General features: G+C 43.3%; 2 long non-coding RNA genes and 1 pseudogene across 6 annotated transcripts; 2 read left to right on the top strand and 1 right to left on the bottom strand.

Moving 5' to 3' along the window:
* The first annotated feature begins 15,673 nt into the window (after positions 1-15,673).
* Positions 15,674-39,383, top strand: LOC147379175 (uncharacterized). Of its 2 annotated transcripts, XR_015151296.1 has the most exons (4): positions 15,674-16,456; positions 16,701-16,769; positions 31,118-31,480; positions 32,539-39,383. It is a non-coding gene; the product is annotated as an uncharacterized LOC147379175 (long non-coding RNA). The 2 variants fall into 2 exon arrangements; XR_015151277.1 differs by having other exon boundaries at positions 31,118-39,383.
* On the bottom strand, positions 24,695-71,827 carry LOC147379173 (uncharacterized). 3 transcript variants are annotated; one of them, XR_015151234.1, is made up of 5 exons: positions 71,183-71,827; positions 40,346-40,459; positions 34,786-34,992; positions 25,927-26,014; positions 24,695-24,987 (listed from the first exon to the last, which is right to left on the bottom strand). It is a non-coding gene; the product is annotated as an uncharacterized LOC147379173 (long non-coding RNA). The 3 variants fall into 3 exon arrangements; XR_015151229.1 differs by lacking the exon at positions 25,927-26,014 and having other exon boundaries at positions 71,183-71,807; XR_015151260.1 differs by lacking the exons at positions 24,695-24,987; positions 25,927-26,014 and adding an exon at positions 30,831-31,328 and having other exon boundaries at positions 71,183-71,815.
* LOC147379174 (trafficking protein particle complex subunit 1 pseudogene) lies at positions 64,379-67,076 on the top strand (annotated as a pseudogene). The gene has a single exon (XR_015151084.1). The product of XR_015151084.1 is annotated as a trafficking protein particle complex subunit 1 pseudogene (transcript).
* Positions 71,828-72,089: the final 262 nt, after the last annotated feature.

Here is a 72,089-nt window from a genome sequence, read left to right as displayed (position 1 = left end):
CAGAGGGTGAGATGGTAAGATAGCATCACCAACTCAATGGACATGATTTTAGCAAACTCTGGGAGACAGTGGAGGACAGAGGACCTGGTGTGCTACAGTCCACAGGGTCACAAAGAGCTGGACATGACTTAGTAAGTGAACAACAGCAGCAGTCTGTGCCAGACATAATACAACATTATCATACTGAATTCCCACTCCTATATTTTATTTCCTTTTACTCTATGAGGAAAGTGAGGCTGAGCAAGATTAAATAATTTATGCAGGGTCACCCAGCTTGTAAATAGCCCTGGGAGAGAAACTGACTTCACATTCATGCCCTTTCCATTGTGTGAACTTAAGAGCAGAATTGTATTGGGAGACAGCTTCTAAAATCTTTACTGGTTCAGGATTATAGTAATCTGGTTATTATTAATAATAACCTGTTGTATCTTTGCATCAATTACAATGTTTTTGGATTTAAAAAAAAAAAAAAGAACTTTAACGATGAGGTCTTTATTATCTCATGAAAGAGAAGACTCAGAGATTAGTGGCTCCTGGCTATGAGTAGCCACTCAAAGATTTGGGTATGAGTCCTGCTCCTTGTCATCTTTCCCCTTTGTAGACTGTAGCTGGTCCAAGCATCACGTTATTTTTAAATGTCCGTGGGAAAAGGAACCATTTCTTCCAGGTTCTTTCTCAGGAATCTGGACCACTTACCCAGAAACCCTCAGTAGACTCCCCACTCATCTCACGGGCCAGGACTGATCCACATGCTTGTTCCTATTTGCTGACAAAAAGATGAGAGCACTATGTCAGCTAACTGTGGTCTGCCCAGGAGTGGGGCCAGGGTCTCAGCAGTATCTGAGTTACCTGCATCACTGAAGAAAATTAGGATTCTCTGAAGAAGGAAGAGAGGGAGAGATGGCTGTTAGAGGGGCAGCTAACACAATAATCTGAAAGGGAAATGTAGGGCTTTCCTGGTGTTATAGTGGATAAGTATCCACGTGTGAATGCAGGGGATACGGGTTCAATCCCTAGCTCGGGAAGACCCCACACTCCGTAGAGCAACTAAAGCCCCTGTGCCACAACTACTGAAGCCTGTGGGCCTAGAGCTAGTGCTCGATAACAAGAGAAGCCATTGCAATGAGAAGCCTGTGTACCACAAAGAGGAGTAACCCCCACCTGTCGCAACTAGAGAAAACCCGCATGATGCAGTGAAGATCCAGTGCAACCAAATAAAAAACTAATTTTTAAAAAAGAAAACACTGAAGGGAGGACTTCATCTTCCTCATTGTTTAAAAAAGGGAGAAATATACATTAATATAAATTAATGTATCTGAGCTAAAGTGAAATTAATTTGAAAATTTCCTTCCTCCACTTGGAATATTATTATCTGTTTTTAAATTTGTAAGTATTAACAAAGCAGTTAAATATAAATTGTCAAATGACTGTGTTTTAGTTAGACTGTGAAGTGACTGGGGAAAGAAAAGGGGTTCAGTTGTGTTGTCTTGAGACTGAACTGCTGTCTGGATCAGAGGTTCCTCTGCTCTCTGGTCCTGTCTCTCTCCTCAACTGCCTAGTCTCTCCCAGCATCCCCACCATCACCACTCTGGCTTCCCTTGCAAGTCCCCCATCCCTCTGCTTTATCAACTGCTCCCTTGGGCCACTGGTTCGCCTCCTGGATTTGGTGGCCACTCCCACTGCAAATTAACAGCCTCTCTTGAAAATTCCCACTCCCAATCTCCAAGAGAGTGACTGTTTGGGCTGCTCATCCTGTCAAGACAGCTACCTCAGAGGTTGCTGACCTGGCCAGCATCTGGAGTGACCACCGTGGGGTCACAAGCTACCCCTGGGTCCATCTGGCTGACCAAGGAAGGAAGCAGGGTCACTTGTTACAAAAACTGATTGCTAAGATCAGCACCTATGGGAAGGCCTCAGCTGTGGGGATGCAGGTGTGATGAGGTGGGGGTGGGATGGTGAGGCTGGGCACATTCCATTAGAAGGTCTGACCCTTGGAGTTCATTTTGCTTTTCTGTGGCCAAACCTACACTCCTAGTATGTCAGGAGCCGCATTAGGCATTACTGACAAAATGGAGGCACAGTCCCAACACTTTCTCCTCATCTCGCAGGCACAGTCCCGGGATGGATGAAGGAGTTAGGCCTTATGATTCTAACTTGTTCTTTCTTTTCTTTGGTTGAGTTGGCTGGAAAGAATGTTAAGGTGCTTGAGAGAAACATGAGAAAGCAAAAAGCCTTCTGCAGTTGTGCCCAGAAAAATATCTATAAAATAACCATTGACATTTGTTCAAGGATCTTTACAAAGAATGTCCCAGGATCAGCACGTAGGCTGCAGCTTGAGGCCATGGGAAGGATTGTTTTCTGAGACCTGTTTGTGAGGGAAATATTTATGGCAAAAGTAGTTTTCTGAGTTTAGGGTTTAGGAATAATTAAGAATAGCTCGAAGCTTTTTTAGGAGATAGCGATCTTAAGATGCTAGGGGCAAACAGGATTTAGAAAGATAAGAAATAAACTGAGGAATGTGGCATGAGTTACAATGTAATCACAAGTATAGGACACACAAGAGAAAGTAGATAATAGTAAAGCTGATTCTGAGAGAATTGCTGGAGCAGGAACTCTGTTTGTAGGTCAACAATGATTTCTGGAGACAATAAATCTGGGTGGGGGAAACTAAAAATGTCAAACCTCTGACCTAATGCTTTTGTCAAAGTATAAAAGAAAACCTGAAGCTTGAAATAAACATATAGTTCCCTACTATGAGTCAGAGGCTACATCATTGTCCGCCAACACCGCTCACCCCTTCAGGCTGATTCCCTGGCTGCTGGAGCTGGACTCCGGCACTGGTAAGTCAGCTCCTTAATCTCATTCAAATCTGAGCACACAGTAGGTGCTCAATAAATGCAAGTTGGCTGGTGTCCTCATCCTAAAGGGCTGTTATGTGCTGTGCTTAGTTGCTCAGTCATGTCCAATTCTTTGGCACCCCATGGATTGTAGCCCACCAGGTTCCTCTGCCCATGGGGATTCTCCAGGCAAGAATACTGGAGTGGGTTGCCATGCCCTCCTCCAGGGGATCTTCCCAACTCAGGGATCGAACCCAGGTCTCCCACATTGCAGGCAGATTCTTTACCATCTAAGCCACCAGGGAAGCCCAGAGCACTGGAGTGTAACCTATCCCTTCTCGGGGAATCTTCTTGACCCAGGAATTGAATCGGGGTCTCCTGCATTACAGGCAGATTCTTTACCAGCTGAGCTACCAGGGAAGGGGCTGTTATAGGCCACTCTGTATCCAACTTTCATGTGCATGCAAATGACCTGGGATTGTTAAAAAAAAATGCAGATTTTAACTCAGAACAGCTGGGGTGGGGCCTGAGCACTGCATTTCTTACAGTCTCTTCTTCAGGCTCACAGGAGGCAGCTCCAGCATATCTAGGGCACAAGGTTGTAGATGACCTCAGGATTTCCTTTCAGCCCAGATATCTATAGTTTTAGGGTTCTGTCAGCATGCACCCCCACCTCCTGCCAGGCTGCCTATGACCTGCCCCCACTGACCAGATACTTTCTCCTGCAGAACATTCGCTTGGGCACATCCTATGCTAGGAATGCCCTCCCATGGTTCCATGAGCTCCACTCTACCTCAGCACTACTGACATTCTGGACCACGTAATTCTTGGCTGTGAGGGGCTGCCCTATCTGCTGGAGGGTGTTGAGCAGCAGCCCTGGTCTGCACCGATTAGATGCCAAGAGTCCCCTTCTTCAGTTGTGACAACCAAAAATGTCTCCGGACACTGCCAAAGTCACCCCTGGCTGAGAACCACTGACCTAAGACCTTGAATCAGAATCTACATTTTAACAGGGTCCCAAGTGATTCACATGTATGTTCACTCTGTCCTCTGAGCTCTCAAGAGTCCTCACTCTCTGTGCCTCTCACTTGAGGGGTCCTCACCCCTCATCTCTACTAGTATTTAGTGGGAGCTGGGACCCCAGCATGACCCTCAATTGCTCTCAATGCAGGGATGAAGGTGGGCCTGGGTGTAGAACACACCTGAAATTTCAGTCCTTCCTGGCATTTGTTCTCCTTTCTCCTTCTAAGAGAACTTTGATTTTTCTGGGGGAACCACCTCTCCCTCACTCTCACTCCAGTAGTTCAGATGGAGCCATATACACTCCCACCTCCACTCTCATGGGAGGGGATGTATATTTCACACACACCCCCATCTCCCACAGGGATTGCTTCAATGGCAGACAAGTGATTTAAGGCAAGGAGACCCAATTCCAGAAATTTGTAGGCACTGAGGGCAAAGAGAAGCTTTCTTTCCACCAAGACTGATAGCTCTAGAGAAGACATAAACCTGGAACTTATGCAGATACCCAGTTGGAAAAAGTCTGCCTGAGAGTGAAGCCAACACAATGGAAAGCAGATAAACAGAAGAGACTGAATTCCAACCACATTATTTGAGTTCCTGGTTCAAACCATACCTGAAGACTTGCAATGAGTTTTCAGTGACATAAACCAATAAATTTCCTTTAAAAACCAAGGAGGCAGCTTGAGTTGAGTTTCCATCAATTGTAAACAGCAGGTTCATGCCTAATATGTGACTAACAGCAGTTCAGTTCAGTTCAGTCACTCAGTCTTGTCCGACTCTTTGTGACCCCATGAACCACAGCACGCCAGGCCTCCCTGTCCATCACCAAGTCCCAGAGCCCACCCAAACCCATGTCCATTGAGTCAGTGATGCCATCCAACCATCTCATCCTCTGTCATCCCCTTCTCCTCCTGCCCTCAATCTTTCCCAGCATCAGGGTCTTTTCAAATGAGTCTAACTTTCTTAGGAGTTAGGTCATCATGAATGTATGGCAGGGTCCTATGGAACCATAGACTGAGGCAGAAGAGTCCTCCTCAGGAGGGTCCTAAGAACCCAGGACAACAGGCAGCAGTACATCCATGCCCAGGTCACCAGGTGCAATGCAGAGCAAGTGAGGGGGCAACCTCCCATCTCTGCTGAGGTCGCTGCCTGGCTGAAAGGAGACCAGAACTATGTGGACCCCAGGATCCTCAAGGTCTGCAGCTTTGAGAAGCTGTTTGATGCCCCCTGGACAGGAGAAGAGCCTCCCAGTCATCGCAGACTTGGGCAGCAATGGCAGTGAAGAGTTGCCATCCTGAAGTGGTTTCTCAGGCAAATTCCACCAGGGGGTGGGGCAGACCTGAGTATAAGGTGAGAGCAATGTGTGAGCTTTCCTGAAATGTTGCCTGGCAACCCCAGCAGCAAGAAAAACCAGCAGTTTTTCAGTAAGTCAAGGTCTTGCATCCTGCAGATGGAGAATGTAGCCGAGTACTCTTAGCTCCCACACATAGGAAAGGCTCCATGGCGCTAAGTTTCAGTAAGTTTCCCTGAAGATGCCCTGAGGAGGCAGCAGATGACCTCCTCAGAGGGGATGACCACAGGCTACATCTGTGACCTGGGAACTGAGGTTCCCAGCTTCACCAACATGGCACCGACAAAGCAGAGATGCCAGGCCCAAACGGACCGTTCAGCCTGGGAGAGCAAGCAATTTGGCGGTAACTTCTGAGAACTGATGTACCAAGACCCCGGACATCAGGCAAGGTAAGGGATTAGATGGAACTGAAAAGGACCACAGGTTGTGCTGTTTCTTTCACACCTGAATTTGTGGAAGAGCATTCAGTTCTTTCTGTGTGGTCTCTGCCTGTTCAGGGCAAGCTGTCAGGGAAAGAAAGGTCCCTGAGCACCTGAGCAGACTTGGGATGGGGATCCCAGCAGGAGAGACCCCTAGAAGTCCAGCTTTCCCTTATGCCAGGGCCCCTGTCCTTAGAAGCCTGGGTGTGAGATCTGAAGCATCCTTTTTAGCCAGGATGGGGTAGCCATGATTCAGTCCCTCGGGCTCTCTCCTGAGCAAAAGGGCAAGTGCCCCAACCTGCAAACAATGAGGAAGCAGAAACCATACTCCAGTAATAAGTGAACAGAGTGGTGGGAAGCCTGCTCTGCACATGGAAGCATCAGAGGAAATTCTAGATTCAGAGGCTCTGAGATGGAAACCTTCTCACGCATCACCAAGCCCAACCCACTTAGGAAGCTAAAAGCCAAAGAAGGCAAGGGACTTGCCTAAGATCACACAGTGAGTTGGTGGCACAGCCAGGAGCCAAGACCAGGCCTCCCAGCCCCAGACCTGGGGCTCTGTGCCCCATGTTTCAGGACACCCCCTCCCCACACCAGGGAATCTCCATGTTTCAGAAGAAGAAAGAGACAACGCAATCTAACTGAGTTCTGGCTAAGGCTGGTTTCAGGCAATAAATAGCCAGAATTCAGTTATGTGGTAACAACAGCACCTTTCATTCATTGAGTACTAGTATTAGTCAGGATACTTCAGCAAAATAGAACCAACAGGGAGAAAGAAGGAGAGGGAGGGAGAGGGACTGATTTTAAGGAATTCAGTTCAGTTCAGTTCAGTCAGTTGTGTCCAACTCTTCGCGACCCCATGAATCGCAGCACACCAGGCCTCCCTGTCCATCACCAACTCCCGGAGTTCACTCAAACTCATGTCCATTGAGTCGGTGATGCCATCCAGCCATCTCATCTCTGTCATCCCCTTCTCCTCCTGCCCCCAATCCCTCCCAGCATCAGAGTCTTTTCCAATGAGTCAATTCTTCGCATGAGGTGGCCAAAATATTGGAGTTTCAGCTTTAGCATCAGTCCTTCCAATGAACACCCAGGACTGATCTCCTTTAAAATGGACTGGTTGGATCTCCTTGCAGTCCAAAGGACTCTCAAGAGTCTTCTCCAACACCACAGTTCAAAAGCATCAATTCTTTGGCACTCAGCTTTCTTCACAGTCCAACTCTCACATCCATACATGACCACTGGAAAAACCATAGCCCTGACTAGATGGACCTTTGTTGACAAAGTAATGTCTCTGCTTTTGAATACGCTATCTAGGTGGGTCATAACTTTCCTTCCAAGGAGTAAGTGTCTTCTATAGATTTCATGGCTTTCATGGATTTCATGGATGCAATCACCATCTGCAGTGATTTTGGAGCCCCCAAAAATAAAGTCTGACACTGTTTCCACTGTTTCCCCATCTATTCCTCATGAAGTAATGGGACCAGATGCCATGATCTTAGTTTTCTGAATGTTGAGCTCTAAGCCAACTTTTTCAGTCTCCACTTTCACTTTCATCAAGAGGCTTTTTAGTTCTTCACTTTCTGCCATAAGGGTGGTGTCATCTGTGTATCTGAGGTTATTGATATTTCTCCCAGCAACTTTATTCCAGCTTGTGCTTCTTCCAGCCCAGCGTTTCTCATGATGTACTCTGCACATAAGTTAAATAAGCAGGGTGACAATATACAGCCTTGGGGGCTGGCAAATCTGAAATCCTGATATGCCCAAATCATGACAGCTGGCTGGAAATTTCAGCAGGAATCCACATTGCAGTCTTCAGTCCAAAGACAGAATTGCTTCCTCTCAGGAGGACTTAATTCATTGCTCCCCAAGGCCTTCAACTGTTTCAAGGCCAGTCAGACAAAGAGGTAATCTGCTTTACACAACTCTACTGATTTAAATGTTGACCACATCTAAAAAATAATTTCATATCAACATCTAGACTGGTGTTGAACCAAAAAATCACCTAGACCATGACACAGAAAACCACCACCTAGACCATGACACAGAAAACCAACCATCACAAGCACTTACTCTGTGCCAGGCACTCAGATATTTCAAACAACCCTATGAGACAGCCAACATCATCCCCATCTCACAGAAGAAAAGCTAAGGGAGAAGCCCACAGGAAACTGTGGACCATGCCTGGAACCCCAGTCTCCCTTCCTTGTTCACAACTTCCCTCTACCTCATCGTTTCCTCTCACTCAGTTGCTAGAGCACAAAAAGGTGCTTCTAGGCTTCAGGCTCTCAGTCACTGATGCATTTTAGAATCACTGGGGAAAACCACTTTAAAAACCAAAGATAACACACTACTGTATGGAAAGCAGATAATGACAAGGACCTACTGTACAGCACAGGGAACTACATTCAACATCTGATAATAACCTATGGTGGAAAAGAATCTGAAAAATAATTGATATATATATCATACATGTATATCACTAAATAATAATTGAATCACTTTGCTGTACAGCTGCTGCTGCTGCTGCTGCTGCTGCGTCACTTCAGTCGTGTCCGACTCTGTGCGAACCCATAGATGGCAGCCCACCAGGCTCCCCCATCCCTGGGATTCTCCAGGCAAGAACACTGGAGTGGGTTGCCATTTCCTTCTCCAATGCATGAAAGTGAAAAGTGAAAGGGAAGTCGCTCAGTCGGGTCGACTCTTAGCGACCCCATGGACTGCAGCCTTCCAGGCTCCTCCATCCATGGGATTTTCCAGGCAAGAGTACTGGAGTGGGGTGCCATTGCCTTCTCCTGAAACACTGTAAATCAACTATACTTCAATTTTAAAAAAGAAAGATACAACACTGTAAATTAACTATACACCAATAAAAAATTAATTAAGAAAGAGTTTTAGGGATTTCCCTGGTGGTGCAGTGGTTAAGAATCCAACTTACAGTGAAGGGGATGCAGGTTCAGTCCCTGATCAGGGAGCTACAATCCCACATGGCAGACCCTGAAAATACTGAGCCTGTGCTCCACAACTTGAGAGTCTGTGTGTTGCAATGAAAGAGCTCACATGATGCAGTAGAGATCCTGTGTCCTCCAACTAAGATCTAGTGCAGCAAAATAAAATTTTTAAAGACAAAATTTTTGATTTTTAAATTATTTTTAAAAATTAGAAAAATTTCTTTAAAAAATTAGAAAAAAGAAACTGTGAGGCTACACTTATATTCCAGATTTCCTCTTCTGTTTCCCTGTTATGTTATTTCTTAATACCTCTGAGAGCTAATCATAAAAAAAAAAGTAAAAATAAATAATTTTTTAAAATTCAAAACAAATTAAACAAAACCAGGGGGAAAAAAAGTCAATGCTTAGATCCCATTCTGGTTCCACCGGTCAGAAGTGAGCCCAAGAACCAGTATTTTAACTCCTTCCTGTTGGTTCTAATGTGCAGCAAGGCTGAGAATCCCTGCTCTAAAAGGCGTCACAGTGAAAGGCATGAGTTCCTCTTGTTTTTGGAGTGTAGGTGGCCCAACAGAAAATATACAGCCTAAAAGGAAATCAAGTAGCTATAAAATAGCCTGTGGGGAAAACTAGCAACTATATTTCCTCTCTCAGCATGAAATTAGCCATTTCCCCTCTGATTTTGAAGTAGCTTACAGTGAGGACTTCCTTAATTATTTAATTGGAAATACAAAAGAGTGAAATGGAGTCTAACTCAATCGGGCAATAAGCATTTGGTGAGCACCTGCTGAGAGCTGGGCACAGCGCCTGGCAGCCAGCAGCCAGATCTAATGCAGCTCCTGTCTTTAGCCAGCAAGCCCTTGGGGGGCCGTCAGAACAGCAAAGCAGTGCGGGGAGGGCAGTGACAGACACCTGTCCCGAAGGTCCCAGAGTCCAGAGATGGTGGAACACCGCATTTTATTCAGTGGTGTCTGTGTTCTCAGAGACGTACACCCTGGATGGATATCCCTTCTAGATCAGCAAGCCCGCAGGGCTCAGGGCAGCCAGCCCCTATGAATGTAGTCAGCCTGGGCTCCCAGATGCCCGAGAGGACTCTTGCTGTCCTTTTCTGTTTCACTGGTTCTTGGTGAAATGAGAAACACTTCATGTTTTGAGTTTTTTCAAAACTCTTGGGGTTAAAATATCCTTTCTTTTCTAAACTGATCATAGAATTTAGTTTTGACAATATCAAAAGCACAACATGGAAGTTGTGAGTTAAGTTTTATTTGGGGCAAAATGAGGACTGCAGCCCAGGAGACAGCACCTCAGATACCTCTGAGAAACTGCTCCAAAGAGGCAAGGGAGACAGTTTAGTATAGATATACGATTTTTGTGAAGGGGGAATACATGCAATAAAGCACTCATTTTTCCAAAAGTTTTTTCACTAGTCTCATGAGGCTTTTGCTAGTCACGAGGAACAGTCATCACCATGAACAATTTTAGTGGTTTTCTAGATATGAGGAGATACAAGAATTGGGCTCATAAAATCAGCTCCTGAAAATATCTAACTATCTGAAGACCTGTTTTGCCAGTTTTTCCCTGAGCACAGAGTGCCTCATTTCTGCTGTCCACCCTTCAGAGTGTGTTGAAAATCAGCAGCTGCAGCAGCATATGATTTAATCCTTATAGAGGCAGATGGCAACTGACACTTGTAGTTGACACTAATGTCTTGATGTACCAAACCACAGGCTTCCCAGGTGGCACTAATGGTAAAGAATTCACCTGCTAATGCAGGAGACACAAGAGACACGAATTCCACCCCTAGGTCAGGAAGATCCCCTGGAAGTGGCAACCCGCTCCAGTTTTCATGCCTGGGAAATTCCAAAGACAGTCAAATCTATATTGTTTCCCCAATAACTTTGGGGGATATTTCACTGGTTTCCAAAACCTGGGAACAATCACTCTAGGACAATGACCTAGGGCCACATATGAGCAGGAATCTCTGGAAATGTCACCTTCTGCACCCAGACTTTTCCACCCACAGGCTCCTGAATGAACTGCGTGACACACATAAGTTGTCAGCTCTTTGAAAGAGGATATCTATGTTTTGGAGCATTGTTGTTGTTCAGTCGCTTTGCAGCCCCTGGACTGCAGCACACCAGGCTTCCCTGACCCTTCACTATCTCCTAGAGTTTGCTCAAACTCATGTCCATTGAGTCGGTGATACCATCCAACCATCTCATCCTCTGCTGCCCCCTTCTCCTTCTGCCCTCAATCTTTCCCAGCATCAGGGTCTTTTCCAATGAATCAGCTCTTTACGTCAGGTGACCAAAGTATTAGAGCTTTTGCTTTAGCATTAGTCCCATCAATTAATATTCAGGACTAATTTCCTTTAGGACTGACTGGTTGGATCTCCTTGCAATCCAAGGGACACTCAAGAGTCTCCTCCAACACTACAGCACAGTTCGAAGCATCAGCGTCTTTATGGTCCAACTCTCACATCCACACCTGACTGCTGGAAAAAACCATAGCTTTGACTAGACGGAACTTTATCGGCAAAGTGATGCTTTTTAATACATTGTCTAGGTTGGTCATAGCTTTTCTTCCAAGGAGCAAGCGTCTTTTAATTTCATGGCTGCAGTCACTGTCAGCAGTGATTTTGAAGCCCAAAAAATAAAGTCCATTGCTGTTTCCATTTTTTTCTCCACCTATTTGCCATGAAGTGATGGGATCAGATGTCATGATCTTAGGTTTTTGAATGTTGTGAGTTTTAAGTCAGCTTTTTTACTCTCCTCTTTCACCTTCATCAAGAAGCTCTTTAGTTCCTCTTCCCTTTCTGCCACTATTTGTTCAGAATTGCTGAACTGGGTATTTTCAGGTGTTTATTGGAAACAAATAAATACAATTTTGTACTATGTAAAGTAGAAAATGAGCATAATTTTGCTACTAATGGAACCTGGACTTCTGGGACTGGACACCCTTGACCAAACCAGGAGAGAGGGCTACAGAGTTGGCCTTTGCCAGCCCACATATGCAATGCTGTCCCATCGCGGAGGTGGCCCTTTGTAAGCAATTCAGATCAACTGAGAAAGGGGCTCACCCATGGCATTAGTGGCTACTAGTATATCAAAGTAACACTACTTCAATAAAAAAAATTGTCCTTGAGTAGATAAGAACCTGACAAGGACAAAAAAATTATAATCAAGTTATGAAAAACGAGAACAGTAAGAAACCCTAAGAGATGCCCCTGCCTTTTCTCTGACTGCCACCAGGCTCTTCCAGTTCTACCCCCTTTTTTCTGTGGCCACTTCTCTAGTTCCACAGCTGCCTCCAGTGTAGTTTCCAGCCCTGGGGGCAGATGGACCAGCCCTACCAACATCTGGAAGGAAATGTAAACCCTGGATTAACAATCCTGGAGTTAACAAGCCACAGATGGAGTCTTCATACCATCCATGAAGGCAGAAAATTTGAGTACCAGCACCAAAAGGAACCATCCACTCAGCAATTCAACGCTCAGTTGTAGATGTGTCTTGTGGCAAAAGTAAAGTCTGATGCTGTAAAGAACAATATTGTATAGGAACCTGGAATGTTAGGTCCATGAATGAAGGTTAACTGGACATGGTCAAGCAGGAGATGGCAAGAGTGAACATCGACATCTTAGGAATCAGTGAACTAAAATGGACAGGATTGGGTGAATTTAATTCAGATGACCATTATATCTACTACTGTGGGCAAGAATTCCTTACAAGTAGAAATGGAGTTGCAAAAGTCAACAAAAGAGTCCAAAATACAGAACTTAGGTACAATCTCAAAAACAACAGAATGATCTTGCTTCATTTTTAAGGCAAACCATTCAACATCACAGTAATCCAAGTCTACACCCTAACCACTAATGCCAAAGAAGCTGGTGTTGAATAGTTCTAGGAAGACCTGGGAACTTCCCTGGTGGCTCAGAGGTTAAAGCGTCTGCCTCCAATGCAGGAGACCTAGGTTCAATCCCTGGGTCGGGAAGATCCCCTGGAGAAGGAAATGGCAACCCACTCCAGTATTCTTGCCTGGAGAATCCCATGGATGGAGAAGCCTGGTAGGCTACAGTCCATGGGGTTGCAAAGAGTTGGACACGACTGAGCGACTTCACTTTCACTTTCAGTTTCAGGAAGACCTACAAGACCTTCTAGAACTAAAACTAAAAAAAGATGTCATTTTCATCAAAGAGGATTGGAATGCAAAAGTAGGAAGTCAAGAGACACCTAGAGTAACAGGCAAGTTTGGCCTTGGAGTACAAAGTGAAGCAGGGCAAAGGCTAACAGAGTTTTGTCAAGAGAACACACTGGCCATAGCATACACCCTTCTTCCAACAAGACAAGAGACAACTCTACACATGGACACCACCAGATGGTCAATACTGAAATCAGATTGATTATATTCTTTGCAGTGTGTTCTCTTGACAAAACTCTGTTAGCCTTTGCAGCCGAAGATGAAGAAACTCTATACAGTCAGCAAAAACAAGACCTGGAGCTGACTGTGGCTCAGATCATGAGCTCCTTATTTTAAAATTTGGCCTTAAATTGAAGAAAGTAGGGAAAACCACTAGGCCATTCAGGAATGAGCTAAATCAAATCCCTTATGATTATACAGTGGAAGTGACAAATAGATCTGTTAGACAGAGTGCCTGAAGAACTATGGACAGAGGTTCATAACATAATACGAGAGGCAGTGACCAAAATCATTCCAAAGAAGAAGAAGTGCAAGGAGGCAAAGTGGTTGTCTGAGGAAACTTTACAAATAGCTGAGAAAGAAGAGAAGCAAAAAGCAAGGAAGAAAGAGAAAGATAAAATTGGAGATATCACAGGAACATTTCATGCAAAGATGGGCATGACAAAGACAGAATCAGTAAGGATCTAACAGAAACAGAAAAGATTGAGAAGAAGTGGCAAGAATACAGAGAGAAACTATACAAAAAAAAGGCCATAATGACCCAAATAACCACATTGGTATGGTCACTCACTTAGAGCCAGACATCTGGGAGTATGAAGTCAAGTGGGTCTTAGGAAGCATTACTACGAATAAAGCTAGTGGAGGTGATGGAATTCCAGCTGAGCTTTTTCAAATCCTAAAAGATGATGCCGTTAAAGTTATATACTCAATATGTCAACAAATTTGGAAAACTCAGAAGTGGCCACAGGACTGGTCAGGTTTCATTACAATCCCAAAGAAGGACGATGCCACAGAACGTTCAAACTACTGTACAACTGAACTCTTTTCACATGGTAGCAAGGTAATGTTCAAAGTCCTCCAAGCTAGGCTTCAGAAGGACATGAACTGAAAACTTCCAGATGTACAAACTGGGTTTAGAAAAGGCAGAGGAACCAGAGATCAAATTGCCAACCTCCGCTGGATCATAGAGAAAAGAAGGGAATTCCAGAAAAACATCTGCTTCATTGACTACGTGAAAGCTTTTGACTGTGGATCACAACAAACCTTTGAAAATTCTTAACAAGATGAGAATACAGACCACCTTACCTGTCCCCTGAGAAACCTGTATGCAAGTCAAGAAGAAATAGTTAGGGACCTCCCTGGCAGTCTAGTGGTTAAGACTTTACCTTCCAATACAGGGGGTGCATGTTCGATCCCTGGTTGGGGAGCTAAGATCCCACATGTCTCATGGCCAAAAAAACAAAACATAGACCAGAAACAATATTGTTAACAAATTCAATAAAGACTTTGAAAATGGTTCGCGCACACACACACACAAAATATTTTTAAAAAAAGAAGAAATCGTTAGAACTGGATATAGAACAATGGACTGGTTCAAAATTGGGAAAGGAGTATGTCAAGGCTGTATATTGTCCCCCTGCTTATTTAATTTACATGCAGAGTACATCATGCGTAATGCCAGGCTGGATGAATCACAAGCTGGAATCATGATTGCCAGGAAAATATCAACAACCTCAGATGAAACCACTTTAATGGAAGAAAATGAAGAGGAACTAAAGAGCCTCTTGAGGGCGAAAGAGGAGAGTAAAAAAAGCTGGCTTAAAACCCAACATTCAAAAAACAAAGATCATGGCATCTGATCCCATCACTTTATGGCAAATAGGTGGGAAACAGTGGAAACAGTGACAGATTTTCTTTCCTTGGGCTCCAAAATCACTGCAGACAGTGACTATAGCCGTGACTACAGTGACTGTAGCTTGCTCCTTGGAAGGAAAGGTATGACAAACTCAGACATACTAAAAGCAGAGACATCATTTTGTAACAAAGACCTGTCTAGTAAAAAAAGCTATAGTTTTTCCAGTATTCATGTATGGATGTGAGAGTTGGACCATAAAGGAGACTAAGTGCTGAAGAACTGATGCTTTCAAATTGCTAGAAAAGACTCTTGAGAGACCCTTGGACTGCAAGGAGATCAATATAGTCAAGCCTGAAGGAAATCAACTCTAAATACTCATTGGAAGGAATGATGCTGAAGCTGAAGCTCCAATACTTTGGCCACCAGACATGAAGAGGTGACTCATTGGAAAAGACCCTGAAAAGACCCTTTCCCAGAAAGACTGAGGGCAGGAGGAGAAGAGGGTGACAGAGGATGAGATGGCTTGATGTCATCACCGACTCAATGGACATGAGTTTGAGCAAACTCCAGGAAATAGTGTAGGGCAAGGAAGCCTGGCGTGCTGCAGTCCATGGGGTCGCAAAGAGTCAGACACGACCTAGCAATAACAACAGCACCTAATACCTCCTTAACATGCCTATTCCAAATGATCCAATCACGAAGTGAAATAGACCCAGGGATCCTGTGTTAAGGGCAGGAGGGCAGAGCCTGGGAAGTGACCCCAACACCGGGATCCCTGTGCTCAAGGAGCTCCTAAAGGCGGTGGTGGCGCCAGTGGTAAAGAACCCGGCTGCCAATGCAGGAGAGGTAAGAGACATCCCTGGCTGGGGAAGATGCCCTGGAGGAGGGCATGGCAACCCACTCCAGTATGCTTGCCTGGGGAATCAAGTCAAAGACTGAAGCGACTTAGCATGCACGTACAAGGCGCACCTGGGCTGCGGGACGCGGGCTTCGGCCGCCAGGTGGCGTCCTGACCTCGGCTCGGGCAGGCTCTTCCCTCCCAGTAGGTCGTAGGGCAGGGCTTCCACCAAACCAAGCCCAAGGGACGCCCCCAGTGCCCGCCGACCGTGGAGCCTGAACGTAAACACGGAAGCCCCGCCTGCCTGATCTCAAAGCCCAGGACAATGCAGAGGGACTTCGTGTCCCGGGAGGACATAAGCACGGCACTCGTCTCCGCCTTCTGACCTCGCTCCTCGCCTCGGGAGGTGTGGGAGGAAGGGAACGAAGATAAGACTCGAAGGGGTCCGGAGGAAAAGCAAGGATGTCCCGAAATGAGGGGACCTCGAAACTGAATAAACAGGTCTTGCGGATGACGCGGAGGAAGAACGCGTCAAGATTCTGACCTCCCTCCCAATTCCCTGTCGGCCCCGCCCCTCACTTCGCCCTTCCCCAGCCCTCCTTCCTCTTTCCGCCCCGGCCGAAAACAGAAGTATCTGAAAGTCGGGAAAAAGCGGCAGGAGAGCTCGCCGGGTCTCCAGAGCGCAAGCAAGAGGAAGGTCCCTCCGCCGCGCCGCGCGGCTCCTGCTCCGCCCGCAGGGAGGCCGCCAGGAGGCGCTGTGGGGCGGGCGGGCCGCGTCTCTGAGAGGACTTACTGCCTCCTCTAATTTCCTTAAGAGATGCAAGAGACCTTCAGCCCCGCGCAGAGAGCATCTCCAGGCTCCTAGGCCCAGGCAGGTTTCCTGTCGGGCCTTGAGGGCAGGTCCTCTGTCCCACTGGCTGCTGCAGCTCCAGCTCCTGGAACAGAGAAGAATAAGCGCCATCTTCACCAAATATTGTCTGAACTTCTGGTAAGGCCAGGAAATGTCCTTGGCACTGATGATAAATGAGTGATCAAAACAGACAAAGCCACTACCTTTGTGAAGCTTATATTCTGTTGTGGAAGAGAGAAGAGGAGACCAAGGAGATAAGCAATAAAATAGAAGTGGTAAAAGTAGTAAATAGGTGTCAGAAAGGGATAGGTGCTATGGAGAAAAAGCAGAGTAAGAGGAATATGGAGTTGTAGGGTGATGTGGGAATTCTTGTTTTATACAGGATGGTCACAGAAGGCCTTTCTTATCAGAAGGAAACACTTCATCAGGGGCGGAGAGCAGCCACTCCGAGGTAAGAAGAGAAAAATAAGGAAAATAAGGAACACTTCCCACTTGTATTAAATGAATTAATATTCAAGGCAGGATTCCCTGGTGGGTCAGTGGGTAAGATTTCCCCTTTCAGTGCAGGGGGTACGGGTTCAATCCCTGATCCGGGAGCTAAGATCTCCCATGCCTCCTGCCAAAAAGCCATGAGGCAAAACAGAAGCAATATTGTAACAAATTCAATAAAGACTTTAAAAATGATCCACATCAAGGCAAGACCCCACACTGGGCACTGGCACTCCTGATGTGATGTAGGTCACACCTGTCTGCCCCACTTCATCCATCCAATCATTTTATTTTTTAAAATTGATTTATTTGGAAGCATTGGGGATCTTAGTTCCCCAACCAGGTACCAAACCTCCGCATTGCAAGGCGGATTCTTAACCACTGGACCACCAGGGAAGTCCCAACTATTCCTTTGGTCAGCTGCCCTCAGTCACCTACCTTCTTTATGGTGGACCTTATGCTGGGTGTATTGCATTTCTATATACCCAAACCCAGGATATGAAAATGAAGAAAACATACTCCTTGGAGGGGAAAGAGACCTTCACACTCACCCTGGTAGGATCAGAGAATGACACAGCCTTCTTGGGAAGTGATTTAACAGCATCTCACTTTTAAACGTGGGCACACTTTGAACCAAATCCTCAGTCTGGGACTCCAAGCCAGGCCTCTCAGCATGGTGGTCAGGACCACTGACTGGGTTTTAACTCCAGCAGCATCTCATATCAGCTTCCCAGGTGGCTCACTGGTAAAGAATCTGTCTGCCAATGCAGAAGACACAGAAGACACGGGTTCAACCCCTGGGTCAGGAAGATCCCCTGGAGAAGGAAATGGCAACCCACTCCGGTATTCTTGCCCAGGAAAATCCCATAGACAGAGGAGCCAGGTGGGATACAGTCCATGGGGTCGCAAAGAGTTGGCCACAACTAAGCTCTACACACGAACGTCTCTTATCAGCCCTGGGACCCTGAAAATATTATTCACCTGTGCTTGAGTTTTCACATCTGTGCTGCTGCTAAGTCACTTCAGTCGTGTCTGACTCTGTGTGACCCCAGAGATGGCAGCCCACCAGGCTCCCCATCCCTGGGATTCTCCAGGCAAGAACACTGGAGTGGGTTGCCATTTCCTTCTCCAGTACATGAAAGTGAAAAGTCAAAGTGAAGTCGCTCAGTCGTGTCCGACTTTTAGCGACCCCATGGACTGCAGCCCACCAGGCTCCTCCGTCCATGGGATTTTCCAGGCAAGAACACTGGAGTGGGGTGCCATTGCCTTCTCCTTTCACATCTGTAACACTAAGCTAATAATAATATTAGTTAGCCTTTAGTAGTTTTGAGAAAATACATTACAAAGGGCTTAGAGCACCTGTCTCATTGCAAGTGTTCAATAAATGTTAGCCATTATTATTTGCTCAAGCAACTGTTGGCACAGAAGTGCAGGTTTGTTTTTTTTTTTTCAAAAGTCTTTATTGAATTTGTTGCAATGTTGCTTGTGTTCCATGCCTTGGTTTTCTGCCCAAGAGGTATCTTAGCTCCTTGATCAGGGATCGAACACTCATCACCTGCATTGGGAGATGAGTCTTAACTGCTGGACCACCAGGGAAGTCCCAAAAGTGCAAGGTGACTTGTTCACCACAATCCTCTCTGCAGTGAGCTCCAGATTAGAGCAACCTCAGTGAATATCCCGGAGAAGGCAATGGCACCCCACTGCAGTATTCTTACCTGGAAAATCCCATGGACGGAGTAGCCTGGTAGGCTGCAGTCCATGGGGTCACTAAGAGTTGGACTTGACTAAGCAACTTCCCTTTCACTTTTCACTTTGATGCATTGGAGAAGGAAATGGCAACCCACTCCAGTGTTCTTGCCTGGAGAGTCCCAGGGACGGTGGAGCCTGGTAGGCTTCCGTCTCTGGGGTCGCACAGAGTCGGACACGACTGAAGTGACTTAGCAGCGCAGCAGCAGCAGTGAATATCGAACCGTAGGGAGATGACTAAGCAGATTATAGTACATCCATTCTATAGAAGAAAATGTAATTTTAGAAAGATTGTGTCAAAGGGAGACATCATATCAGATCAAATGTCAAAAAGTGTTGAGTCTCCTGGAACGCTGGGATGTGTATCATGGGAGGCCTGGGGAAGACTTGGCTCTGAGGACCTTAGTTCCTCTGATAAGAGCTAATTTGATCTGTTACATGAATAGTCCATCAATATTAATCCAAAATTTTAAGTGCAAATATCTTTTGATCCAGAAATTCTACTTCCAGGAGCTTATCCTGGAAGGTATACTTTAGGTGTATCCTAATGGCAACCCACTCCAGTACTCTTGCCTGGAGAGTCCCAGGGACAGGGGAGCCTTGGTGGGCTGCCGTCTCTGGGGTCGCACAGAGTCGGACACGACTGAAGCGACTTAGCAGCAGCAGTAGCAACAGCAAAGGTATACTTGCACATTTGCACAGACTCATCAACAAGAAGGTTTGTGGCAGCATTTCAAAGACGGAAACAACCTCATTGTCCATCAACAGAGGATTAGTTAAATAAATGATGATGCATCCATCCTGTGAGAGATTGAGCAGCCATTAAAGTTAATGAAGCAGATCTATATGTGCTGAAGTGGAAAAATCTCCAAGATGCACTAATTTAAACACACAGCATGACAACAATGAGATACCACTTCATACCCATTTAAATGGCTGAAATTTTAAAAACTGACTACACCAAACATTTATAAAACTGTGGTGCAAGTAGAACTTACACACTCTGCCAGTGTTGTATAAAATGACACAACCATTTTAGAAAACAGGTTGTGTTGTGTTTGTTTGTTCTTAAATAAAGTTAAACATACATGTAAGCAGCTCTAGCAAATTCACTCCTAGGTATTATCGAAGAGAAATAAAAATTTATACATATATTGTACACAAGTGTTGATAGCAAGTTTATTTGTAATAGCCCCAAACTAGAAACAACTCAAAAGATCATCAGGAGATAAGTAGGTAAATGGACTGTGTTAAAACTACTCAACTATAAAAATCGTATTCTGCCTCCAGAACTTCACCGCTGTGAACTTACAGCTCCCAGTCAAAAAAAAAAAAAGACCTGCTCATAAGCAACTGCATGCAAATATTTGTCGCTCAGTTGTATTCAACTTTCTGAGACCCCGTGGACTGCAGTCTGCCAGGCTCCTCGATCTGTGGAATCCTCCAGGCAAGAATGCTGGAGTGGGTAGCCATTCCCTTCTCCAGGGGATCTTCCTGACCCAGAGATTGAATCCAGGTCTCTTGTATTACAGGCAGATTTTTTACTGTCTGAGCCACCAGGAAAGCCCATGCAAATGAATCTCAAAATCATTATTCTGAGTAAAAGAAGCTAGCACAAAAACAATTCCATTTTTTGAAGTTCTATAACAGGCAAAACTAAGCTAAGGTGATAGAAAGCTGACCAGTGAATTGAAGTTGGGGATGTTTAACTGGGCTTCCCTGGTAGATCAAATGGTAAAGAATCTGCCTGCAATGTGGGAGACCCGGGTTCGATCCCTGGGTCAGGGAGATTCTCTGGAGAAGAGAATGACAACCCACTCTAGTATTCTTGCCTAGAGAATGACAACCCACTCCAGTATTCTGCCTGGAGAATCCCATGGACAAGGGAAGCTAGTGGGCTACAATCCACCAGAGTTCACAGAGTAGGACATGACTGAGTGACTAAGCAGCAGAGCATGTTTAACTGGAAAATCAACTGAGAACTTTCTGTGGAATTTGGATTATAAGGGTGTACACGTTATCAAAAGTCAGAAAACTCTCAAGATTTGTTCATTTTATTGAATGTAAAATTATTCCTCACTTTGAGAAAAAGAAAAGAAAAAATAGCCTAGGCCCTCACAATGACAATAATGAAGAATTTGAGGGGAACGGGGCTGCCCTGGGGACCCCTAGAGGTGGTGTGCTCTCCTAGTGCTGAGCTCCTGGGGGCAGAACCCATCAAGTTCTGCTTTATTGTTCTCTCCACCCTCAGTGCCCAGAACAGAACCGAGCAGGACAGGTATTTACTGAGCACCCCAGGAAAGGGGGCAGCATGAGACAGGCTGCAGGTCTTCTGAGCCTCACAATAAGCAGACAGGACAGAATCTGACAGGGCACCCCTTGGAGTGATGCCAAGGTGAGCTCTGTGAGCCTGAGAGCTGGCTGGGGGTGCAGACCCCAGGGCTCCTGTTCCTTGTCCCTGCTGGTGCTCGGGGCTGGGCTGCAGCAACTAGTTCTGGTAGATTTGGAGCAAACACAAGAGCTTAGAGGTGGCCTAGTAAGACACACTGATCCATTCTCTCATGGCTAGCCCAACCCTAGGGTTTCTAGGCTTTCTCACCACACATATGCTTTGGAGCTTCTTTTTGTCGTTCAGTCTCTTAAGTTATGTCTGACTCTTTGCAACCCATGGACTGCAGGCTTCCCTGTCCTTCACCATCTCCTGGAGTTTGCTCAGACTCATGTCCAGTGAGTCATTGATGCCATCCAACCATCTCATCCTCTGTCACCCCCTTCTCCTTCTTAACTGGTTCCTATAAGTTGGCCTCCAGCTCATAGACTGGCAGAGGGCCATTTCAGTTCCAAACACTCAGAACTTTCCCCCTCGATATCCTGAAGTCCATGAACTTTAAATGAAGTGAGGCAGATCCCTTGCTGCTGCAGTTTCCAGTCCCAGAGCAGTGGTTCCTGAAATGACTGACTTTACCCAGGATACCTGCCCCAGTATGAGAAAAAATCACAACAAAATTCCCATATGATCTTGGAGGAGAAAACGAAAAGCATTGCTAATGCTGACTAAAAAATAAAGTAACAACCTGAAAGTAGAGAGTTATTTTATTTGGCGGGAATGTTTAGGACTCCAGGCCCGGGAGAGGGAATCTCAGTAGCTCTGAGAAAACTGCTCCAAGGAGGCAGAGGGAAGTCAGGCTATGTACAAGTTTGCAACAAAGGGAGCAGGCAGTCTGAACATGAAAGATCAGGTATCAAGTTAAGGAATTTAACATTCTCTGTATGGGAAGATGCAAGCCTCTGGGCTCACTGAATCCATTCCTCTCTTACGCACCTCAGCTGCCTGGGGCCGATCCCGTTTCCTGGCTCACCTTGCTTCTTGCATGCCCCTCGAACCTCAGCAGTCACCGTGGGGGTGGCAGCATCTGCTGGATCACAGTTTTGGGAGCCCTCATTCACACTGGCAGGCCAGAAATCACTGATGGCTGTGACATTTCTTGTTGATTAATATGACAGGAGATATTTTCATTTCACACTAACTATGATTTGAATTCAGAATCCATAAAACAGAAGACTGATAAATTCAACGAAAATGTTAAAAAAATTTTAATTCTTGATTGTAAAACCTCTGTAAACAAATTCGGAAGACAAATAGCAAACTGGGAAAATATTTTTTAATTCATATAACAGAAGAAGAGCTTAATTTCTCTAATATAAAATGAGATCCTCTAAATTGGTAAAGGTCAACCCCTGAATTTTAAAATGGCAAAAGTTCTGAAAAAAGGTAGATAGATAAGTCATAGATAAATGACTTATTTAAAAATTGGGATATAGTTGCTCTATAATGTCGTGTTAGTTTCTGCCATACAACAGAGTAAATCAGCTGTACATATACATATATCCCCTCTTTTTTTTTTAAATTTCCTTTCCATTAGGTCACCACAGACCACTGAGTAGAGTTCCCTGTGTTATACAGTAGGTTCTCATTACATACCTATTTTACATGTGGTGGTGGTGGTGGTGATTTAGTTGCTAAGTCATATCCAACTCTTTGCAACCCCATGGACTGTGTAGCTCACCAGGCTTCTCTATTTCCCAGGAAAGACTACTGGAATGGGTTGCCATTTCCTTCCCTGAGGGATTCTCCCAACCCAGGGATTGAACTCCCATCTCCTGCATTGGCAGGCAGATTCTTTACTGCTAAGCCCCCAGGGAAGCCCTTTTTATACACAGCAGTACATATATGTCAATCGCCATCTCCCAATCCATTCCATCCCCCATAAATAACTCAAAGATTAAAATATTCTCAATCTTACATTGAGAGAAATAAAACCACATAAAATTGCCAAGAGTCAACAAATATTTTTACCTAAAGATCACAACAATTTCATACAGCTAATATTAATACAAATTAAAACAAGATAGAGATACGGTTTTATCCTTTCAGTTTGACAAAGATGAAAAAGATTTGTAAACACCTTATGTTGGCAAAACTCTGAAATAACATGGACTTTGAAGGCAGAAGGCTACTTGTACAGTCTCTATGGAAGCAACTATCTCCCAAATGACAAATGTAAATACCCTTTAACGCAGCTATTGCTCCACTAGGAAATTATTCTACACGTACCTGAAATGTACAGTTATTCACCACACTCTTTGCAATCTCAAATGATTAGAAAACAACTAAATGCCCATCAATTGGTAGCCTAGGTAAATAAATTATGGTACATTCACACACACAAAAACAAAGCATCCTAAATATACAATGAAATGATCCCTAAAATACAGTGATAGATTTTTAAAACCGTACACACAAGGTTCAGAACAATGGGTATAGTATATTACCATCTTGGTTAACAAATATAAATGTGTGCATTACAGTCTCTGGAAAAACTGAAGGCATTTGTTCTGCCTGGAAAGGGGAACTTGGGTGGTTGAAAAACAGAGGTAGTAGGGAAACATTTCACTGGATATTGTTTTGTAGCGTTTGGATTTTGAACCCTGTGAATAATTACCTATTCAAAACAAACAACAAACATAATAAGCAGCCCTGGCAGGGTTCTCAGTGTATTTCTATCAAATACCTCACCCTAACCAAAGTATTAACATAACAAGACTCAGATAGATAGATAATCTCAGCAATGGGGGGTCCCTTCTCCCAAAGTCTGCTCTATTCTTGTTTTGTGTATTGTCCCAGGACATTGTGACTGGCAAAGTTTGGGGGAGCCACTGGGTGACACTAGGCTTAAGGTCTTAAACAGGTGCTAGTCTGAGCTTCCTGAGCTCCTGCTGGGCTGGAGTTCCCCTTTCCAGGCGGGCTGGCATCAGTGAGGCAGGAAGCCAGGGACCTGGTGGCAGGAGCTTAGAGGCAACCTGAGGAATCGAAACTGATCGAGGGGACACTGAGTTAACAGGCAGGGTGAGACTAGGGTGCACAGACCAGCCAAGCTGGAGAAAGTGGTCTGTGGTGAACCAGGGAGTTCTGGGTCTGGGCCCCAAAGAGGGGAAGCAAGAGTGGTCCTCCCTACTCACCATCACTCCCAGGCCCCACATTTGTGCTTCTCATGCCTGCAACTCTGGGCTCCAGAGGTTCTGACCCCGAGAGGCTGCACTCTTGCCAGGGTACATGACCAGGGTCTCACTGAACTACAAGCTACAGTTCCTCCTCCTGCAGTTCCCATGAGAGCGGGAGTCACCATTCTGGCAAGAGACACTGACCCTGATGAGCAGGAGGTAGAATTGCCTTTATACCATAATAGGCAGGTGGGGTGGGGAGGTGACACTTGGAACCCACATGATTCACATCAGTGCCCCTTGGTACTCCCTATGAATGGACACATATAGCAACCCCAGCCTGAGATGGTTATGATTATATCGACTGGGGAAAAAAAATGCAAAAAATCTTCAGGCCCAAAGTTGAGACTTATGTATTATTTGGTAAACTTTGAGGACTTCAAGCCCGGGAGGCAGCTTCTCAGACAGCTCTGAGGGACTGCTCAGAAGAGGGAGGGGAGGAGCCAGGGCATATAGGGGTTTTGCAACAGAAACCAGATAATCAGAACACCAAAAGATCACTATTCGTTAAAGAAAACCAGACATCAAGTTAATGAATTTAGTGCTTTTATTTGTAAGGGAAGATGCAAGAGTCAGGACTCTGAAATCATTCCTTTAATATGCACCTTATCTATCTAGGGCTTGTATCCTGTTTTTCCCATCCTGGTTTCCCCGAGGGTGCAGCTTTGAGGGCTGCTGCAGTTGTTGATGGCTTGCTTGATGATTCTGTGTCCACCCTGAGTTCCTTCAGGGCTCACCTTTGGGGGTGGGAGTACGTGTGGCAGCTGTGGTGACTGGGGGCTTGATGGAGCAACAACCTTTGTTGACCGATATGGCAAGTGGCATTCTTTGTCCATAGTTAACAAAAATCATACAACCAGGTAAGCTACAACCTGCAGAGATGACCAATGAAAGTGAGTGAAAGTTAGAGGAAGTAGTGGAGCAGAGAGAAGATAAGTACCAGTTGTAAACCAGAAATCAGCTCCATGAATGGGGCTGTAGTTGTCAGATAAGCTCCCTCTGTTTCCCCTCAGAAAGAGAGGCCTGAAGGAGCCATGCAGGAGCTGCCCCCTGGACCTCTGGGAAAGCATATTTGTGCAGTGCAAGGAGGTAGACTGAAGCAGCAAGGAGACAGTGCCTCTCAGGTCTCCACCTGCAGGAGTATGTTTGACCATAATGACTTCCCTCAGGCTGTCACAATCAGTGACTAAGCACAACAGGGACCTCCAGGCAGGGCTGTACCCTGGAGACAGGGGACTCTTCTGACGGGCAACTTTGGCTCAAGGACTCCTCAGCAGCAGAGCTAAAACTTTTTTAGAAGTGCACTGCAGTCTAAGACTTCCTGTCTACCCTTCCCTCCCCTTCCCCTCTCCTCCTCAAGGCCTGAGGCTTTCTCAACCTCCTCTGGCTTCCTCACCATTTCCCTCTCAGGTCTTTTCCTGGCAAATCTCTTGGGATCTAACCTCATCTTAGCCTCTACTTGGAAGACCTGAACTAACACAAATGCAATCAGCATTGTGTGTAAAACATTGTTCTGAAAATTCTCTGCAACCAAAGGAAAAAGCCTGTGTTATTGTGCGATAGTCACTAGTGTTTTTCATCAAATAATGTTTTTCATCCACTTCCCCTACCTCAGGGCACATTGGTAAGATTGCTTCCTTGAACTAAGCTGCTCCAAGTCAATAAGGTTCAAGGAATCCTTTTTAGAACCCTAACAATTTCCTGACTAATACACTTTGATTCTTTTACCTAATTCAGTGTTTGCCAATAGCCACACTGTTGCCACTGTGGATCAGATCACTGTCTGCTGTGAGAGACAGAACTTTGCTTACAGGAAGTTTAGCAAGATCACTGGTCTTCACATATTGGATGTCACAGTTGTAATGACCAAAAATGTTGCCAGCCACTGTCAGAGGTCACCTAGGGAGCAAACTCACCGTCAATTGAGAATCACTAATGGAACTAATAGCAGCAAAGCTTTTCTTCAAAAAGGGATAAAATTTAAAATGGAATTATATAAAATGCTCAGTTAAAACCAGACAGCAGAGACTTCCCTGGTGGTCCGGTGGTTAAGACTCTGACCTGCTACCTGGGGGTATGGGTTTGATCCCTGGTTGGGTACCTAAGATCCCAGATGCCACATGGCAGTTAAGCCCCCATGCTGCAGCTACAAAGCCCGAGTGCCTAAAGCCTGTGCTCTGTAACAAGAGAAGTCACCGCAATGAGAAGCCCTCAGACTGTAAAATGAAGAGTAGCCCCCACTTGCTACAACTAGAGAAAGCCCACACACAGCAAAGAAGACCCAGTGCAGTCATAAATAAAATTAACAAAAAGAAAATCCCAAAACAACTTCTGGAGCTACTAAACAGGTATAGCAAGATGTCAGTTCATACTGATATAGATAAATGATTAAATAAATAAACATGGATGGGCCTAGAGATGATCACACTAAATGAATTAAGTCAAACGTAGAAAGACAAATACCGTTCGATGTTACTTATATGTTAAATCTAAAATATGATGCAAATGAACTTATTTACAAAACAGCAACAGACACACAGACTTAGAAAATAAATTTATGGTTACCAAAGGGGAAAGTTGGGAGTTGGGATAAATTAGGAGTTGGGATTAACATATACACACTACCATACATAAAATGGGGCTTCCCTGATGGCTCAGACACTGAGGAATCCATCTGCGATGCAGGAGACCTGGGTTCAATCCCTGGATTGGGAAGATCCCCTGGAGAAGGGAGTGGCTACCCACTCCAGTATTCTCAGCTGGAGAATCCCATGGACAGAGAAGCCAAGTGGGCTACAGTCATGGGGTCACAAAGAGTTGGACATGACTAAGTGACTAACACTTTCACGTACATGAAATTGATAATCAACAAGGACCTACTATATAGCACAAGAAATCCACTCAATATTCTGTAATAACCTATATGTGAAAATAACCAGAAAAAGAATGAATATATGTATAACTGAATCACTTTGATGTACACCAGAAACTAGCACAACATTGTATTTATAGTCAATAAAATTGAATTTATATTCAATAAAAATAAAATAAATACTTAATAATTAGGAAAGAAGTGATAAATCTTCTATGCAGAAGAATTCCAGATAATTTATATATAATAGATATTCCCCTGTCGTTATGAGTTGAATTCTGTCCCTCAAAAAATTATGTTTAAGTCCTAAAGCCCAGTACTTGTGACTGTGATTATTTGGAAACAGTGTTGCGGATGCAGTCCAGCTAAGATGAGGTCATTAGGGTGGGCCCCCATCCAGTAACTGGTGTTCTTGTAAGAAGAGAGGGACACAAAGACAGCGTGGGTGGGGGAGAGCACGGTGTGCCGATGGAAGAGACGTTGGAGCAATGTGTCTACAAGCCCGGCAGCGTCAAGGCTGCCGGCAGCGCCAGACGCAAGGACAGAAGCTTGAGCAAATTCTCCCTTAGAAGCTTCAAAGAGATCATAGTTTGGCTGACAACTTGATATCAAACTTCTAACCTCCAGAACTGTGGGAGAATAAGTTTCTGTCACTTAAAGCCACCCATTTGTGGTACTTTGTTATACAAATCCAGGAAACTAAGGCATTCCTCAAGGAGCTCCAGCATAATTCCCCAGTCCTTAAGTGTGCTTTAGGCACAGTGATTTCCTTCCAAGGAGCACTGGGGAGAGGCGGGAAAAAGAGTAACTTTCCAATGGAGAAACCTGACAGACACAACCTCATGATCAAGGTCTTGTCGGTAGAGATCACTCAGGTTGGTAGTGTACACACTGTTATGATACAATGAATATAGGACTTTATGTTTGTGGTCTTCTCAAAAACCTATAACTCCTGTCTAACCTTGAGAAAAAAAGACAGACAAATTCCAATAGAGGAACATTGTATGAAGGGAACAGATGCTCCTCAAAACTGTCAAGGTCGTCAAAACCAAGGAGAGTCTCAGAAACTCTCACAGCCAACGAGAGCCTTAAGGAGATATGACACCACATTACTCAACGTAATGTGGTGTTTTGAATGGGATCCTGAATCAGAAAAAGGACATTAGGTAAAAATTAAGAAAATCCACCATTAACAGAGGAATGGATAAAGAAGATGTGGTACAAATATATGGTGGATTATTACTCAGCCATTAGAAGGGAAAAAATAGTGTCATTTTCAAAGACACGGATAGACCTAGAGATAGTCGTACGGAGTGAAGTGACAAAAATATATATAATAGTGCTTATATGTGAAATCTAGCAAAAGGATACAGATGAACTTATTTGCAAAGCAGAAATAGAATTACAGATGTAGAGAACAAACTTATAGTTATCAAGGGGGAAGGGGGATGGGGTGAACTGGGAGACTAGAATTGACATATACACACTGCTGCTGCTGCTAAGTTGCTTCAGTCATGTCTGACTCTGTGCGACCCCATAGACGGCAGCCCACCAGGCTCCCCCGTCCCTGGGGTTCTCCAGGCGAGAACACTGGAGTGGTTGCCATTTCCTTCTCCAGTGCATGAAAGTGAAGAGTGAAAGAGAAGTCGCTCAGTCGTGTCCGACTCTTCACGACCCCATGGACTGCAGCCCACCAGGCTCCTCCGTCCATGGGATTTCCCAGGCAAGAGTACTGGAGTGGGATGCCATTGCCTTCTCCACATATACACACTACTATGTATAAAATAGATAACTAATAAGAACCTATTGTGTCGCACAGGGAACTCTACTCAGTGATCTATGATAACTGGAATGGGAAGGAAATCTAAAAAAGAGGAGATATAAGTATACATATAATTGATTCATTTTGCTGTACAGCAAAAACTAACACAACATTGTTAAGCAACTAGACTCCAATAAAAAATTTTTAAGAAAATATGAATAAAGCATAGTTAATGATTAATGATTATTTATCAATATTGGTTCATTAATTGGCACAAATGTAGCATATTAATACAAAATGTTAATAATAGAGGAAACTGGGGGTTTGGGCTGTATGGGAACTCTCTATACCATCTCCAATTTTTATATAAATCCACAACTGCTATTAAAAAAAATGTCTTTTTTTTTTAATTTAATGACAAAAAAGTCAATGCTGCAAATATGTCAGTGTTCTCCAAAATTATAAAAGTTGACAGATTTCTTTTTTAAAAGAGATCAAATTTATTCTGGCGCTTACACCCAAAAAGTTTAGCATTGGCTCTTTATGCCAGTGGTGGTGGATGCTGTAAGAGGCCATTTGTTTCCTATGGAAGTTTTGTGATTTTGGGCACAGGATTGTTCCCTGTGTGACTGCCTCTCTTGATGACTGCAGATGAAAGATAAGGGTCAGAAAACCAGTCTGGACTTGTGATCTCTTAGGACTATACAGAAATAATAAGCAATCCTAGCTAATACATAGCACTTGCTATGTAAGCATTTTGAGGCATCCCTGGTGGCTCAGCAGAAAAGAATCCACCTACAATGCTGCAGACACTGGTTTGATCCCTGGGTAGGGAAGATCCCCTGGATGAGGGAATGGCAAGTCACTCCAGTATTCTTGCCTGGGAAATCTCTTGGACAGAGGAACCTTCCAAGCTACAACTCATGGGGTCACAAAGAGACCTGAAACATGACTCAGACATGACTGAGAGTGTAAACATTTTAATTATAATGACTTTATCCTCACAACATACTTATAGAATAAATATCATTAATTTTCCACATTATATTATGAAAATTAGGGCACAGAGAACTTTAATAATGAGCCCAAATCATGCAGCAAGTAAATGACTTAATCCAGCTAGCTCCAGACTCGATCTAGATAAGCTAGCATACTGTGGGAAGTCAAACTGCAATAGCGAATTTCATGATAACTTATGAAATCAGGGGAAGAGGGTATCTGCAGGGATTGTGCAAGTCATAATAAACTATTCCAAGCCTGTTACTTAGTACATTTGCATAGGAAGTATAATACATAGGGATCAAATTAACTATATTTCAGTAAAAAATAAAAAGCAAAACATACAAATTTAAAATGTAGGCCCTGGAATCAGTCTTCCAGAGTCTAAATCCTATCTCTGCTTCTTGCTAACTGTGTGATGAAAGTTACTCACCTTCTAGGGTAGCAAAAATGAGGGCCTGTCCAAAGGTGTCCATGCCCTAATTTCCAGATACTGTGAGTATATTAGGTTATATAGCAAAGGAGAATTAAGGTTGCAAGTGGAGTTAAGGTAACTAATCAACTGGTGTTGAAACAGGGAGGTTTTCTGGGTTATGCAGGTAGGTCCAATGTAATCCCAAGGGTCCTCAACAATGGATGAAGGAGGGACTTCCCTCGTGGTCCAGTGGCTCTGACTCTGCTCCCAATGCAGGGATCCAGGTTCTATCCCTTGTCAGGGAACTAGATCCCACATGCTGCAATTAAGAGTTTGTGTGCCACAGCTAAAAATCCCCCATACTGCAAGTAAAAAGATCCCATATGCTGCAATGAAGATCAAAGAGTCCAGGTGCTGCTATAAATATATATAATGGACGAGGGAAACTGAAGGAGATTCAGTCAAACTCAGAAAAGATGTGATAATAAAAGCAAGCTCAGAGTGCTACTATATGAGAACTCAACCCATCACTGCTGGCTTTGAAGCTGGAAGGGGACCATAGGCCAAGCATTGTAGACCCTTAGAAGAGAGCCTAGTACATAGTAAGTTGCTCAATAAATACTAAATATAAACAGTTGAGGGAAGGCACTACAGTGGATGCTGAAAATATTGGGTGAAATGTTATTCAGGAACAGGATGTCAGGATAGTGACCAAGAGTTACTCCACAGTTTACATACTCATTGTGAAAGCGGGAAGTGCCTTTACAGTGGAGACATCTGCAGCCACCATCTGAGCTCAGTCTTCAAACATAGGATCACGGGAGGTGGGAGCCTGGGCGTTGATGTCCCTCTGATTGGATGCAGTATAAAGTATGACATCATGTTTGAAAAACTGCTTACCAAAAAAGTTAACCTGAATGGAACCACGCTACAGACCTGGGTTTCCATTTGCAGAAAACACAAGGAATCGAGGAGGAAGTTAAACAACATGAAGAAACACTGAGACAAATCCTGAATGTGGTGATATTCTACGACTGTCCTGGTCTCTTCAGAACTGCTGTGTCATGAATTTAAAAAGGTTATGAAGAGGTGGTTCTCTATTCTACTTGTCATGCAGGAACCCAGGCCTCTCTCATTCGTGATGCTGCCATGGTTCACACGCCTCCTATAAGGAAGGGAAAGAGGATATGCAGGATCTTGCGGATTGGCTTTTAATCCATGCCTGACATTGGTATACAGCTTCACCTGGCCCCTACCCAATTGCAAGAGAGTTGGGAGATGAGCCTGGAAGCCTGGGAGGAACAAGAAAGGAGTATGGTGAGCATCCAACTAGGCTTGGCACACACATAACACCCCTTACCCCTCTAATAATGCAAGGCTCAGCGTGGCCTCTGCGAGGCAACCCTAAGCCATGAATACCCCCGGTTTCATGCAGTTCCTCGCTTTGAGACAGACCAGCAATCCAGTGTCCTCCCTTCTCCCCTTATCCCCTGTGTGCATGTTCAATCACTCAGTCTTGTACGACTCTTTGCGACCCTTTGGACTGTAGCCTGCTAGGCTCCTCTGTCCATAAGATTTCTCAGACAAGAATACAGTCATGTTCGACTATTGGCAACCCCATGAACTCTAGCCCCCCAGATTCCTCTGTCCATGGGATTCTCTAGGCAAGAATACTGGAGTGGGTTGCCATTTCCTTTTCCAGGGGATTTTCCTGACCCAGGGGTCGAACCCATGTCTCCTGCATTGGCAGGTGGATTTTTTACTGCTGAACCACCAGGGAAGCCCCCTCATCCCCTACATCCTCAATCAAAAATACCAATGTCTTCACCTCTACATATCTTGAAATAGTCTTTACCTCTCCGACTGCATGTGTCAGAGCCTAATTCAACAGCCTCTGGTCTGGCATCCCTTCATGCAAGGATCCTGTTCTTCGGTGGGAGAGGTGGGGGCTATATTCTTGTAATAGGCTGCACATGAGCCAACAATGGGCAAAATAACTTACTGTGCTATGAAGTCACCAGAGACTGCAATGGTAAAGAACGACTATTTGGGGTGAGGAGGAGGAGCTAATTTATATAGGACTGTCAGAGAAGGCTGCACTGAGGAGGTAACAGCAGATAGAATCATCCAGAAAAGCGATATTCCTATTGCTGTGTTCTGTTGCAGAACTCTGCCACTCCCTCTTCAAGTAGTAGAGTCTGTTTTCTCCACTTGAACTTGTACAGATGTTTCAGTTTGCATAACTAATAACCAAGTACAATGTTAGTGATGCTGTGTGACTTCTTAGTCTGTCATAAAAAGACAGCACAGCTTCCACCTGACTTCTTTGGAACCCAACCAAGATGCCTTGCCCTCAACCCTGGTTTAATTAACAGGTGACTGCCAGTCCCAGTGGGCCAGCCATGGAAGTGAGCCACTTTAGAAGCAGTTCCTCGGTTGATTTGCCCCCGCTGATGCTGAGTGGAACAAAAATGCATCTTCCTCCTGAAGCCCTGCCTGAATTACAGAGAGATGGTAAATGAAATAGATAGCTGCTCTTCTGAAGCCATTGAGTTCAGAGGTATTTCATTAGGGATCTCTAGTGCTGAGCTAAGTTCTAAATACTAAGGAGCCACTCAAGAAGAAATCTTCACAAAGCATTTTAAGCATTGCCAGCAACGATGGCAATAGATCCCATGGGTCTAAGCACACTGAAGGAGCAGGCAAGGCCACGAGGCTGAGGAAGGGAGCAGTAAGATGGGTGGCTACAGAGGAAGGCTGGAGACTCATCTTGCAGCTCCTCCTGCACCATGGTAAGAAGTTTGAAATGTGTCAAAAGTTCTGTGGGAGCCTCTGGAGGGTTCTGAGCAGAATAGTGGGAGTGGCTTGTCCCTGAAAGATGGCTCTTGCTGCTCTGGAGAGGGTGATCTGGAGCAAGACGTGTAGAAGCAGGAAGACTGGTTAGCACATCACTGCAGCTGTTCAACTTGAATGCGAAGGTCACTAAGTGGTGAGGAGAAGAAAGTAGATTCTGGGCATGTTTTGTAGACAATAGGTCTTGTTTTTTGTTTGTTTGTTTGTTTTTAATCAATTTTTTAATGGAAGTATAGTTGATTTACAATGTTACGTTAATTACTGCTATTCAGCAAAGTGATTTAGTTATACATATATATATACGTTTCTTTTTTATATACTTTTTTCTGTTATTGCGTATCATAGGATACTGAAAGTAGTACTCTATGTTATACAGTTGAACCTTGTTGTTTCTGCATTCTATATATAACCGCTTACATCTGCTGGCCCCAGCCTCCCACTCCACCCCTCCCCCAGCCCCCTTCCCCTGGGCAATCACCAGTCTGTTCTTTACATTCCTGATTCTGTTTGTTTCATAGACAGGTTCTTTTGTGCACATTTTATTTTATTTTTGGCTGTGCTGGGTCTTTGTTGCTGCACGCAGGCTTTCTCTAGTTGCAGTGAGTGAGGGCTACTCTCGTTGCGGAGCATGGGCTCTAGAGCACACGGGCTTCAGTAGTTGCTCCTCAGCATGTGAGATCTTCTCAGACCAGGGATTGAACTCGTGTTCCCTGAATTAGCAGGTGGATTCTTGACCACTAGACCACTAGGGAAGTCCTGGGCCATATTTTATATTCCACATATAAGTGATATCATATGGTGCTTGTCTTTTTCTCTCTGACTTACTCACTTAGTGTGATAATCTCTAGTTGCATACACAATAGGCCTGTTGATAGAGAGGATGAGAGGTGAGGGATAAGGAAGAATGAAAGTAAGCTTTTAGGCTTTTCTCTCAGGCGGGTGAATAATAGTGTTACTGGCTGGGAGGGGAAGGCTTGGGGAGGAGCAGGGTTGGGGTGGGAAACTTCCCTTTCCCTCAGGATATCCTACTTCAATGTGGTTGTAGAAAGAATTTCAAGCTGCTTAAATAAGCCTCACCAAGCAGTTATTGGCAGGTGAGTACAAAGCTTCTGGGTCTGGTGGAGTTGGAGATTCTGACAACTACTTGACTTTCCTTAAGAATTCCTTTCTGGGGACTTTGCTGGTAGTCAAATGGCTTAGACTCCATGCTCCTAAGGCAAGGGGGTCGGGTTTGATCCCTGATCAGGGAACTAGATCCCATATGTCATAATTAAAGATCTCCCATGCCACAACTAAGACCTGATACAGCCAAATAAATAAATATTAAAAAAAAAAAAAAGGATCCCTTTATGTTCGTTTGCCTACATAGCTTTAAGATCCTCTATGCAGAGTGTGGTTGTTATAATTACTATGGCAAAGATCCCAGTTGGAAACTAAAACGCACCCAAGGGAGGAAATGGAACTCACATGTAGGGGACCAAGCCAAGCACTTTCCCTGAAGCATAATCCATTAGCCATTAGTCTGGAGACGAGTCTCTGAGTGACCAAGAGGACAGACCACACCTTAGCTGCCTACTGGAAGAATGACTAAGAAGAGTTAAGGGAAAGAAGGATAAACTTCTGGAAGGACTCAACATAGGCAGAAGACCTAGACTGCTGGAAGCAGCTGCTGGATCTCCTACAGGAACGGGGAGAAGAAAGGGTCATAGGGCTCCCCAGGAGGAGAGGAAGCAATCCCAGGTGAAGCCATACCAAGATGTCTCCCTTACCTTTCTCTCCAGCCCCAGTTTTGAGATCTTGCTTGATTCACTCAATTCCCTCCCTCTAGAGAATGCGTCTCTGAAGCTCAGACGGAAACTCGCTCTTCACCTGATCTTCAGTGAGAGTCATTCACTTGTCCAGGCTTCATGGAGATCACCTCACAGACCCCAGGTTGGATGGGTCAGCAGGCAGAAACCAGTATCCAGTCAGGCTCTCTATACATGCAAAGAATAGGCAATCACAACAGCAGGGACAGGGACACTCAGTGACCTGGATTGTCTTTGCTGGTTCCCACTCAGACTCCCAATTCCACTGACTCCTCTCTCCTGTATTTTTTTTTAATAAATTTATTCATTTTAATTGGATGCTATTTACTTTACAATATTGTAGTGGTTTTGCCATACATTGCCATGAATCAGTCTCCTGTATTTTTCATGCTTGCTTCAACTGTCCTCCCTGTTGTCTCCTCCATGGGCCCACAGTACTCGCAGCCCAAATATACTTCTTCCTATTCTCTCTCCAAAATATGGCAAAGGGTCTCAAAAGTAACCGTGAGCCATCAAACCACCAAAGATAACTCATATCTAGGAATTGCTTCACTTATTCATTCAACAATTATTTGCTCAGGTCCTACCATGGGTGATTGTTAGGGAGGTTATTGCAGTAATCCAAGTAAGACATGATGGAGGGTTTCCCTGGTGGCTCAGTGGTAAAGAATCTGCCTACCAAGCAGGAGACATGGGTACAAGCCCACTCCAGGAAGACCCCACATGCCTCAGAGCAAGTAAGCCTGTGTGCCACGGCTGTTGAGCCTGTGTTCTAGAGCCCAGGAACTGCAACTGGTGAGCCCACGTGCCCCAAGTACTGAAGCCCATGCACCTAGAGCCCATGCTTCACACCAAGAGAAACCACTGCAGTGAGAAGCCCACACACTGCCACTAGAGAAGAGCCCTTGCTCTCTATAACTAGAGAAGAGCCCTTGCAGCAACCAAGACCCAGCGCAGCCAAAAAAAAAAAAAGACTTGGACGAGTATGATCATAGTGGAGATGATGAGAAGTGGGTGGACTCTGGATGTATTTTGAAAGATAGAGCCAACAGAATTCCCTGAAGCAGTGGACATAAGGTATGAGAGATGAAAGAAGAGAAAACTGCTTCCAAGTTTTGGGCCTCAGTATCTGAAAGGGTGGTGTTGCCATTTTCTGAGAGGAGAAACAGCAAGACAAGCAAGTTGAAAGTGTTAAATCAAGGGCTTGATATTTGGACATATTAAATTTGAGATGCTTCTTTAGACATTCTAATGGAAGTATTCAATTAGCAGTCTGGGGTTTCTGAGAAAAGTCCAAACTGCAGATAAAAAATTTCAAAACCTTATCCTACCTTGCTCTGCTCACAAGCAAAAAGAAATGTTGGAAACATAGGGAATCTGCAAAATTTCAAGCAATACATATCAGATAGTATAGACCAACCAAGATATCTAGAAAGATTGTGGTTGGCATTGTCTGACAGAGTTGGTGAACAACTTCTCTCAGAGATGATCATGTACCTAGAGTTCTAAGCTCCCATAAACAGGCACCATCGTTGTAACTATCTGCAGTGGTCCCCTGCCCCATGGAGGCTGAAGTAGGATGAATTTTACCCCCCTAAATGAAAATAGACCAATGGCCTTTCTGGATCTCTTCTCTCCCAAGGTCAATATCACTGTTTAAAACCAAACACCCTTTCCTCCTTGAATAAACTTTCTCCTCTCTTCCTGTACCTTGGCCTATTCCTTCTTCTACTTACAAAATAAAAGCTATCATCCACATTAATGAAGACAAACAGAGGGTAGGAGGAAGGGAATAGGGCATGACCTTACCTAGCAATAACCAACGTTTTTAATGTGTATTAAAATTTTTTAAATTTCTTTTTAATGTGTATTAAAATTTTTTTCACAGCTTTTCAAATTTAGATAATAAACACACTTGCTTCTTCTTTTAATTTATGAAGTAGAGTTGATTTACACTGTTGGGTTAATTTCTGCTTTTCAGCAAAGTGATTCAGTTATACATATATAAATTCTTTTTCTTATTCTTTTCCATTATGGTTTATCACAAGATATCGAATATAGTTCCCTATGCTATACAGTAGGACCTTGTTGTTCATCCATTCCGTATACAATAGTTTGCATCTGCTAGTCCCAAACTCCCAATATATCCCTCTCCCACCCTTCCCCGCCTTGGCAACAAGTCTGTTTATGAGAAAAATTTTTTTTGTCATGTCCTGTACGCAATCTTAGTTCCCCCAGCCAGGGATCAAACATTCGCCCCCTGCAGCAGAAGTGGAAGTGCTGAGTCAACCCCTGGACTTCCAGGGAAGTCTGATAGCTCATTTCTTTGAGCACTAAGTATTTCGTGCACTGATGCACAATGTGCCCATTGTATGATGTGCCGCTGCCCTGTTTACCCGTTTACCTACTGCCCTCGCTAGTTGGTCATTCACCTGGGTAGCTCTCAAGATACTTTCAGTATAGTCTCCCTGACTTCAATATTCTGTAGTTTCCCTATGAGAAGTGTAGATGTAGATTTATTTTGATTCTTGAGATTCATTCTTTTCTAAATCAGAGGATTCATCATCAATTCTAAAAAGTTTCTCAAGCATTTTGTCTTTGAATAATATTTCTTTTTCATTTTCTCTATTCTTTTTGGCTGATATCCAGTGGTCTATATGTTAGACTTTCTCACTGCATAGTTCATATTCCCTAACATCTGTTCTTCTGTCTTGCATTGGGAATAATTTCAGCAGTTGTATCTTCTAGTTTATTAATTCCTTTTTCAATTACATTTAATTTGCTTTTTGACTTGTTCATTTTGTGTTTTATGTATTTGTTTGGTTTTATTTTGGCCATGCCACATGGCTTGTGGGATCTTAGTTTCCCAGCCGGGGACTGAACCTGGGGCCTTGGCAGTGAAATCATGGAGTCCTAACCACTTGACTGCCAGGGAATTTCGTATATTTCTTAACAGTAAAGAAAAACCACATAATTGAAAATTTACCATCTTATCCATTCTTAAGAGTACACGTCAGTAATGTTAAGCATATTCACATTACTGGTGCAACCAGTCTCCAGAAATTTTTCATTCTGTAAAACTGAAACTCTATACCCATTAAACAACTCCCCATTTTCTCCTTCCCCTGGCAGCCACCTTTCAACTTTCTGAAACTATAAATTTGACTAATTTAAATATCTAATATAGAATCACATATACAGTGTTTGTCTTTTTGTAATTGGTTTATTTCACATAGTATGATGTCCTCAAAGTTCATCCATGTTCTCCTGGGCATATACCTGGAGAAAACCATAATTTGAAAATACACATGCCCTCCAATGTTCATTGCAGCACTATTAACAATAGCCAGGACATGGAAGCAATCTAAATGTCCATCAACAGAGGAATGGATAAAGGTGATGTGGTACCTGTATACAATGGAATAGTCAGTTCAGTTCAATTGCTCACTCATGTCCAGCTCTTTGCGACCCCATGAATTGCATCACGCCAGGCCTCCCTGTCCATCACCAACTCCCAGAGTTCACTCAAACTCACGTCCATCGAATCAGTGATGCAAATCCAGCCATCTCATCCTCTGTCGTCCCCTTCTCCTCCTGCCCCCAATCCTTCCCAGCATCAGAGTCTTTTCCAATGAGTCAACTCTTCGAATGAGGTGGCCAAAGTACTGGAGTTTCAGCTTTAGCATCATTCCTTCCAAAGAACACCCAGGACTGATCTCCTTTAGAATGGACTGGTTGGATCTCCTTGCAGTCCAAGGGACTCTCAAGAGTCTTCTCCAACACCACACTTCAAAAGCATCAATTCTTCGGCGCTCAGCTTTCTTCACAGTCCAACTCTCGCATCCATACATGACCACTGAAAAAACCATAGCCTTGACTAGACGGACCTTTGTTGGCAAAGTAATGTCTCTGCTTTTTGATATGCTATCTAGGTTGGTCATAACTTTCCTTCCAAGGAGTAAGCGTCTTTTAATTTCATGGCTGCAGCCACCATCTGCAGTGATTTTGGAGCCCCCCAAAATAAAGTCTGACACTTTTTCCACTGTTTCCCCATCTATTTCCCATGAAGTGATGGGACCAGATGCCATGATCTTAGTTTTCTGAACATAAAAAAGAACAAAATAATGCCATCTGGAGCAACATGAATGGACCTAGAGATCGTCATACTGAGTGAAATAAGTCAGACACAGAAAGACAAACATCATATGCCATCTTTTATGTGTGGAATCTATTTTTTTTAAAAGGGTACAAATAGCTTATTTACAAAATAAGAGCAGAGCAAAACAAACATTGTTATGGGGGGAGGGGAAGAGGGATAAACTGGGAGATTGGGATTGACATGTACACACTACTATATATAAAATAGGTAATTAATAAGAACCAGCTGTACAGCACAAGGACCTCCACTCAATACTTTGTAATAGCCTATATGGAAAAAGAGTCTAAAAATAAAAAGTGGATTAATATATATGTATAACTGACTCACTTTGCTGTACACCTGAAGCTAACACAACATTGTATATCAACTATACTCCAATAAAACTTTATAAAGAAAAAAATTCACCCATGTTGTAGCATGTGACAGGATTTCTTCCTTTTTAAAGCTGAATAATCTTCCACTGTATGTATATACCACGCTTTGTTTATTCATTCATCCATTGGTGGACGCTTGGGTTACTTCCGCATTTAGCTATCGTGAATAATGCTGCTGTAAACATGGGTATGAAAATATCTCTTTGATACCTTGCTTTCAATTCTTCCAAGTATATACCCAGAATTTTTTGTTTTTTCTAGTTTTATTTTTTGAGGAACTATCATACTGTTTTCCACAGAGGCTGGAACATTTTACATTCTTAGCAATAATGCACAAAGCCTCCAATTTCTCCACGTCCTCATCAGCACTTGTTATTTGCTGCGTTTGGAGTTATATGAATGAAGTTTGTTTGAGGAAGAATAAAGCACAATTGTCCTGGATCAATAAACAGGACAATTTTGAGATTCCTCGTTTTTTAGGAAAGTCTCCAACTACCTCATTCTGCTTAAGTTTTCATTGGCCAATCTGAGCTCTTGGCTCCTAAAGTGGAGGTTTCCCAGATGTGCGAGAATAACCCCACAGCTTCTGGAGATCAGTCTCCAGAGAAACTTGAAAGCTTGAAAACTTTTCTCTGGAGAAAAGTTGGGGGAAGAAGGAATTTCTGAGCAGCTAAGGAATATTCAGCCCTGTGGAATACACAACTACTTCCTCGGGATTGAATAACTTTCTGTATTCCCTTCCCTTCAAAAGACAAGAATTCCTCTACCCTTGTCAGAAAATTGATACCTTCTGTGTTCATCTGGAGGAGGATCCTAATCAGAGAATATTCAGTCTGTAGGAAATGGAGACTTCCTTTGGTGGAAAGAAAGCTGCACTGAGAATCTGCAGCTCAGAACCCTGGATTTCAGTTCTGATGCTTTAGCTCAGAGGTTTGTGATGTGAAGTTCCTCCAGGAATTTCCTTGTTCATGGAATGCGGCTCACTCACCTGCTTTGGATCCAAGGCAGAGACAACAGCTCTCAGAATGCTTTGAATTCCTGTTCTGGTTCAATGATGCCTTCTTGCTCTTTTATCGTTCTTATACGGCACTGAAATGTCCACCTGTATGAAAACTGCCTATTATCATATGGTTCTTTCCACCACAGCAAGCCAGGCTGTGTGTGATCCCCACTCAGGGAAGTACATAGAAATAAAATGACTTGTGCTAAGGTAGTGAGACCTTTAAAGGTATGCATGGCAGGAGAGTTCCTTTTAAAAAGCTAGTTTAACATCCTTGTTAGATTTTATATTTAATGGTAATATTTAAACACAAAGTAAAAATTATTCAAGTCTTATAAATAAATTATCCCAGTTTAAGTAAGAGAGCAAAATGTGAAAAAAAAAAAAAAAAACACCCACCTACCCTCCACCACTCAATAATGTTTTGCCCATTGTTGTAGGCTGAGCATCCCAAGATATAGACTCTCAAGGAAACTTGTGGGCAAGTTATTGGGAAGTACTCTCAGAAACATCTGGGAGGGAAACAGAGGAGCCAGATGAAGCCAAGAGAAAACTTAGGTTGCCAAGTAGTTGCAGGTGGCAACAGAGGTTGCAGCAATCTCTGGGGGGAGCTCTGAAGCTAGGATTGCCCTTCATCACTGTGCCAAACTGAAGCAAAGGGCACATGCATTCATACTACATAAGAGCCAGTCACTGGATGCAGTCTGTCCCCAGGGAGGAACTTCGGCTCGGCAAGGTAGCTACGTGCAGCTGAGGGCAGTGTCTGGAGAGGCACTCTGTATGAGCCAGCAGTAGGCAACATTTCTCGCAACTGGGTGAAGTGTGCTGGTCCTAAGAAAGGGCATCCGCAGAACACCATCCCTACCCTCCTAATCTCTCCCCAGAAACAAAAGCCATGACATTTAAACATGTATCCCTCCAGACCTGTGTTTTGGAATTCATATATATTTTCATACACAGGCATATATGTACGTAACTTTTCTTTAATTCAAGAGATTAATAAGATGCATTGTTTTATTGCTTTCTTCACTTGTATTAGAGTTCTTTCCGTTAAGGTACAAAGAGCTCTTTTTCTTGCTCTGTGTCTCTCTTTATCTTAGACAACTGCATATTTCATATTGTAGATTTTCAATTTTATCAAATGCTATTTTGACATCTATTGGAATGACCATAAGGTCATCCTCAAGCTTTGAGTCTCAAAGGTTGTTCAGACTGAAAATCAAGAGTACAGAAAAGAACATTAAAAAAAAAAAGATCAATAATGAGGAGAGCTGCCTTATCAAATAGCAAATCGCAGTAAAAAACTGATGTTGGAGGGGCTTCCTTGGTGGTTAAGAATCTCCCTTGCAACACCAGGGACACTGGTTCAATCCCTCGTCCTGGAAGATCCCACGTGCCATGGAGCAACTAAACCTGTCTGACGCAACTGCTGAGCCCACGCATTGCAATTTCTGAAGCCCATGCGCTTACAGCCTGTGCTTCTCAACAGAAGAATCCACCACAATGAGAAGCCCGCACACCACAACAAAGAGTAGCCCCCATTTGCCATAACTAGACACAACTAGAAAAAGTCTACTTGAAGCAACGAAGACCCACCACAACCAATAAATAAATAAATCTTAAAAAAAACAACTGGTGTTAGAAAACGGAATATTTAGAAATTATGTTCTACCTCACACTACATGTCAATAAAAATTCTAGACAGATTTTAAAAAGTGCCATATAAAAACCCCAGAAAGTATTAAAGGGACTTCCCTGCCAGTCTGGTAATTGAGACTCCATGCTTCCACTTGAGGGGTGCAGGTTTCATCCCTCCTTGAGAAACTGAGATCCCATATGCCTTGTGGCCAAAATATCAAAACTTAAAACAGAAGGAAGGACTTCCCAGGTGGTGTAGGGCATAAGAATTGTGCCAATGGAGAGGATATTGGTTTGATTCCTGGTCTAGGAAGATTCCACATGCCACAGAGCAACTGAGCCCATGTGCTACAACTTTTTAGTCAGCCCTCTAGAGTGTGGGACTTCCCTAGTAGCTCAGCTGGTAAAGAATCCACCTGCAATTCAGAAAAGCCCAGTTTGATACCTGGGTCAGGAAGATCCCCTGGAGAAGGGATAGATTACCCACTCCAATATTCTTGGGTTTCCCTGGTGGCTCAGAAGGTAAAGAATCCGCCTGTCAAGGCTATATATTGTTATCCTGCTTATTTAAGTTACATGCAGAGTACATCATATGAAATGTCAGGCTGGATGAATCACAAGCTGCAATAAGGATTGCCGGGAGAAATATCAACATCTCTGATATGTATATGAAACCACTCTAATGGAAGAAAGTGAAGAGGAACCAAAGAGCCTCTTGATGAAGGTGAAAGAGAAGAGTGAAAAAGCTGGCTTAAAACTCAAGAAACTAAGATCATGGCATCCAGTCCCATCACTTCATGGCAAATAGATGGGGAAATGTGGAAACAGTGGCAGATCTTATGTTCTTGGGCTCTAAAATCACTGTGAAAAGTGAATGACTGCAGCCATAAAATTAAAAGATGCTTGCTCCTTGGAAGGGAAGTTATGACAAACCTAAATGGCAGAGACATCATTTTGCCAACAAAAGTCCATATAGTCAAAATTATGGTTTTTTTCCAGTAGTCATGTGTAGATCTGAGAACTGGACTATAAAGAAGACCCGAGAATTGATGCTTTCAAATTGTGGTGCTGGAGAAGATTCTTGAGAGTCCCTTGGACAGCAAGGAAATCAAATCAGTCAATCCTAAAGGAAATCAGCCCTGAATATTCATTGGAAGGACTGATGCTGAAGCTGAAGCTCCACTACTTTGGCCACCTGACGTGAAGAGCTGATTAATTGGAAAAGATCCTGATGCTGGGAAAGATTGAGGGCAGGAGGAGAATGAGCAGCAGAGGATGAGATGATTATATAGCATCACCAACTCAGTGGACAGGAATCTGAACTCCTGGAGATAGTGGAGGACAGAGAAGCCTGATGTGCTGCAGTCCATGGGGTTGCAGAGTTGGACACAACTTAGCAACTGAATAACAACAACACAATCTGTAGGAGAGATATAAACATCCAATAAAGATATGAAAAGTTACTCAACCTTCTTAGGAATCAGAGAAATGTGAATTAAAACAGTGTAAAATGATTTGGGGGGAGGAGGACAGAATTAGCAACAATTTAAACATCCAATAATGTCCATTATTGGCAAAGCTATGGAAAAATGGGTGCTCTGTTTTATTGTTGAGCAGAAAATAAATTGTTAAGTCTTTTGGAAGGCAGTTTAGCAAGTTCTATCCAGAATTTAAGTGGATAGATCTTTAGCCCATAAGTTCTTTGTCCCTAAATTGATCTTAAAGATACATAGATGTACACAGGTTCAGTTCAGTTCAGTTCAGTCGCTCAGTCGTGTCCGACTCTTTGAGACCCCATGAATTGCAGCACACCAGGCCTCCCTGTCCGTCACCATCTCCGGGAGTTCACTCAAACTCACGTCCATCGAGTTGGTGATGCCATCCAGCCATCTCATCCTCTGTCGTCCCCTTCTCCTCCTGCCCCCAATCCCTCCCAACATCAGAGTCTTTTCCAATGAGTCAACTCTTCGCATGAGGTGGCCAAAGTACTGGAGTTTCAGCTTTAGCATCATTCCTTCCAAAGAAATCCCAGGACTGATCTCCTTCAGAATGGACTGGTTGGATCTCCTTGCAGTTCAAGGGTTAATCTGTTCACAGGTTAGTACATGCAGTAATATTGAATGCAATAGAATTTGTAATTGAAAAATATTTTTGAAATAAACTAAATGAGAATATTTAGTCAAATTACAATATTCATTTACAAAATAACTTTACAGCAATTTAAAAGTGATAGACCTAACATTGAGAAGTCTTCAATACTCACTGTTAAGAGAAAAAACTTTGAACATACATTTAAAAATATATGCCTATGAGTGAGTGCCAAGTAGCTTCAGTCGTGTCCAACTCTTTGCGACTCTATGGACTTTAGCGCACCAGGGTCCTTTGTCTGTGGAATTCTCCAGGCAAGAATACTGGAGTCGGTTGCCATTACTCCAGGGGATCTTCCCGACCCAGAGAGCAAACCTGCGTCTAGTACAACTCCTGCATTTTGCAGGCGGGTTCTTTACCATTAGCACCGACTGGGAAAGGCCCAGATATACCCATGCATGTATACAGTTACAATAAAATTTTATCAGTGGTTATGAATTTTGAGGGGGGGGGACTGGTATTGATTGGGTGAAGTGATCCTTTCCTTTTTTATATGCAGTTATCTGTGTGATCTGAACACTTTACAATGATCCTCCAATACTTTCGTGATTTAAAAAACAACTTAAGGGAATTTCCTGGAGGTCCGGTGGTTAGAAATCGGTGCTCTCACGGTCAATCCCTAGTCATGAACTAAAACCCCATAAACAGAGCAACAGAATAAAAAAACTTTATAAAAGGAAAAGCTAACACCTACTGATAGAAAGGATATAAAGAAAAAAGTGAATCACTTTGCTGTACAGCAGAAATTAGCATAACATTCTAAATCAAGGACATTTCAATAAAAATAATTTAAAAAAAAAGAAAAATTAGCTGTAATCGCATTTTAAAAGATCAATCTGTTAACATGCTAATGTTAATCTTTTCAGCTCCTTCTCTTTATAACTAATTTTTTAACCTAGAAGACTGAGTGGTATTTAAATTTTGTTTACCATTCTTGCTTTAACTTTCTCTAGAGTTTATCTCTAGTGTGGAATTCTCCCTCTTCCTTTGAAGTCACTATCTTTATTCAGGCTCTCCCAGGACTCTGTCCTGCTGACAGCTTGAAACTCCAGATCCAGCCCCAGGGCACAGGAATGGCCCAGCAGGAGCCACAGTCTTCATACTCTTCTGAGGCCCCTGGGAAGTAAAGGCATTCCAAGGTGCAGGACGGTTTAGGGATCAGAATACAGAACTGAGGACACCATGGGTGTGGCTAACTTTGATTACTGAAAAGAACTACTCAAAAGACAACAACTGGTAAAAGAAATATCACCAAGAGAGACTGGGCACCGCTTCTGCCAGGATCAGGACCCCACACAAACTGAACTTTGCTTCCTCTATTCAGGTTGCAAGGCGATGAGAACCAGGATAAAGGTGTTGACTGCATCACATGCTCTGGCAGTCAATGATTGCTTAACGCTGAGCTTAATTCGGGGGGCGGGGGGGGGAGTGTTTATTTAGACCACAAGGACAAATCTATATTTCTGATTTAAAAAAGACCCTTGGAAAACACCCTGTTAGACTTAACTACAGGAAGCAGACCAAGCGTGGCCAGTCTTAGCCAGAAGGTTAGTCCTTCAGGGTCCCAGCTGCACCTGCCCAGGATCGTATCAGTTAGAGATGAGCAAAATCTGTGTCCGTGTGAGCCTGTCCCGGCATCCAGGGAAGGAGTTATGTTAGTATCTGAACTTTATCTAATTGTGATCCTGTACACTGTGGGATAAGAATCCACAGACAGGCCATCCCTCGCGGTCCACTGGGTAGGACTTCGTGCTTCTATGCAGCGTGCCCGGGTTTCAACCCTGGTCAGGGAACTAGATGCCAATGCCAAAATGAAGATCGAAGATCCCTCCTGCCTCAACTAAGACCTGGCATAGCCAAATAAATAAATATTAAAATAGAAAAAAATAGAAAAGACAGAGTTTGGAGCTCTTAAAAAGAAATCCATGGATAAAGTTATAATCAGAGAAAATTTAGTGTACAAGAGTCAATAAGGAGATGAAAATCAATTACAGATCCAAAAATGAAAGTTATCCAGATTAGGTGTTTCAAATCCACTTAACAGTAATCATTTTGCAATAGCTACATATATCAAATCATTATGTTGTACACCTTAATGTAATATAATGTCAGTTATAGCACAAGACTGGGGGAAAAGTAAAAAATAAAATCTCTTTAGGAATTCCCTGATGGTTCACTGGTTAGGACTCAGCACTTTCACTGCTGAGGGTGCAGGTCCAATCTCTGGTCAGCCTGCAAGCTGCCTGGTGTGGCCAAAAAAAAAAAAAATCTAATCTTCTGCTATCTCAATCTAGACCCTAGAAGATTTTAGATGTTCCTTTAGCAAACATACTTCCTGATTTACAAATGAACACTACTGCAGAAATATTGTCTTTGGAATGGGCAAGGTCTTCATGATTAAACTTTGGACCTGCCACCTCTTTACATCCCCTGCTCTTCTACCACAGTGAGAAGCTTCATATTAATAAATGTTTTTGGCTGATGGCAAAGCTGTTGACTTTCTGTATTCAAATCTGATTATTCTCTTAGAGGAGTGGGGAAAAGGCACAAATAATTGACTCTGTGAATATATTTGATTTGGTAGTGTGATAATTTTATGGTAAGTTCACCCTGGTATTCTGAGCATAAATTAATTAGCAGGAAGTGGCAAGTGTCTGGAGGAGATACTTTCAATAGGGAATTCCCCTCACTGTCCCCTTGGGGCATGTGACAGAAGCTCTGCCAATCAAATGCTCTCTCACAGGGCATTGCTATTTGAACAAACAGGAGAGAAGGGGTATAACCTTTTGTCTCAGTGAACTAAGAGAGGGGTAGAGCTCTAAAGACCAAAAGGAATTTACTGTCCATATAGTAAACTCAAAAGGGGACACTAGGATTCAATTCCCTCGTTAAAATTATTCATTTCACAAACATTTACTGAGCATGTGATTGCCACCAGGCAGGGATCTGTGAGGCTCCTGGGCACAAGGCTTTTCTGTTCTCCCTCCTCCGATTTTACTACCTTCCCCAAGTTGAGACACATGGTTTAAAGGTCATAAGCCTGCTGTCTCCCTCTTTGCCTGGCAAAGCACGGTAAAGCATCTGCCTGCAGTATGGGAGACCTGGGTTCAATCCCTGGGTCGGGAAGATCCCCTGGAGAAGGGAATGGCAACCTACTCCAGTACCCTTGCTTGGAAAATCCCATGGATGGAGGAGCCTGGTATGCTACAGTCCATGGGGCCCCAAAGAGTCGGACACGACTGAGCGACTTCATTTGCCTTTCTTTCCTTTTCCTACAGAGAAGCTGAACTTTCAGCATCACAGTGTGCACCAGGCTCTGTACTAGATGTTTGCACATACTCATTTCATTTCACAGATGGGGACAGATTCAAAAACCTTTAAGACAGTTGTTCAAGATCACATAGGGGGACTTCCCTGGTTGTCCAGTGGCTAAGACTCCAGGCGCCCAATGCAGGGGGCCTGGGTTTGATCCCCGTTCAGGGAACTAGATCCCCTGTGCTGCAACTAAAGATCCCATACGCCTCAACTAACACCTGGCACAACCAAATAAATAAATAAATATTAAAAAAATATATATATATATATCACAGGGTTCTGGCCCCGAGTTCTGACTCTAGTGCTTTATCTACTATACCACACAGTTTAGGCCAAGGCTTGCCCACACCCAGTTGTAGGGATAAAATGAAAGAAAAACACCAACAGATTATTTTTAAATAGATGAGGCTGACTCAAAAAGTAGAATCAATTTTATTTCAAGTAAATGAGTATTAAAGCTTATGTATAGTCCCTGAAAACACATTGCTGGAAGGGGAAGAGCCTAGAAGGGAGATTTCCCAGGAGAGAACAGTAGGGCCTCATGAACACACACACAGAACAGAATTCTCCCCCATCAGAGAGGATGAACCTCAGTCAATAGAAAGCTGATGGCTGAGGTGTTTGGAATGAAAAAGTAAATAGCCTCTTGGCTGCAAGTGAAAGAAACCCAGTTCTACTAGCTTAGATAACCACAGAAAGAGCCTCAAGGGCAATGATAACTAAGACTGACTCTCTCTCTCTTTCTCCCCTTCCTTTTCTTGTCTGTGCATCTCTCTGTGTGTCAACCATTCTCTCGCAGACAAGTTACTACAAGTGAGTGTATAATAGCTGTTGGCAGTTTTCAGACTACACCTTCCAGCTACCCCACCCAAGAACATTACTCCTTCCCCTAGTGCCAATTCAAACATCCTGGTGTAGAACTAGAGTGAGTGGGGCAGGTGAGGTTGGCGGGGGGGAGCTAGTTTAGTTCAGTTCATTTCAGTCACTCAGTCGTTTCCGACCCTTTGCGACTCCATGGACTGTAGCACGCCAGGCCCCCCTGTCCATTACCAAGTGCCGGAGTTTACTCAAACTCATGTCCATTGAATTGGTGATGCCATCCAACCATTTCATCCCTTGTCCTCTTCCCTCCCGCCTTCAATCTCTCCCAGAATCAGGGTCTTTTCAAATAGGGGGTGAGTTAGCAGACGGCAAGAGGAGGCAACCAGTGGCAATGATAATACAAAAGAAATGGGGACATATGATTCTGTGATGAAAACATTTAGTGTCCTCAGCATGGAGTTATAATTCTAATCTGCCTCATTTCTTTCTGGTTATAAATGGCTCATTGACCCCACAAATTCAGAAAAGATTTGGCTGAAACAAGAGGTAAATGGGCTCAAATGTTATCCCTCATCTACATTAGCAGCATCATTATTTTTATTTATGGGTATATTCTTTTGATTGCTTTTATGGCTATTGGCTTTGATGGACTGTGACATTTGGAAATTTGAGTGTGTTGATCATCTTTAATAACTATTCTAGAACTTTTCTGTAGATTTTCTTGACTCTTAACTTCTATTTTAGTATTTGGCCCATTAATAAGAATAATTCCAAAGACTTAAATATACATTTCAGAATTAATTAAGCATTTTTAAGTAGGTAGATTCAAACCAATATTTACTTGCAAAAGAATTCATTAGACTGTATAGCCCAGGGTACTATATCCAATCTCCTGGGATGAACCATAATGGAAAAGAATATTTTAAGATATATATGTGTGTGTATGGGCTTCCCTTGTGGCTCAGCTGGTAAATAATCCACCTGCAATGCGGGAGACCTGAGTTGGGAAGATCCCCTGGAGAAGGGAAAGGCTAGCCACTCCAGTATTCTGGCCTAGAGAATTCCATGAACTGTATATATATATAGTCCATGGGGTTGGAAAGAGTCAGATACAACTGAGCAACTTTCACTTTCACTTTCATGGATTCCCAGGTGGTGCTAATGGTAAAGAACCCGCCTACTAATACTGGAGGAGACACTGGTTTGATCCCTGGTTCGGGAAGATCCCCCAGAGGAGGGCATGGCAACCCATTCCAGTATTCTTGCCTGGAGAATCCCATGGATAGAGAAGCCTGGTGGACTGCAATCCATAAGGTCACAAAGAGTTAGACACAAGTGAAGCAACGCAGCAGCAGCAGGTGTGTGTATAACTGAGTCTATATGGCAGAAATTAGCATGACATTGTAAATCAACCATACTTTAATTAAAAAATACATTAGAGGACTTCCCTGGTTAAAACTCCACACTTCCTCTGCAGGGGGTGTGGGTTAGATTCCTGGTCAGGGAACTAATGTCCCACATACTGCACATTGCTGCCAGAAAGAAAAAAAAAAAAATTAGAGCCCTATGTTTGCATTTTCCATCTCATTTAATATAGAAAAAAAATGGGGGGAGCAAATTGGAGTGGGGGTGTGGGCTGGATTCCCTCCCTGCCTTTTCATGCACCCAGTGACCTAGTTAGGTCCTTTAGTCATTTAAAATTCTATTTCATTCTCTCTGAAATAGTTAACATCACCTACTTAAGGATTAGAAGCAGAAGTAGAGATAACAGATGCTTAATACAGGGTATGGGAAGCTTAATAAGTGGTGCTTATCAATTTTAACTGAAGCCATTCCCCCTCAACACCCTGAGAGATCTTTATCCCAGGCTGGGAGGACTCAGCAGTGCTCCACTACATACTCACCTGCCCAAGGTACAGAGAAAGCCATCAATCACCAGTTTACTGGGATCCTCTCTCTCTGAGCCCAAATTGCCCTGCATGGCTTATAGTCTCTTTGATCTTTCTATTGCACTGCTGTGCGTCTCTTGCATTGTTAACTCAGACTATTAGCTCTCACATTGTTCAGTGTTTCACTACCAGTTGCCAAACTGACCTCATTTCCTGCCAAGTTAACCTCATTTCCGTTTTTGATAAGGTTACTAAATGAATAGATTCTAAGAATACTGCCAGCATAGTATTATCTGGGTTCTGCAAGGGGGACGATAAGTTCCTGTGGTGTCTCTGTGGCCAAGATGGCCAAAAAATGAAACAGAGTGTAGATAGCAAGAATCATAAATAGCTAGACAAATACCTCCAACAGCCCTTTGATCAAACCGAGGAGAGGTTGGTTGTGGGAAGTAGATGGATACAGAGGGGTCAACCTGGGAATAAGAACTAATGTGGTCATAAAAAATATCCTCCAAGATCTAGAGTAGGAAGCCCACTCCCTCATTCCTATACCAAATATTTATTGAGTGCATGGGCAGGGCACTGAGTATGACCCTGGCGATAGAAGAGAACAAAACAGATCTGACTTCTGCCTTTTTGGAACTTACATTCTAGTGGTAGGGAGAAAGACAACAAACACACATATCATCTGAGAGTTTCTAAAACAGATGTGATACCAAGAAAGCAGCATGACTTGGGGCAGGAGAGGGGTGGTCCTTTAGGCAAGATCATCAAGTGAGCTAGAGAATGAGTAGCCAGCTGTGTGAACTTCTGGGGCCACAGCTAGCTAGGCAGAGGGAAGAGCAAATGCAAAGGTCCTAAAAAGAGAATATGGGACCTCCCTGGTTGTCCAGTGGTTAAAAATCTGCCTGCTAATGCAGGGGACAAGTGTTTGATCCCTGGTCAGGGAAGATCCCACATGGGGAGGGGCAACTAAGCCTGTGGGCCACAGCTCCTGAGCCCACAAGCCCTAGAGCTGGTGCACTGAAACCAGAGAGTAGACCCCACTTGCTGCAATAAGAGAAAGCCTGCTCACAGCAACAAAGACCCAGCTCAGCCACACACAAAAAAGAAAGAAAGAAAGAGAATGTGCTTGGTATATTTAGGTCTAGAAAGAAAAGCAAATCTGGGGAGCAGAAATGAAGTGAGAAGTGGAGAGAGAAAAGGAGTGGACCTTCTAGTGAAGAGCTTCCCAGATAATGTGCCCCAGTGGGGGTTCACTGTGTCCCAGCTGTGGCTCCCTCAGCCCCATATCAGAAGTAGGGCCTGGAGTAGCCTGATTTGCTCCCTACCACCGTCATCACCTTGGACTGAAAAAGCTTCATCTACTTACCCAGTGTTCCATTCACATATGATTTCCTTTTGATGCTGAAAGCTTAGCTTCTCTGTTGGAGTTCAGTGGGCCAGTTGTGTCCGACTCTTGGTGACCTCATGGCCTGTAGCATGCCAGGACTCCCTGTCCCTCCCCATCTCCTGGAGTTTGCCCAAGTCCATGTTCACTATATTGGTGATACCATCTAGCCATCTCTTCCTCTGATGCCCTCTTCTCCTTCTACCCTCACTATCTTTCCCAGCATCAGGGACTTTTCCAATGAGTTTGCTGTTCTCATCAGGTGACCAAAATACTGGAGCTTCAACTTCATCATCAGTCCTTCCAATGAGTATTCAGGGTTGATTTCCTTTAAGATTGACTGGTTTGGTCTCTAAGGAGTCTCAGGAGTCTTCTCTGACACCACAGTTAGAAGACATCAATACTTTGGCGCTCTGTCTTCCTTAAGGTCCAGCTCTCACAACCATCTGTGACCACTTGGAAGACCATAGCCTTGACTAGCTGGACCTTTGTCAGCAGAGTGATGCCTCTGCTTTTCAACACACCGTCTAGGTTTGTCATAACTTTCCTGCCAAGAAGCAATCGTTTTCTGATTTTGTGGCTGCAGTCACTATTCACAGTGATTTTAGAGCCCAAGAAGAGGAAATCTGTCACCACTTCCACCTTTCTCCTTCTATTTGCCATAAACTAATGGGGCCGGATGCCATGATCTTAGTGTTCTTAATATTTAGTTTTATTCTGACTTTTCCACTCTCCTCCTTCACCCTCATCAAGAGATTCTTCAGTTCCTCTTTGCTTTCTCCCATTAGAGTTGTATATCCACGTATCTGAGGTTGATGTTTCTCCCACCTATCTTGATTCCAACTTATAATTCATCCAGCCCAGCATTTCTCATGATGTGCTTGGCATATAAATTACATCTATGTCAAATAAAATCTCGGAGACAGACTTTTGGGGAGAGTAGAAAAAGATAGCTTCGTTGCTATGCCAGGCAAAGGGGGACACAGCAGGCTAATGCCTTTAAAACCATGTGTTCCAATTTGGGGAAGATAGTGACAAGTTTTATAGTGAAAGAGGGCATGATCAGCTAGTGGCCATTCTTCTGATGGGTTGGTGGTGAGGTTAGTAGGAATCAACATTGTCAACCTTCAGGTTTAACTGGTCTAGGGTCTACATGCTTGTGGGCAGCATGCCATAACTTCTCCCACCTGGAGGCAGTTTCAGTATCCACAAAATAGCTCAAAACTGTTGTGCTAAAAAATAGCTCAAAGCTATTGTGCTAAAAAAAATAGCACAAAATCCACAAAATTGCTGGGTAAAAAAGATGACCATATCTTCTCGGAATTAAACATGTTAAGTGTAGAATAACAAAAACAGTATGGTAAGTGACATGAGGAAAGTTAAAAGAAAAATCATAGTCCTAAAAATGGCATCACTGCTCTTAACAGTCCATGATACAAAGCCTAGATTTAATACCTGATTTGATGTCCCTGCTAGTCAGGGCCTGACAAAATGTGGTCCAATAGAGAAGGGAATGGCAAATCACTTCCATATTCTTGCCTTAAGAACCCTATGAACACAAAGAAAAGAAAAAGATATGACACTGGAAGATGAGCCGACCATGTCGGTACGTGTCCAATATGCTACTGAGGAAGAATGGAGAAACAGCTCCATGAAGAATAAAGGGGCTAGGCTAAAGAGGAAACCTTGCTGAGCTCTGGATGTGTCTGGTGCCCAGGTGGCAACAGTGGTAAAGAACCCACCTGCCAATGCAGGAGACTGTGAGAGATGTCAGTTCAATCCCTAGGTTGGGAAGATACCTGGAGGAGGGCATGACAACCCACTCCAGTATTCTTACCAAGAGAGCCTGGCAGGCTGCAGTCCATGGGGTCACAAAGAGTCAGACACCACTGAAGCGACTTAGCATGAACGCTAATGGTGAAAGTAGAGTCTGGTGCTGTACAATATTGCATAGGAACCGGGAATGTTAGGTCTATGAGTCAAGGTAAATTAGATATGGTCAAGCAGGAGATGGCAAGAGTGAACACGGACAGTTTAGGAATCAGTGAACTAAAATGAACAGGAATGGGCAAATTTAATTCAAATGACCAATATATCTACTACTGTGGGCAAGAATTAGAAATGGAGTAGCCCTCATAGTCAACAAAAGAGTCCAAAATGCGGTATTTGCATGCAATCTCAAAAACGATATAATGATCTTGGTTCATTTCCAAGGCAAACCATTCAGCATCACAGTAATGCAAATCTATCCTCCAACCATTAATGCCAAAGAAGCTGAAGATGAACAGTTCTATGAAGACCTACAAGACCTAGAACTAAAACCAAAAACAGATGTCATTTTCATCATAGGGTATTAGAATGAAAAAATAGGATGTGAAGAGATACATGGAGTAACAGGCAAATTTAGCTTTGGACTACAAAATGAAACAGGGCAAAGGCTAACAGTTTTGTCAAGAGAACATGCTGGTCATAGCAAACAGCCTCTTCCAACAACACATGAGAGAACTCTACACATGGACATCACCCGATGGTCAATACTGAAATCAGATTGATTATATTCTTTGTAGCTGAAGATCGAGAAGCACTAAACATTCGGCAAAAAGAAGACCAGGAGCTGATTGTGGCTCATGATGAGCTCCTTATTGCCTAATTCAGCCTTAAATTGAAGAAAGTAGGGAAAACCACTAAACCATTCAGGAAGTGAAGTCGCTCAGTCATGTCCAACCCTCAGCGACTCCATGGACTGCAGCCCACCAGGCTCCTCTGTCCATGGGATTCTCCAGGCAAGAGTACTGGAGTGGGGTGCCATGGCCTTCTCCAAATGAAACCAGGAAGGGGCTAAACCAAATCCTTTGTGATTATACAGTGGAAGTGACAAATAGATTCAAAGGATTAGATCTGTTAGACAGGCTGCTTGAAGAACTATGGACAGAGGTTCATGACATTGTATAGGAGGTGGTGACCAAAACCATCCCAAAGGAAAAAAAAATGCAAGAAGGCAAAGTGGTTGTCTGAGGAGGCCTTACAAATAGCTGAGAAAAGACAAAGGAGAAAGGGAAAGATATACCAACTGAAGGCAGCGTTCCAGAGAATAGCAAAAAGAGATTAAAAAAAAAAACTTTCTTAAGTGAACAATGCAAAGAAACAGAGGAAAACAATAGAATAAGAAACACTAGAGATCTCTTTAAGAAAACTAGAGATACCAAGGGAACATTATGTGCAAAGATGGGCATAGTAAAGGACAGAAACAGCAAGGACCTAACAGAAGCAGAAGAGATTAAGAAGAGGTGGCAAGAATACACAGAAGAACTATACAAAAAACGATCTTAATGACCTGGATAATCACTGTGGTGTGGTCACTCGCCTAGAGCCAGATATCCTCCAGTGTGAAGTCAAGCAGACCTTAGGAAGTATTACTAGAAACAAAGCTAGTGGAGGTGATGGAATTCCAGCTGAGCTATTTCAAATCCTAAAAGATGATGCTGTGAAAGTGCTGCACGCAATATGCCAGCAAATTTGAAAGACTCTGCAGTGGCCACAGGACTGGAAATGGTCAGTTTTCATTCCAATCTCAAAGAAAGGCAATACCAAAGAATGTTCAAATTACCATACAATTGGACTTATTTCAAATACTAGAAAGATTATACTCAAAATCCTTCAACCTAAGCTTCAACAGTATGTGAACTGAGAACTTCCAGATATACAAGCTGGGTTTAGAAAAGGCAGAGAAACCAGAGATCAAATTGCCAACATCCATTGGATCATAGAGAAAGCAAGGGAATTCCAGAAAAGCATCTACTTTTGCTTCATTAACTACACTAAAGCCTTTGACTGTGTTGATGACAACAAACTGTGGAAAATTCTTAAAAAGAGATGGGAATACCAGACTACCTTACTTGTCTCCTGAGAAACCTGTATGTAGGACAAGAATTAACAGTTATAACCTTATATGGAACAACAGATTGGTTCAAAATTGGGAAAGGAGTACATCAAGTCTGTATATTATCACCCCGTTTATTTAACTTTTATGAAGAGCACATCATGTGAAATGTCGGGCTGAATGACTCACAAGCTGGAATCAAGATTATCAGGAGAAATATCAATAACCACAGATAAGCAGATAATATACCACTTTAATGGCAGAAAGGGAAGAGGAACTAGAGAGCCTTTTGATGAGGGTGAAAGAAGAGAGTGAAAAAGATGGCTTAAAAGTCAAAACACTAAGGTCATGGCATCTGGTCTCGTCACTTCATGCAAATAGGTGGGGGAAAAGTGAAAACAGTGACAGACTATTTTTTTGGGCTCCAAAATCACTGCAGATGGTGACTGCAGTCATGAAATTAAAAGACGCTTGCTCCTTGGAAGAAAAGCTATGACAAACCTAGACAGTGTATTAAAAAGCAGAGACATCACTTTGCCTACAAAGTTCTGTCTACTTAAAGCTGTGGATTTTTCAGTAGTCATGCGAAGATGTGAGAGTTAGACCATAAAGAAGGCTGTGCGCTAAAGATTTGATGCTTTCAAATTGTGGTGCTGGAAACTCTTGAGAGTCCCTTGGACAGCAAGGAAATCAAACCAGTCAATCCTAAAGGAAATTAATTCTGAATATTCTTTGGAAGGACTGATGCTGAAGCTGAAGCTCCAATGCTTTGGCACCTGATGTGAAGAACTGACTTACTGGATAAAGATCCTGACACTAGCAATGACTGAGAGCAGAAGAAGAGGTCGACAGAGGATGAGATGGTTGTATAGCATCACTGACTCAGTGGACATGAATTTGAGCAAACTCTAGGTGATAGTGAAGGACAGGGAAGCCTGGCTTGATGCAGTTCATTGGGTTGCAAAGAGTTGGATATGTCTTAGTGACTGGACAACAAAAACAAAACTGCAGTTTCACCCTCTTCCAGAAATGTAATCTGAACCAACCAGCCTGGAATTTTCAGATCCAGCACCAGTAAAGTAATCTGTCACATTGGCCCTCTCCCTTTCTACCCCTCTTCCTCCATTCAAGAAGTGCCAGTCTGCGTGATAAAACCTTTGCCATTCATTTTCTTCTAAAATAGATGCCCTGGCCTAAAAATAATCCTTTCTTTTCTTTTGCTAATAGCTCTCTTTCCCCAGCATGGGGCTTCCAGGTGGTGCTAGAGGTAGAGAACCTGCCTACCAAAGCAGGAGACTTAAGAGCACAGGGTCTAATCCCTGGGTTGAGAAGTACCCCTGGAGTAGGAAATGGCAACCCACTCCAGTATTCTTGCCTTGAGAATCCATCCCATGGACAGAGGAGTCTGGTGGACTACAGTCCATGGGGTCTCAAAGAGTTGGACACCACTGAAGTGACTTAGCACTTAACCCTTTTCCCACCCTTCTTTCTATAAAAACCTTCCATTTTGTACAAATCCTTGGAGGTTCTTTTAGTTGCTAGATGAGGTTCTACCAAAATCATGAAGTGCCCAATGAAGCCAATTGTAATTCTTCAAATTTACTTGGTTGAATTTTGCTTTTAAACACTAGGCAGATAGATTAACGAAACAAAATTAGGAGCCCAGAAACTTATATATGTGAAAATTTATATATAATATATATATATATATATATTTATAGTTTATTATTGAGATGGTATTCTAAAAATGGATTATTCAGGGAATTCCCTGTAGGTCCAGTGATTACCACTTGGCACTTCTAAGACAGGAGGGAAGGGGGCAGGGCACAACCTTAAAAAGAATAACATAGCCTGAGGACATGACATAAACTGATTAGAACAAAGCAAGTCCTGTTGAGGTCCTTTAATGGACAGGAACCTGGTGGTCTGGAGTCAATGATAAGAAAGTAAAGGAGAGAGAAAGAGGCTGATATTCCTTGGTTAACGCAGAAAACCAGTAAAGTCCCTGACACTGGGTTTGCTCTGTTCACGAAGGCCTCGGGTGCCCTCTCAATGGGGTGAAGGCGCAGAGCACCTTCTCAAGAGGGTCTTAAAAGCCCGGGCAGGAAAGTGAACCCAGAGGGCCTCTGCGCTCCAAAGACATAGCCTGAGAGAGAGAGAGAGAAAGTAAGACAAGGGGACCAAAGCTCTGATGGATCAAAGGTGTTTTAATCAACATGGTGTGGGCATATATACTGTAGTTATTCTCAGCAAAGATAAAGATTAAAATTCCAGACTTACAAAACATAGGCGATCCATATTAAAGAGAGAGAGAGTTGTAAACAATCACTTTTACCATATGGTTCACAAAAAAGGAAGAGGGTACTTATCACTGTATTGAAAAACTAAGGAAGCAAATGCCTGGATCCCTCAGCCCCAGGAGAGGCTTGCCTCTCCTCTTAATTCCTGAATATTCAGGAATTAATAAGGAACAGAGGATTCCTGACAGATCCAAAACAGCACACAGGAAGCCTTCTGTTACATGCTTCCTAACAAAGTCCAAGATGGCAGATAAGTGGACTTCCGCTAGACCTTGAGCCTCAGCTTATCCTTATTGTAACACATCAACAAGCTAAATGACACACCTGCATGTGTCAAGACAATTCAAAGGCCAATCAAAAAGTTCAAAAAGTAGGCAGTGGTCCAATTCCTGGGCACCTCCCCCAATTAGCTGGAATACTTTCCCCACTCATTAGCCTATGAAATTACCCACTCCAGGAGGAAAAGGGGAAGACAGAGGATGAGATGGCTGGATGGCATCACTGTCTCGATGGACGTGAGTCTCAGTGAACTCCGGGAGTTGGTGATGGACAGGGAGGCCTGGCGTGCTGCGATTCATGGGGTCGCAGAGTCGGACACGACTGAGCGACTGATCTGATCTGATCTGATCTGATGAAAACTGACAGGCTTCCCAGGTGGCAAAGTGGTAAAGATTCTGCCTGCCAATGTAGGACACACAAGAGATGTGGGTTTGATCCTGGAGTCAGGAAGATCCTCTGGAGAAGGAAATGGCAATCCACTCCAGTATTTTTGCCTAGAGAATCCCATGGACAGATTCTGGGGACTACAATTCATGGGGTTGCCAATAGTCACACATGACTGAGCACGTCCACACACATAAAAAAGACAACCTCATACCTTGGTGCTGTTCTCACATTCTGACATGGCCCACACTTTGAAGTGTGTTTTTCTATAAATAAATCTACCTATTGCTTTGTCTCTCACTGAATGCCTTTGGTGATGAGACATCAAGAACCTAAGCCTTGGGCTCTTGGGCTTCCCTGATGGCTCAGTGGTAAAGAATCTCCTGACAATGCTGGAGATACAGGTTCGAGCCCTGGTCTGGGAAGATCCCGCATGCTACAGGGCAACTAAGCCTGTGTGCCACAGCTACTGAGCCTGTGCTCTAGAGCTCATGCTCTGTAACAAAAGTCATAGCAATGAGAAGCCCAAGAACCTCAACTAGAGAGTAGCTTCTGCTCAAAGCAATAAAGGACCAGCACACCCAAAAATAAATAAATAAAAGTATTTTTTAAAAAAGAGAGAGAGAACCTGAGCTTTTTTTTTTTTCACTTTGTTTATTTTTTTTAATTGAAGGATAATTGCCTTACAGAATTTTGTGGTTTTCTGTCATATATCAAGAATCAGTCATAGGTTCACTGATGTCCCCACCCTCCCAAGCCTCTCTCCCATCTCCTGCCCTATCCCATCCTTCTAGATTGTCACAGAGCCCTTGTTTGAGTTCCCTAAGTCATATAGCAAATTCCCATTGGCTATCTACTTTAGGGGACTGGAATGCAAAAGTAGGAGGTCAAGAGAAACCTGGAGTAACAGGCAAGTTTGGCCTTGGAGTACAAAATGAAGCAGGGCAAAGGCTAACAGAGTTTTGCCAAGAAAACACACTGGTCAGGGCAAATATTCTCTTCCAACAACATATGAGAGAACTCTACACATGGACATCACCAGATGGTCAATACCAAAATCAGATTCTTTGCAGCTAGAGATGGAAAAGCTCTATATAGTTAGCAAAAATAAGACCAGGAGCTGACTGTAGCTCAGATCATGAACTCATTATTGCAAAATTCAGACTTAAATTGAAGAAAGTAGGGAAAACCACTAGACCATTCAGGTATGACCTATTTCAAATCCCTTATGATTATACAGTTAAAGTGACAAATAGATTCAAGGGATTAGATCTGATAGAGTACCTGAAGAACTATGGATGGACGTTTGTGACATTGTACAGGAGACAGTGATCAAGACCACCCCAAGAAAAAGAAATGCAAAAAGGCAAAATGGTTGTCTGAGGAGGCCTTACAAATAGCTGAGAAAAGAAGAGAAGCAAAAGGCAAAGGAGAAAAGGAAAGACATACCCATCTGAATGCAGAGTTCCAAAGAACACCAAGGAGAGATAAGAATGCCTTCCTAAGAGATTAATGGTAAAAAAATAGAGAAAAATAACATAATGGGAAAAACTAGAGATTTCTTCAAGAAAATTAGAGATACCAAGGAAACACTTCATGCAAAGATGGGCTCAATAAAGGACAGAAAGAGCAAGGACCTAACAGAAGCAGATGTTAAGAAGAGGTGGCAAGAATACACAAAAGAACTATACAAAAAAGATCTTAATGACCCAAATAAACATGAGGGTGTGATCACTCATGTAGAGCCAGACATCCTGGAATGTGAAGTCAAGGGGGCCTTAGGAAGCATGACTACGAACAAAGCGAGTGGAGGTGATGGCATTCCAGCTGAGCTATTTCAAACACTGTGAAAGTGCTGCACTCAATATGCCAGCAAATATGGAAAACTCAGCAGTGGCCACAGGACTGGAAAAGGTCAGTTTTCATTCCAATCCTAAAGAAAGGCAATGCCTAAGAATGTTCAAACTACCGTACAATTGTACTCATCTCACAATCTAGCAAAGTAATAATTAAAATTCTCCAAGCCAGGCTTCAACAGTACATGAACTGAGAACAACTTCCAGATGTTCAAGCTGGATTTAGAAAAGGCAGAGGAACCAGAGATCAAATTGCCAACATCTGTTGGATCATAGAAAGAGCAAGAGGGTTTCCAAAAAACATCTGCTTTATTGACTATGCCAAAGCCTTTGACTATGTGGATCATGACAAACTGTGGAAAATTCTGAAAGAGATGGGAATACCAGACCACCTTACCTACCTCCTGAGAAGTCTGTATGCAGGTCAAGAAGCAATAGTTAGAACTGGACATGGAACAATGGACTGGTTTCAAAATGGAAAATGAGTATGTCAAGGCTGTATATTGTCATCCCGTTCATTTAACTTACATGCAGAGTACACCATGCAAAATGCTGGACTGGATGATATACAAACTGGAATCAAGATTGCCAGGAGAAATATCAATAACCTCTTTTGTGCAGATGATACCCTTATGATACCACCCTTACGGCAGAAAGTGAAAAAGAACTAAAGAGCCTCTTGATGACAGTGAAAGAGGAGAGTGAAACTCAACATTCAAAAGACTAAGATCATGGCATCCAGTCCCATCGCTTCATGGCAAATAGATGGGGGGAAAGTGAAAACAGTGACATACTTTATTTTCTTGGGCTCCAAAATCACTGCAGATGGTGACTGCAGCCATGAAATTAAAAGACAGTTGCTCCTTGGAAGAAAAGCTATGACCAACCTGCTGCTGCTGCTAAGTCACTTCAGTCGTGTCCGACTCTGTGCGACCCCGTAGACAGCAGCCTACCAGGCTCCCCCATCCCTAGGATTCTCCAGGCAAGAACACTGGAGTAGGTTGCCATTTCCTTCTCCAATGCATGAAAGTGAAAAGTGAAAGTGAAGTCGCTCAGTCGTGTCCGACTTTTAGCGACCCCATGGACTGCAGCCCACCAGGCTCCTCCGTCCATGGGATTTTCCAGACCAACCAAGACAGTATATTAAAAAAACAGAGACATTACTTTGATGACGAAGGTCAGTCTAGTCAAAGCTATGGTTTTTCCAGTAGTCATATATGGATGTGAGAGTTGGAGCATAAAGAAAGCTGAGCGCCAAAGAATTTATGCTTTTGAACTGTGGTGTTGGAGAAGACTCTTGAGAGTCCCTTGGTTGCAAGGAGATCAACCCAGTCAATCTGAAAGGAAATCAGTCCTGAATATTCATTGGAAAGACTGATACTGAAGCTGAAGCTCCAATACTTTGGCCACCTGATTGGAAGAACTGACTCATTGGAAAGGACCCTGAGGCAAGGAAAGATTGAAGGCAGGAGGAGAAGGGAACCACAGAGGATGAGATGGTTAGATGGCGTCACTGACTCGATGGACATGAGTTTGAGCAAGCTTTGGGAGTTGGTGATGGACTGGGAGGCCTGGTGTGCTGTAGTCCATGGGGTCACAAAGAGTCGGACATGACTGAGGAACTGAACTAACTGACCGCCTTCCTATCTCAGTACTAGAAGAGAATATGGTAGGATTTTTGTATTTTGCTGTGGACAAGCCTTACTCAATATGGTGAAACAAATGCAAAAATAAATAGATAAAAGCAAAACACTATAAAAGAAAATGATAAGAAATTCCAGAGGAGCCTGGCAGGCTACAGTCCATAGGGTCTCAAGGAACCCGACACGATTGAGGGCAGGAGGAATGGGGCAAAAGAGGATTAGATAGTTGGATGGCATTACTGACTCAATGGACATGAGTTTGAGCAAACTCCAAGAGATAATGAAAGACAGGAAGGTATGGCATGCTGCAGTCCATGGGGTGGCAAAGAGTTGGACACAACTTAGCACCTAAAAAACAATACAAAACGGTACATCTATTGAGAGGAACTGGCAATGTCTATCAAAACAACAAGTACATCTGCCCTTTGATCCAGCAATTCTGCTTTTAAATATTTATACAGCAACCTTGCATGAAAAAAAAAAATGTAATGCAGCCAAAGTTATTCATTGCAGCCTTGTTTCTAACAGCAAAAGGGCAGGAACACCAAAATATTCATAATAAATTGATTTGTTAAATTATGACTTATCTTTAAAATGAAATGCTATGTACCTGTTAGAAGGAATGAAGGAGCTCACTCCAAGTTATAATATGGAATTATTTCTAAGATATGTTATTAAGGGGAAAATAATGTATTTAAGCTGCTAACATTTGTGCCTTTTTTTTTAAAAAAAGAATAACATATATGTTTGGAAAGTACACAGACTATTTCTGGAAGGATGTATGTAAAGATAGTAAGAGTGGCTGCCTCTGTGGATCAGAACTGAGGTGCTAGAGGGAAAGGGATAGAAGAGATTTTGTTTTCACTGTATATTCTTTTTCTGTTTGATTGTTTTTGTCTTTTTCTTTTTCAGTTTTTCTTGTTTTTTTTTTTCTTTTCCTGTTTTCCTTTTTCTAAAATTTTTTTTCATTTTTTTCCTTTGAAAATTTTCTTTTTTTTCTTTTTACTGTATTCTTTTATACTCTTTCAGTTTTTATATTGTACATGTTATTTTTAAAATAGATTATAATTGAAAGCATGGGATGGAATTTTTATATATATGCTTGTGCAAGTATAGAAAATAGCCATTCTCACCATCTGGTAACAAATGGTGGGGGAGGGGATTTGAGCTGAGGCTTTACTTTTTACTGTGATACTCTGCCATATTGTTTCAATGTGCTACATTAAGCATATACAGTTTTTCTAATTAAAAAAATTAATAATAGTTTCCTCACAGAAAAATGTTGGTACAAAGCTGAAAAGACTATCTGCAGAATCCAGAGTAATTTGTCAGGGGAGTTCCACCTTGGTAGGGAATTTCAGACCAGATGGGTCTTTAGACAGCTTTCAACATAACGCATTCCTTAGATCTATGATCTGTAACTCTTGGTCAGATCAGATCAGATCAGTCGCTCAGTCGTGTCCGACTCTTTGCGACCCCATGAATCGCAGCACGCCAGGCCTCCCTGTCCATCACCAACTCCCGGAGTTCACTCAGACTCACGTCCATTGAGTCAGTGATGCCATCCAGCCATCTCATCCTCTGTCATCCCTTTCTCCTCCTGCCCCCAATCCCTCCCAGCATCAGAGTCTTTTCCAATGAGTCAACTCTTCGCATGAGGTGGCCAAAGTACTGGAGTTTCAGCTTTAGCATCATTCCTTCCAAAGACATCCCAGGGCTGATCTTCAGAATGGACTGGTTGGATCTCCTTGCAGTCCAAGGGACTCTCAAGAGTCTTCTCCAACACCATAGTTCAAAAGCATCAATTCTTCGGCGCTCAGACTGGCCTTAATTTCTCACCTGGATTATAAGCTCCTTAAGGTCAGAGAGTCTCAGTTTTGCTTTAAAACAAACAAACATTTTCCTCATCTTTTAATACAAAGTTACATAAACTTGCCAAATAGTCTCACTTGAATGTTGGGATGTCTATTTTTTCACAGCTGACACAGTGCAGATTCAGTGCCAGGAGCTGTTAAGGTCACATACTGTTGTTCTAACCTTTGCTATTACGAAGAGAAGTATAATACAATTATCCTGGTAAAGAAGGCTTAGTCAGCACATCTTGCTTTGGGTGTGGTAAAACAAGAATTTATTTGTTCAAAGTCAGTGGACCAAGAAGGGTTGGCCAGCACATTGTCATGATCTCAATTTACACAACACCAACAATGGGACTGTAGGTCTGGAGCCTGGGGCTTTTCCCTGGGCACCCATTTGGGTCCCTAATTATCATTGATTCTTTTGGTACCAAAGTAAAAAGTTGTAACTTTTTTGGGGCTGTGCTACGTGGCACTCAGGATCTTAGTTCCCATTTATTATTGTTGGTCAGTCACTAAGTCGTGTCCAACTCTTTGTCACTCCATGGACTGCAGCATGCCAGGCTTCCCTGTCCTCCACTATCTCCTGAAGTTTGTTCAAACTCATGTCCATTGAGTCAGTGATGCTATCTAACCTCTGCTACCCCCTTCTCGTTTTGCCTTCAATCATTACCCAGCATCAGGCTCTTTTCCAATGAGTTGGCTCTTCACATCAAGTGGCCAAAGTATTGGAGCTTCAGCTTCAGCATCAGTCCTTCCAATGAATATTCAAGGTTGATTTCCTTTAGGATTGACTGGTTTGATCTCCTTGCTGTCCAAGAGACTCTCAAGAATCTTTTCTAGCACCGCAATTTGAAGGCATCAGTTCTTCAGCACTCAACCTTTTTTATGGTCCAACTCTCACATCGGTAGTTCCCAGACTAAGGATCAAACTCACACTAACTGCAGTGGAAGTGCAGAATTAACCCACTGGACTGCCAGGGAATTCCCACAGAACTTACACTTAATATGTACTGAATGAATGACTGCAGTAGTGTATGAATACATGCTCAAATGAATAGATGGGTAAATAAATGCATAAATACATGCATTAATTCATGAAACACCTTCTCATGGGGGCGGACAGACATACTATGTATGGGTCATGGACACGGACAGACTGCGAAAGTAGAGAGAGGATGTATCAAGTGACAGGCATTCAGAGCAGTTCTAATGATGGTCCACAACCTGCACCTATTTGACCAGAATGGAGTGTGTCTGCATTACAGCAAGTGGACTGAAGAAGCAAGCGGGGATCCCCAAGAAGGCGGCCTACAAGCTGACGTGTGGGATGCTCTTCTTTACCTACTCCTTTGTTTGCAAGATGTCCCCGCCAGACATGAAGGACAGCTTTCTGGACTTCCAAACTAGTCGTTACAAGTTCCACTACTACAAGACACTCACTGGGATCGAGGGTGGTCATGAATACTGATTGGGTGTGGGGCCCAGCTGAGAGGTGCCTCACCGCACCCACAGTGTGCTGTAAGTTCAGCTGGTGGTGAAGAATCCCCTGTGCCCTCTGGGCCAAACTGTGCCAGGTGATCGCTTCCTCTTCTGACTGGTCTCCCACGTCCATCCGTTCTGTGCCCTTCTTCTCTGCCTGGTTGGGCAGAGAAGAAGGCAGCACTCTATATCACCCTTCAGAAGAATTCCTGTCCATTCCCAGCCCTTTCTAACCTGTTTTGTCTAGGGCCCCCTACTGAAAGCCTGCCCCACCTCAGACCCCTCTAGCCGTCCAGGAAAACAGCCTTAGGCCCTCCCTGGTACCCTCCGGCACAGAAAGGAAGCCTACTGGGGTCCCTATACCTCCAAACCAGGCTCTCTCTCCAGATTTATTCCCTACCTGATGCTGCGCAAAGCACCAAATAAAGTTTTCATCACCCTAAAAAAAAAAAAAAGCAGAGGTAGACACAATGAGCACAATGAGCCCAAAACTGGGGCGCTTCCTGTTAGGACCAAAAATGGCCCCACCTCCTGGTCAATGCCCAAGACTGTCCCCACATAGCACAGGGTCACAGCCTTAAGTGGGTGCTTACCACATATGGGTCCCTACAAAAGAAGCTTTTATCCTTCCTAAGGGCTACTACTTCAAAAAATACCTACCTAAGCCTCCTGATTCTCAAAGAGATAAAAATTGATGCTGAAAGTTCAGCTTCTCTGTACACCAGTACCAAATCAAATCTCAGAGACAGAGTTTGAGGGGAAGTAGAAAAGAGTCGCTTTATTGCTTTGCCAGGCAAAAGTGGAGATAGCAGCCTAACGCCCTCAAAACAATGTGTCTTAACTTGGGGAAGATAGTGACAGGTTTTATAGTAAAAGAGGGAGTAATCGGCTTGTGGACATTCTTCTGATGGATTTGTGGTGAGGTAAGTAGGAGTCAACAATGTCAGCCTTCAGGTTTAAATGACCTGGGGTCTTCCTGCTTGCAGGCAGCATACCGTAACTTTTCCCACCTGGAGGGGGTTTCAGTATCCACAAAATAGCTCAAAGGTGTTGTTGTGGGTTTCGTTGATGGGGAAATGATACCTTGTCCCAAGGCTGCTCATGACTGTTTCTTTCTCCCTGGTCTCACGTCCCCTCCAGTCCCTAAATGACAACTGCTTAAATCTGCCCATTGAAACTCAGGGAAGGTCCTGGAGGCTGAATGAAGGTTGTTTCCTATTATCAAAAAAATGGGTGAAATGAAAAGGCTTTGTGCTCAGGAGCCCCACAGGGCTCTGCAGGGTATGAAATATATTTGCATAACAGTGCAAACAAGTAAAACGTTGCATTAAACGGTTGCTTCATTTGTTCAACCAATATTAACTGTGAAACTCTTAGGAACTCCAGGGAAACAAAAATAAATTACACATTCTTTGCCATCTAGGAACTCTACATTTCATTTTCTGGACAGTTTCCCAATTTTAGCATAAAATGATATATTTTAGACCTGTGGTAATCTTTTCATCTTCATATATTTCCCTTTACCAAATGTATGTAAATTTGGGGATGTTAAGGAATTATTTCAGGGCTTCCCTGGATACTCACATAGGAAAGAACTTGCCTGCAATGCGGGAGACCAGGGTTCAATTCCTGGGTTGGGAAAATCCCCTGGAAAAGGGAATGGCTACCCACTGCAGTATTTTTGCTGGAAAATCCCATGGACAGAGGAGCCTAGTGGGCTACAGTCCATGGGGTCACAAAGAGTACAACACGACTGAGTGACTGACACTTTCTTTAAGGAATTATTTAATTCCAAGGTCTGAATTGACAATAAATTGCCTAATTCTACAGAAAAAAAAAATTGTTTTCTCCATATTTGACTCTTTATGATTCAATATTCTATCCCCAATTTTTTTTTCTCCACAGCAGGAAACATGTCCAAGTGTCATCATATCCAAAAAAAATTTTAATCTCTGTTTCATTCTCTCCTTCTCTTTCTCTTCCTCTCATACAAATGTATACACTCACACACATACACACCATACCAACAGCAAATGGCAATTACAGTCCAAAAGCTTACAAAGTCCAAAATGTGGTCAAGATAAATAATTATATGAAATGCTCCTTTGGGCTTCCCTAGTGGTCCAGTGTTAAGAATCCCCCTTGCAATGCAGGGGACGCTGGTTTGATCCCTGGTCTGGGAGATCCCTCATGCCATGGAGCAACTAAGTCTGTGTGCCACTACTACTGAGCCCAGGAACTGCAGCCACTGAAGTCCTTGTGGCTAGAGCCCAGGCTCCACGACAAGAGAAGCCACCACAATGAGAAGCTTGTGTCCCACAAGGAAGAGCAGCCTCCACTCACGGCAACCAGAGAAAGCCCAAGTGCAGCAGCAAAGACCCACTACAGCCAAAAAATAAAAACTAAAATCTTTTTTAAAAAAGAAAGAAAAGTTAAACTAAAAAAAAAATGCCACTTTGACAAAAGGTATCCAGAATCACCTATTAAATTGGCAAAGTTTTCTTTTTTTAATACGAATGCTCAGTGTTACTGTTGTCCAAGATGCTCATTTGGCAAATTCCTACTGGTGGCAATATAAATTGGGAAAACTCTTGGAAGAGTACTGGGCCATCCATCTTGAAAGCCTTAGCAATATTCCCGCCCTATGTCCTTGTGATCTCACTTCTCACAACAAGGAGGTGAATCAAAAGAAATTATCCTTTATTCCTAGACTATAATCCCAAAACATTTAAAAAAATATTTTAAAACAGCAAACCCATCCCTTCTCCACATCCTGTAGGCTTTAATCTCTTTTCTTGCTTTTCTCCATATTGCATATTATATACTCATGTGTTTGTCTGTGTTTCCTCCCCACTGCTCACAAAGAATCAAAGCAAATGGTGTCCTTAATGCCCTTGAATAATTCCTTACACATAGTAGGTACTCATATATATCCTTTTAACTAATAAATTATTTATAATAGTGAAAATTAAAACAAATGCAAAAACTAGAGTAATAATGATTAAGTACATTTTGGCAGTCCTTTGGTTATTTTAAAGTTATTACAAATGTAATTATAAGAACTATATCCTTCCTATCCCCTCAACCTCTTCAGAGCAGTTCTTCAGAGCTGTCTAAAACATTGTCTCCCAGGCTATAGTCCTCGTTTTGCCCCAAATAAAACTTGACTCACAGCACTAAAAAAAAAAAAAAAGAATTGTATAACTTGGAAAATAGATATATTACTTTTTTTCTTTTTAAAAGTTTTTTACTGGAGTATAGTTGATTTACAATGTTGTGTTAGTTTCAGGTATACAGCAAAGTGATTCTATTATACATATATCTACTCTTTTTTAGATTGTTTTCCTATATAGGCCTTTATAGAGTATTGAGTTCCCTGTGCTATACAGCAGGTCCTTATTAGTTATCTATTTTATATATAGTAATATGTATATGTCAAACCCAATCTTCCAATTTATCCCTGCCTCCTTACACCCTGGTAACCATAAGTTTGTTTTCCACATCTGTAACTCTTGAAAATAGATATACTGTTAAGGAGGAAATGAAAATGCATAATAGTATGTAGGTGTGGTAGATTGTTACAGTAATGATCCCAATGAGCTATACCTGCCTATATCTGGATTTTCATTAAATCCCCTCTCACACTGACTCTGGGTTTTCCCATATGACTTGTTTTGTATGATGGGACATCAGCTAAGATGATCCAACAGCAGCTTAAAAACTGTTTGTGCACTGGGTCTTGACCTCTCTCTCTTGTTGCTTCTGGAACCCTGCTACCTAGGTAGCATGCTGGAAATAAACGACCCAGCCCATAGCCAGTGCCAGACACTGAATGTCTTATTCATAAAATAAGGTCATATTATATAGCATCCAGCTCCAGTTGGGCCACCAGAAGACTTCAGTGGCATGTATGATCCTAGTTGATAATACCAGAAGAAATGCCCAGTTGAGCTCTGCTCAAACTGATGACTCACAGTATTGTGAGCCAGTGAAAGGGTTGTAGTATTAAGCACTAAGTTTTGAGGTAGTGTAATCAAATACGTGCTTTGTTGAAATAGGTGTGCATATGTAGGACAAAAGTATCAGTACTGTTTACACAGAAAGAACTCATGGCAATCCTGTGATGAAATAAACTCAGGTGAGGAGAACGTAGGTGTGACTGACCAGGCAAGACTCTGCCAGTACAGGGATCACCATATTCTAGAGAAAAAAACAGCCACAGAAACAAGCACACAAAGGAGTACAAAGGTTCTGTTTAGAGTGGTGGAAAAGTTTTGGAGCGACTTTTGGTGGTCCAGTGGTTAAGTATCCACCTCGCATTGCAGGGGACATGGATATAAGGTCCCACATGCCCTGTTGCAACCGAGTCCTTGGCTGCAACTACTGAACCCTTGAATTTTGGAGCCTGCACACCACAACTGGAGAACTAGAGAGTTCACAACTAAAGAGTCTGTGTGCCACAGAGAAATATCTCTCATGCTGCAACTACCACCTAACACAGCCAAATTTTAAAAAAAGTTTTGGAGTTAGTAGTGACAGTTCTACAGCATTGTGAATGTAATTAATTATTGTATAATTTAAAAATGGTTAGTTAAAATGGCACATTTAGAGGAGTTCCCTGGCAGTCCAGTGGTTAGGATCACATGATCCCACTGAAGGGGGCACTGGTTCAATCCCTGGTCATTAAACTAAGATCCCACAAGACCCCAGGTTCGGTCAGAAAACCCCACAAAATAGCAAAATAAAAAAAAGTGAAGTGAAAGTCACTCAGTTGTGCCCAACTGTTTGCAGCCCCATGGAATTCTCCAAACCAGAATACTGGAGTGGGTAGTCTTTCTGTTTTCCAGGGGATCTCCCCAACCCAGAGATCAAACCCAGGTCTCCTGCACTGCAGGCAGATTCTTTACCAGGTGAGGCACTAGGGAAGCCCAAGAATACTGGAGTGGATCCCCTTCTCCAGGGGATCCTCCCAACTGTAACAGGAGGGAAAGGGGCAGGGCACAACTTTTGAAAGAATGACATAGCCCAAGGACACAGCATAAAGCGATTAGACCTAGATTCTCAATCAGCAAATGAAACGACACACCCAAAGGTGCCAAGACAATTTCAAGGCACTGTTAAAAGACGAAGGCGTGGGCAGTGGCCCAAATCCTGGAAATCTCTGCCCCTTCCCAAAAATAGTTGGAATAATCCTTCCACTCATTAGCATATGAAATTACCCAGCCTATAAAAACTAACCACACCAAATTTCGGGGTTGCACTTCCCTCTGCAACAGCGCACACTCTGTCTGTGGAGTGTGCTTCTCTCTGACTCTGAAAGAATCCATTTACCTATCACTTTGTCTCTCACTGAATTCTTTCTGCAATGAAACTTCAAGAACCTGAGCTTCATTAGGTCCTGAAACCAGGTACCATGGGTTTGACTGGGTTTGAGTCCCAGCCACATGGGTTCAAGTCCCAAGCAGGGTTTTGGCTGGGTTCGAGTCCCTGCACATAGGTTCAAGTCCCAATCTGTGGTAAATGGTTTCACAACCCAGGGATTGAACCCAGGTCTCCCACATTGCAGGCAGATTCTTTACCAGCTGAACTATCAGGGAAGCCCAAGAATACTGGAGTGGGTAGCCTATTCCTTCTCCAGTGGATCTTCCCAACCCAGGAATCGAACCAGGTCTCCTGCATTGCAGGTGGATTCTTTGCCAGCTGAGTTACCAGGGAAGTCCCTAAAAAAAAAAAAAAAACCCCGCAAAACCATATAAGCAAAGTCACCTATCTCAAACTTCCTCCAAAGATGGCAATCTTTCCTTTACACACAATATAATCATCGGTTCCTTAGCCACTGTGAACCGCTCTCACAGGCTAAGTGCTGAGCTCTCAGGCTGAGTGATGCAACCGGTCCTGCCATCCTTTCAACAATCCTGAATGCTGTGATGGGGTGGTGGAACTTACCTTCTTCAAAGGAACCACATGCCAGTTGGCCAGATCGCCACACCATTAATCAGTCTCCTCCGTGAGGCACCCAGGCACTCTGTGCACTTATAGCCACTCCCGAGACCAAGAATATTCTTGTTTCCAGGTTTCCTTGCCTCCTGCAGCAAGGTGTGACAGTCACAGCCATCAGCTAGTACTCACCCCTTTGCCCTTTGTGCTATGCCAACCTTGGCTTTAGATAGCTTTATGCAATCAATGAGCAACATGTCTGGCTGAAACCTTCTGCAGAGGAAAGAAGGTAATTACCCAGGCACTTCACTCTCATTCTCTTAAAGAAGGAGCTCTTCTGCAGGGTCCAGGGACCCCCTAGTTTCCTGCATAGGGCCAGGGTTTGGGTGATAAGAGAGCCCTCTCACTGTGTTTGCCCAGTGGCTTTTATCCTAAAGTCGGATCTGTTGGCACTGACTCATCCTTCCCTTGAGGCACCGATACTGAGTATTAGGCCAAGGCAGCCGCCGAGAAATACTGGCGGGGCTTGGAGCTTTCTCTCTTCCTCTGGGGATCCTGCCCCAGCCCAGACCTGCCTGCCAATCTCAGCTTTCCTCAGTGCCTGTGCAGCTCAGCTCTGGGTTTTTGACCTTTTTGCTTCTGGACACAAGTGAATATCTTACTGATTTCCCCACTCCTCATCTTTGTGTGCTGTCTTCAGCCCTTCTTTCTGGGAGCTGCTTCACCTCTGCTCCAGGGTCTGGGTAATTCCCCTTCTAATTCAATTAGATGACCTGATTCTTTCCCACTTCCTCTTTCCTTCCATTGTTATGCAGGCGTGGAGAGCTGGATTAGGTAGCAGGGTGACTCCACAGCTCTCTTCCGGGTTCTGCCTCTGCCCTTGAGGTCTCACTTCCAACAAGCCCCACACCCCCTC

Source organism: Bos grunniens, chromosome 1 (assembly GCF_055505025.1).
Source record: "Bos grunniens cultivar Pamir isolate PY7600 chromosome 1, Bosgru_T2T1.0, whole genome shotgun sequence".
In the NCBI taxonomy this organism is placed as follows: Eukaryota; Metazoa; Chordata; class Mammalia; order Artiodactyla; family Bovidae; genus Bos; species Bos grunniens.
Note: the sequence above shows the minus strand (reverse complement) of the source record. Positions and strands in the feature narration are given on the sequence as shown.